The sequence below is a fragment of the Tetrao urogallus genome, assembly GCF_951394365.1.
Source record: "Tetrao urogallus genome assembly, chromosome: 1".
In the NCBI taxonomy this organism is placed as follows: domain Eukaryota; kingdom Metazoa; phylum Chordata; class Aves; order Galliformes; family Phasianidae; genus Tetrao; species Tetrao urogallus.
The window spans coordinates 7,228,297-7,300,385 of NC_136813.1; the positions used below are offsets into that span (position 1 = coordinate 7,228,297).

Below are 72,089 nucleotides of genomic sequence, written 5' to 3' on the forward strand. Positions count from 1 at the left end.
TGCTCTCACACAGCCTCTGTCTTCGTCCCCTGAGTGCTTTCACATTGCTTCTTAGTGGCCTTCACCAATCTGAAAACTCTCAGATCCCGCTGAAAGCTACTGCTGAGCCCAACACACAGCCCAGCAAGGCCAGCTCCAACATCTTCCCCTGAGCACTGGAGGAGCTGGGGGAGCCAGGAACAAGCTGTTGGTCTTGGGGGCTCACGGGTGACAGCGCCTGGATGGTGGAGAATGCGAGCAACAATAAAAGATCTCATCTACTGGACAGAGCCATGCTTTGTCACAAGGTTCTAATTTTACTGTAAAGCAGTCTGAACTTCACCCCAAGCTCCCCAGACCTGCTTTCCCTTGGCATCCCCCTCATTTGATCTTTCTGCTCTTTTGATCTTGCGCACCATTTTTCTAACAGATTGGAGCTGATGAGCTATCGCGGTTAGTTCAGAAGTGATTCTCCTGATGCATCAGATCTGGAAGGTTTATGTAAGTTTTAATTAGAATTGTCTATCCTGGAAGGAGAGAGTTTTGTATGTTGCCTATAGGCACTGAGAAGCATTTCATTTTTTGAGAAAGGTAATAAAGGTATCTTAAGGGAGTCTGAAGCTCTGACTCAGCTCCAGCCTTGTGCTGGCAGCTGGGAAACCTGCTTCTGCATGATAGAAGAGTTCTTTCAGGTTGGGTATTAGGATAAATTTCCTCTCAGAAAGAGTGGTCAAGCATTGGCACAGGTTGCCCTGGGAGGTGGTGGAGTCACCATCCCTGGAGGTGTTCAAGAAACATGTAGACCAGGCACATGATTTAGTGGGAATGGTTGTGATGAGTCAACGGTTAGACTAGATTATCTTAAAGTTCTTTCCCAACCTCAATGACTCTGTGATTCTTCATGTCCTTGTGCAATGCTTACACGGTGTTGATACAGAATTCGTTATGTTCCTCTCCCAAAGAAACATCTTCATACAATTCAAGTGTGCATATCTTCAAGCTCTTCTTCACAACTCTGAAAATCATACTTTTCATTTTAGAAGGAGTTGATATGGTAAACACAAAACTCAGTTCCAAGAACTGGAAAGGGGTAAATGATTGTACATCTGAATTTCCATGACTTAATTTGTCCTGGAGAGGGATGCTGAAATAACTATAACCTGGTTATGGAAAAGACTTATCATCAGCTCCCATAAATCTCACACATTGTTGGAACCCTCATGGCCGTAACAAGCGAAACAGCAGAACAGCCTGGTCAGGCAGATGGCTTTCATTTTCTGCATCTGGGTTACCTAAAGTCTGTAATGCTATTGGAAAAGAACAATGTAATGTCAAGTAGGATTGTTTGTTGGGGAGCCAGCATAACGTTTGAGCAGTGAACTTCTGCTTCTTTAGTAGGATAACAAAAACTATGTCTGAACTATTTGCTTAATCATTCCTATTTACAATCACTGCAGCAAGCCAACCTGGAGGTCACCCGCAAATAATTCTTTGCTAGCACTGCTTGTGTGCTCTTGGCCTCTAACAAAGACTATTCATGAATTTTAACAAAGCAGGGACTAACTTATGAGAACTTAAATGATACCAGCAAAGATTTTGTTTCATGAGCATCAGCAATGAATTTCAACTGCCACAAACCACTTCTTAGATTGCCACCAAATGAGTCTAAAACTGCAGTAAATCCATACTTGATTTACAGATATGCAACTGGGAACCAAATTGACCTAAATGCATGCGTGTTTGCATCATAAAGCCTGTAAGCCTGTAATTTGGTTAGCTAAGACTGGCTCCTAGGGACTGAACGTCTGGTGTGGGATCTCTTAGTTTGGTGTTTTAAGTAGTTCATATATAACTAACGTTTGTGTAAGATGACAAAGCTCTGCTGTACCTGGAACAAGGGAGAAAAAAGGCCTCATTTAACTCTGTTATGTAAGTGTGCACATGACTCTGCAGTCACTTCTGAAGGTCTGTGGCATTTTGCAGTTGGTCGTGGAGTATCTCATCATTGTGGCATTGCTGAGAAGATAAATGTCCTTAAAGGCAAATGTAGTTAACAGCACCATGGGCTGCCGGGCAGACAGATGACATGAGCAACTAGAAATGAGTAGCTGCTGCAGTGACACATCCCTCTTGACACAGCCTTTCCAGCTCAGGATGAGTGTACCCTCCCTGCACGTTCAGGGAGCTCTAAATGGAGCTATCTCTACATCTCCACTTGTCTGGATGCAAGAAGTGTACATTTCGGAAGCTAGTCTGCTAAATTTTTTAAGATCCCAGCAGGATTTACATTAACCTGCAAATAAATATATTTGCTATGTTTCCAGGCTCATAAATAGTTGACCACTTTGTGAAAAGCTCTTAGTTTCACTATAATCTATTCAAGCAAGAAGATCTATGAAAACAATGGTCTGCAAGCTGTTCTCATCATACAGAACACTGGCTAAGTGGGTGCTGTTTGTGCTTACATGGAAATGTAGCAATCTCTATGTGGTCTCAGAATAGTACAAGTGCATTGTGCAAGGCAAGGCAAAGTATTTTTGACTCCATTAGAAATTTCTAGCAACTTCAGGAGCCATTAAAATCCATCTCCTTGGGAAATACTGGGAGCTGACATCCATTTCCATAATGGCTTGTAAATAAGAACACAACAACTTTTATGAACACATTTACAACTTCTGCCAGCGTCTCCAGTTCACCTGGATTCTTTGGGATCTTGCTAGCCAGGTAAACTAGGTCTGCCAGGGAGGAAATTAACATTCTCCATAGCAGCCCATATGGTGCTGTGCTTTAGATTTGTGGCTGAAAAGTGCTGGTAACACATCAGAGTCTTGGCTGTTGCTAAGCAGAGGTTGCACAGCGTTGTTTCTTTCTTTCCTATTCTGCTCACCTGTCTGTGAATTGGCTGTGGGTAAGGGGCTGAAAGGGGACACAGCCAGGACAGCTGACCCCAGCTGCATAGAGGGGCATTCCATGTAATACAGCATCGTGTGCAGCAGGAAAAGGAAGAAGGGATGTTCGTGATTATGACATTCGTCTTCCCAAGGAACTGTTACACATGCTGAGGCCCTGCTTTCCAGGAAATGGCCGAACACCTTCCTGACAGAGGGAAGTAGTGAACAAGCACACTTTATTTGCTTTGTCACTGCCTGTTGCTTTTCCTTTCCCTATTAAGCTGTTGTTATCTTGATCCTCAGGTCTCCTCACCTTCTTTGTGCTTTCTCCCCCTCCCATGGTGAGCCAAGTGAATGAGCAGCTGGGTGGGAGCCCAGCTGCTAACCAGGGTGAGCCCACATTGGTCCTTTTCCACACTCAGCATGGGGCTGAAGACAAGAGCATGTTATAGTTGCTACACTTGCTAACCACCAGGCTTCTGTGCTGGAAACTTGCTGAAACTTGCCTGCTTTTCCCTGAATTAAAGTCCAGGGCTCGTGAGTGTCTGCTTTGAGCTTTTGCTATTTACAGTGGTGCTTAACATTTTATTTGCTGTGCGTGGGGATCTTTTGATGAAAGCAATGGCCATGTGCTGGGGCTGCCATACGGCCCTGGCATTGGTGGTTTTCCTGTGCTGCATGAGATACCTTATGAGAAAATGAGAGATTACAGCTCCCTCTTCTCCTTCAGATGCTCTGTCGCATAGGCTCATGAGTTTCTTGTACACCTCACATACAGCTGTGGTTGAACAGGACAGGTAGCTCAGCACCACACAGCCTTTCACTCACACCCTGCCCAACTCCAGTGGGAAATATCAGGGAAACAAAAAAAATTAGAACTTCTAGGTTGAGATAAAGACTATTTAATAAGACAGAAAAAAAAAAAAAGAAAAAAAAGAAAAAAAAAAAGGAATAAAGAAGTAATACTAATGATAATTAAACATACATATATCTACAGAACAAGTGGTGTAGAAATGCAAATGCTCTCCACCTGCAGACCAATGCCCAATCAGTCCTCAAGCAGCAGCTGCCCACCAGCCAACTCTCCCTCAGTTGTACAGTTTTTTCACATGGTATGAAATACCTTTCTGACCAGTTCAGGCCCACCATCCTACTTTTGTTCCCTCCCAGCTCCCTCACTGGCAGGACAGTATGAGATGCTGAAAATCTGAAATGTTCTTGGTTCTGTACGGTTCTGCTCAGCAATAATTAAAATGTTGATGTGTTATCAACATTGTTTTCCCCTAAAGCCAAAACATAGCATCAGATGAAACACTATGAAGAAAATCAACTCTGTCTCAGCTAAAATCAGGACAATGGTGCTTGATCAGAGTATCTAACACAGCTGGTTTGTTGCTGTGTGTGTGGAACTTGGCCTGGCCCTGGTATAAGAGTAAACAATTTGCTGGTGAGGTGACAAAGAATTGGGGACCAAGGCAGGCAGCATGTGGTGTCAGGGTTGGGGGAAGTGCCTAGGGTAGTTATGCTATCAGAAGTGATGTGACAGCTGACACATGAACAAGCACGTAATCCTGCTGAATTACCACACCATCTGAAAGAAGATGGCTTGCCTAACCCAGTGAGACCCAGCTCCTATCAGTGTTCTGGGGCTTGGCCTTTGCCTCTTGAGCCTCTGTCCATCACCATTAGAAGGAGGAGGAAGAAAGGACAGAAATCACTCAGGAGGGAAAAACCACTCGGGCCCTAAATGTAAGATGTGTGGAAAGATTACAGCCACAAGCCAAGAAAGTGAATGCTGCCTGGATGCTCCAGTGTTGGGATACTGGAGTCAACTGTCAAGAGTGAGACTGCAGGGAAGTCTGAGAGCTAGGATCCCTAAGTAGGGACACTGAGACTGACAAAGCAGTTGGAAAGTGGAACCCACATCCTTTGGATGTGTTTCCTGTTGACTGTGAAAGCTAGTTACCCTCTCAAGGAAGATAAGGTACTGTGGCAGAGGTAGTCTATAGTGCACTGGAAATAAGCAGGCCACCAAAGACCTGGATGCTATCTGGTACACCCAATCCATATAGCAGAAGGTGATACGTGATACAACGATTTAATATGCCAACATCCTGGTAATTGTGCATTAGCCAGACTGAGCCACTAACCATGCAACAACTGTCCTAATGGCTGCAGCAGTTCAAAGGGAGGGAGGGAGGGTGCAAAGAGGATGGAGCAAGGCGTCTTTCAGTGGTGCCCAGTGCCAGGACAAAAAGTATTGGGCACAAACTGGAACACAGGAGGTTCTGTCTGACCACCAGAAAACACTTATTTGCTAGGCACTGGAACAGGCTGCAGAGAGAAATTGTGGAGTTTCCTCCTTAGAGATCTAAACATGGTGCCATCTGGACATGGTGCCAGGCACCTTGCTCTGGGGTCTCTGCCAGAGCAGGGGTTTGGAGCAGATGGACCCAACCTCCATCATCCCAAGAAACTGTGAACCCAGCACCGAAGTTTTGTTCCCTAATTTCTATACCAGAATTGTACTGCCCTCAACCACAAGCAGAATCTACATAATGACTTTTCACAACAGTGAGATGTTCACACAGGATTTGGATTTCTGAGTACTGCAGGAATGCAAAGAAGCAGCAACAGCTCAGGTTGATACAAGTCAGCATGGCTACACAGGCTGCAGCAACTCCACTGATCTAGGGCAATGCAGGGGAATGGGAAACGGGGGCTGTGGCCAGTCCCTAACACTTCATCACTGCTGCTCCTTCCTGGTCTCTCTGCCCCTACTTCATGCAAGTCCTTGCCATGGGATGCCATCCATCCTTCCCCACCTGATCCTACATGAGCTTCCCACAGGCTGCAGCTCTCCAAGAACTGTTCCACCACAGGGCTCACCCTTCACACGCTGTTCTGTGTGGTGCCTGAGGGCTGTAAGGGACAGCCTGTTCCACAATAGGCCTCTCCTGGGCCTCAGGGAACTGCTGCACTGCACCTGGAGCACCTCTTGCCCTCCTTCTGTGCTGACCTTGGGGGCTGCAGGGCTGTTTCTCTCCAATTTCTAACCCCCCTCTCCCAGCTGCAGTTGCATAGCACTGTTTCTCTCCCTTCAATGCTCTCCTAGAGGCACATCCAGCATCACGGATCAGCTCTGCCCAGTGGTTGGTCCCTGTTGAAGCAGCTAGAGCTGTTCTGCCCTGACACGGGGCAGTGCTGAGTTCTGCTCAGAGAGTCCACTCCTGGAGCTCCCATGCTACCAAAACCTTGCCACATAAACCTAATACAGCTTCCAACAACATTACACCAGACACTGACAAAGAAGAAAGTCAAAAGAGTGTCACTAATACCAACCAGAGCATCACAGGCTATCTGTCCACTGTCCACACTCCATCTACGTAAATGAAATTTGGTAAGATTTATCTAAGTCTCATGTAACTAAATTAATCATAAAGAAGAGTGATCTATCCTACCATAAGGCTCCCTTTGCCCCTCCTCGTGTATTTATTCCAGAGTAATCTCATTTGCTGGAAATTCACTTGTCTAGCTGTAAAATAGACAGATCAGTACTCAAGAAGGAAGAAAGCTTTCCATAAAGTATGGTTCTGTGAATTCTTTCATATGAGGAATATATACTCTATTTTGTTGTTAATGACAATTCTGCACTGGCATTATTCTGGCACTCTGCACTGAGATAAAATCTCAGTGTATTTCCAAAACACAATTTAGTTCATAAGCTCCGGTGAGTTCAAAACCGAGTGGAATGCACAAGCCCTTCCCTGTGGGTTTTCAGAGGATCTTAAGCTGCTCTGGAGAGCTGCTAGGTTTAAACAACCTGTCTGCAAAGTAGCTTGGGCAGATGAAATGAAATTCTGTCAGATGCTTGATAGCAAAATGCTGAAGCACAGCAGCCCATTTAGCAGCCAGCAACGGTGCAGCTGCCTCTGCAACACAAGATAGAGCCAAAGCAAGACTTGTCCTGAGCTGTGATTGGGAAAAGAGACTGACGCTGTGAAAATCTCACGTTCCTGAATATGTGCAATAGCAACCAGTGCTGATTTGACTAGAGGACAAGACAATAGCAAGTGTCTTCCAGACTATTACCTTTGCCTCCCAGGCTGTGTCTTGCACACTGGTGTTGCTCCAGCAGCACGGCAAGGGAGATACCGGAGCCGGTTCCTCTTGCAGCACAGCTCCTAGCAATACTCTCGCCTCGTGAGGTGGTTTGGGAAGAGCGCGCAGCCCCATCGCCAGCCCGTCTGGCTGTAGGTTGCTGCCCTCCTATGGCAAGATGCGACAGCTTCGCTTATCTCCAGAGCAGCTATGCATTACTAAACAGAACTGAGTTCAGTTACCAGTACCTGCTGTGAGAAATTACAGCTTCCAAATGCACAATTTGCAGGTTCACGGTCCACCTGAAGTAGAAAAGTGGACTCAGCAGAAACAACTCAGCCTTTCTGTCCTGAGAGGAATCGCTCTGCAGCTGGAAAGCACTGCTTGCTTTCCAGTGGCTGCCAGCCTGAGCCTTGGTGTGACACTGGTAGTGCTGAGCAGTGATATCCCAACTGAGAGGTCATAGATTCAGGGCTCCTCTCATTTAGTGACAACTTTTTGTTGCTATTGTTTTTCTTTCTCACATCTATACCTCAGCAGCACAGAGCTGTTACTTGGAAACTCGGTGTCTTAAATCAGTCTGGGCTTGTTTGCGTATTTCTGCTGAATCTTTATCTGTTACCATGGCAGAACTGCAGAGTTAAACCTCAGCACAGGTAGCACATGCTTGATTTCCTCCTCCAGCGAGTTCCTTGGCTGTTTGCCTTCTTTATTACCCTGCTTTCGACAGGTGCCACTGGTAGCAGTGCTGCCTACTCCAACTGTCCCACAGACATCTTATTTCCATCTTCATTCTCATCCTAGAAGTCCTCGGAATGAAAGTCACACGCTGAAAGTGGAGACACCTCTGAATACATGAAGATTCTGCCATCTGGCTCTAAAGAAAGAAACAAGGCAGGATCAAACAGTCCACTGAAATGAGCCTTTCACTGAGTGGAGACAAACAGCTCATGAAGCCAGCTTAACAGCAGAAGGGACCTCTGAGCAGCTGGAAACCAAGAGGTCATTCATTTAAAATGGCTTATTGTAACCAGAGAGATTTTTCTACCCTGACAGCCTAAATGCATATGTGCATTGCACTGTAACGTCTGCGAGGGCATCAGGCTTCTGAAAAAGCACAGGAGAGTTCAGACATCCCAGAGTTGCTGATGGCTATTGAAAAATATGTCTTTTTTTTATCCAACTTATATCATGGTTCTCAAAGTTCACTATTTCAGATAGAAACTTTTATTCAAAGTACCATAAGCAATCTTCTTTTTTGGTCAGCATATTTATTTTAAGATGCACTTTCAGCATCCTTGGGCTTCTACAGTAAAACAGATGTCTGAGAGCATCTAAAGCACTTTGCTGTGCCTAGTATAAACTGAATGAGAAGACTTGCATTTTGCAAATATACTCTGAGGCTGTGAAATCTGGATTTTGCTCTCGTAGGGAATATCATGAGAACAGGCTGCAACTTGAAAGCTTCAGAGTTCAAATGCACAAGGATCCTGAGTTGCAGTTTCATCTTTCAGAAGAAACGGAGCTATGTCTTGTTTTTCATATGAAGCTGGGGATGTTTGGACATATGCAGAGCCTAGCTTACAGAGGCTTGGTTGTGGCAGTGGTCTGAAGCTAGATTCAGTGCAGGTTAGAGAGCAGGGAACACCAGGCTAAGCTGAAGGCTGGACTAGATAATGACCATGGGACCCTGCCAACCTCTACAATTCCGTGTTTCTGTGAAATCAGAAGCAGTTCATATCATCCAAATGCAGCTGGGAGAAAACAAGGGCCGCTCAGCTTCTGCACAGATCTCTCCATCACAAGACTTCACTCTGTACATAGGCATTGAAGTCCATGTCTAAGAGACATTCTAGGCTGTTTTCTTTCCCCAGAGTCTGTCTTGTGATTGTGTGTGAAGTCAATATTCCGCTTTCATGTCACTACATCCTGCATTTTTGGTAGATGAAAATGCAGCCTGCAGAGCTGATCTTGGCCTGCTAACACTTCTTGTGCGGATGTTTCATGTCTGGATGTATACAAGTTTGAACTGCTCTGAATTCTGTTGTAAACAGCCTGCCTTTTCTCTGAGTTCTGCCAGTAATTCTGGGCTGAAGGAAGGCAATATGCAGACAACACCAAACTGTGTGGTGCAATCAACATGCCTAAGGGACAGGATGCCATTCAGAGAGATCTACACAGGCTTCAGCAGTGGGTGCAGGACAATCTCGTGAGGTTTAATGAAGCTAAGTGCAAGGTCTTGCAACCCCCACTATCAGTACACACTGCCAAAAAGACCTCGGGGGTACTGGAGGATGGGAAGCTGGACATGAGCCATTCAAGATCAAGCTGGATGGGGCTCTAAGCCCTGATGGAGCTGTAAGTGTCCCTGTTCCTTGCAGGGGAGTTGATGATCTTTGAGGGTCTCTTCCAGCTCAAATGATTCTGTGAAAACTAATGTTCTTATAGGAAAGGTCTTTGATAATTCCTCCTATATGTTCTCATATGTTCTGCACTTTGGGCACAACAACCCCATGCAGCATTATAGGCTTGGGGATGAGTGGCTGGATGAGTGTGAAGAAGAGAAGGACCTGGGGGTGTTGGTTGATGCTCAGCTGAACATGAGCCGACAGTGTGCCCAGGTGGCCAAGAGGGCCAACGGCATCCTGGCCTGCATTAGAAACAGTGTGGCCAGCAGGAGCAGGGATGTGATCATCCCCCTCTACTCAGCACTGGTGAGGCCGCACCTCGAGTACTGTGTTCAGTTTTGGGCTCCTCACTACAGGAAAGATGTTGAGGTCCTGGAGCGTGTCCAGAGAAGGGCAACGAAACTGGTGAGGGGTCTGGAGCACAAACCTTATGAGGAGCGGCTGAGGGAGCTGGGAATGTTCAGTCTGGAGAAGAGGAGGCTCAGGGGAGACCTCATTGCACTCTACAACTTCCTGAAGGGAGGTTGTGGTGAAGAGGGATTTGGCCTCTTCTCCCAGGCAACGAGCAGGACATGGGGCAATGGCCGCAAGTTGTATCAGAGGAGGTTTAGGTTGGACATAAGGAAGAACTTTTTCTCTCAGAGAGTGGTCAGGCACGGGAATGGCTGCCCAGGGAGGTGGTGGAGTCGCCGTCCCTGGCAGTGTTCAAGAGGTGTCTGGATGACGTGCTGCATGATATGGTTTAGTGCTAGTGGTGGCAACGGTGATGAGGAGACGGTTGGACTGGATGATCTTATAGGCCGTTTCCAACCTTGTGATTCTATGATTCTATGATTACTGCTTGGCTTGGTAAAAGGTCTGCCTCACTGAAAATTCTGCGTAAGTGCTCTCTGGGGCACACTGGAAGCACTGACCGGCACACCTTCCCAGATTCCCACACACGCCTCTACGATGCTCCGTCAGACTGACAGCACACACACAGTGCTGTCCAGGTGGCCTCAAGGCTCTTCTCCATGCCTTACAAAGACACAGCATTGGTGTGAGCCATTTCAGCTTCAGATGGACCTCATCGGCGCACACAGCTCAGCAAGGCGAGCTGTTATTCTGACCTGCGCAGTGACACACAGAATGCTTTTCCAGTTCTGGGCTGTGTCAGAACACTGCTTGCATCTGTGCCCTGTGACACAGGCACCTCTCTGAATATCCCTTCTCCATATATTTCACAACTAAGGGTGATGGCTGGTGTTTTTTCTTTTCTGAGCCCTTCTCCATCCAGTGTGCTGTGCGTGTGCTGTAACTTTGGATGCTCATCCTGGTACTCAACAGACCAACACTGCTGGCCGCCCCTCATGCCAGAAACCAGGCTGGGAAGGGGTACAGCAGTCCCGACCCCACTCAGAGCGAGCTGCTGCAACTGACAGCAAACTTCAGCCTCTTGAGCATCTGTGATGCGGTTGCTGCCGCTAATTAGAACTTCTAAACAAAGAGGAAAGGCCCAGCGCCCGTGCTTTGGGTGGTGCCTCCACCAGGGCAATATGGCGGCCGGAGAGCTTTTCTGTGACAGCGAGAAGCCGCCGCGTGCGCATGCGCGGCCCTCTCTGCCTACGCGGCGCCGCGGACCACCTCTCTCCACCACCGTGAACTACACTTCTCAGCATCCTTCGCGAGCCCGACCGGAAGAGCGTTCCGGCGGCGGTTGCGTAGTGGGTGAGGCGGGCTGGTCGGACCGGAAGCGGGGTGCTCGCGCCGTGCTGAGGAGATGAGGGGTGGTGGGCACGGCGCCTCGCTCTTCGGGCGGGTCGGTCGCGCCTGGCCGGGCCCGTTCTCCGCCTGGGTCCCGCAGCCGCCTCGGGCGCTGCCGTCTCCGCTTCCTCGGAGAGGTGAGAGGCGCCGGAGGGCCCTGTTTGTCCTGCTGCGAGCAAGACTAAATATAGTCTCCTTGTTTAAGCGATAAGGAGTTTCCAAACAGCAGGCTAAGGGAGAGAGCAGCAGGAATGAGGTGCTGAACGGCTTCTTGTTGCCCTGCAAGCTTTGTTATGATGAAAGAGAGAAAGTTACCGATGATAAGCCATTCACGTTAAGCTTAAAGCACGTGTTGTCGCTTCCAGGTCTTGCTGCCACACTCCCTAGGAATTCGTATGACGTGAGAAGAGTTGAAATCACTCCCCTGGAGCAGAGGAAGGTAACTTTTGACACTCATGCCTTAGTGCGGGATCTGGAAACCCACGGTAAGTCATAACTGTTGAATAGTCATAGAATCATAGAGTGGCCTGGTTTGAAAAGGACCACAGTGCTCATCCAGTTCCAACCCCCTGCTGTGTGCAGGGTTGCCAACCACCAGACCAGGCTGCCCAGAGCCACATCCAGCCTGGCCTTGAATGCCTCCAGGCATGGGGCATCCACAGCCTCCTTGGGCAACCTGTTCCAGTGTGTCACCACCCTCTTGGTGAAAAACTGCCTCCTAATATCTAACCTGGATCTCCCCTGTCTCAGTTTAAAACCATTCCCCCTTGTCCTATCACTATCCACCCTCGTAAATAATCCAAAGGAAATCTTTACCGTTACTGTGAGTGTGATCAGTTATCCTCATAGCAGTACTTTCCTATGTTTTGGAAGCCTCTAGCAGAGGCTGGTGAAGGAGAAGCATGTGGTCTGTAACCATACAGGCTGTTACAGTAGATTTGCCTCATTTGTAGCTGTTGGTTTAGTTTATATAGCATCTTCCCTGCATTTAACGTTCTTTCCCAAGCTAATGTAGTCCCTGAGCTACTGTGGGTTGGTCAGTTAGTACCAAAACCATCCTCTGTTAAGGAGTTTTGAAAGTCTACTGATTGTGTAGAATATTTGTATACACAGAACCTGACTTCAGCTCTGTTGGTTTGATGCCCCCTCAGTTCTTTTGTGGGATGAAAGAATGAACATTTGATCTCTCATGTCACTTAACATTATGTAAACCTTTGTTGTATTCCCCTATCATTCCTTCTCAAACAGTTGAGTTCTGGCTCAGTGAATTTTGCCAAGTTATTGTTTGACAGTGAATGTCCCACGGATTTGAATAGTGACATGATGTTGGATCTATTTTGTTCTCTACTTTTTTTTTTTTTTTTTTAAAGTAATTCCTAAAGTTTGGTTTGCTGTACTGATCCCTTCCAAATAGAGCTGATATCTGGTATCAGTTCTCTGTTAGAATTCCAAGATCTCTATCCTAAGTGGCAGCTGGAATTTTATCCAGTCAAGGCTAGGACCTTTTCCCCTGTGAAGTCCTAATAGTTTAAGTACACAGAAGACAGCCAGTAGTCCACTAATAAGGTTTTGTTGTTGTTGTTTCTTTGAGTTTTAATGCCTGTCTTGTCAGCATGTAGTTCCCTGCGTATCTTCTGGAACTACTTCTAAAAACTGGTGTTGTATTTGCCACTTTCCTTTCCTCAGGCAGCCAAGACAGCTTGTTATGTGTTTCTTGTCCCACGTACTCATTCAGCTGTTTCTCCTTGGAGGTCCTTTAGAACTCAAGATGAAGTCTGATGCTGGTGCGGTTGTTACTGAGTTTGTTAATTTGTTCTGTAACTGCCTCAAACACGTCAGCATCACAGTGACAGGGCTCTGAAGGTAAAACCTGAACATACCACCAAACTGAAAGATGCTTTTAAAGTCTGTCAAACTTGCTGCAGGCAGTTTTCAGTCTCAGGTCTCTTACATATATGGATTTCTCCACGTTTTCTAAACTTCCATGCAGGAAGGACAGTTCCTAATGAATGAAACAGCACAAGCCCAAGTAACCCTGAAAACGCAGGGAAACCGAAGCAATACAATTACACTTCGGTGGAAGGAAACTCATACATTTTGCATAGTTCTTTTAGTAACGCAGTCTTGCAAGGCTTGATAATTCCAATAATTCAGAAGGGATCGGCGTCGTATTTCTCTAAATAGCTTAATTTGAAAGCAGTTTTCAACGAAAAGTTAATTGATCCCAATTTATGAAATGGAGCAGTTGAAGCATAACACATCAGTGTGATTGCTGGATATAAACCTTTAGCACAGAATCAGGTTTGGCCAATTTGACAGCTGATTCTTCAGTTCTCTCCCTTTAAATGCTCCAAAATTGCATCAAGCTACCAACAAAGTGCAGTTTTTATCTTCAGCGAGCAAAAATCATGCAGTCTGAATTCATTCTGCAAGCAATGGATGCAGCAGTCTTTAAATCAGTTTTGCATGTGCTTATATCTCTAGAAAAATTTCCATATGTGCAGACTTGCTTTTCAGTTTTATTATTCTATAGGATGCATGCCTGGTAGCTCAATTTAACTTGGATTTTTAATAGAATTTGCAGAAGTTCATTCCAAAGCAAAATGTTGCTGAATTATTTTTAGAATGCATGAGGAGATACACGTACAGAAATCAGGTACTGCCATCAGCTGCACGTATCAGCTATCTCAGTGTATGTAAAGCTGATGTCCTTCAGATTCGTGCAGCTTTAAATCTGCTGGCTTTTGCCTAATCTCCCCTGCTCCTTACTGCCAGTCCTCAGTAACTTTGTGACTGCCCACTTGCTGCTTTAGTTAGGAGCAGCACGTTAGTGTCCCGTTTGTTAATCACTTCTTGCTCTTCCCTTCACCCAACTCTCTGACATTGCCCAAACTTGTCATCCTTCAACTGTTTTTCAGGCTTTGCCAAAGAACAAGCAGAGACCATCATGTCAGCATTAATAACCCTCTCAAATGTCAGCTTGGAGACAGTCTATAAGGACATGGTTACCCAGGCTCAGCAGGTAACATTTGTTTATGATATGTATACACACAGAGTTGTATAAACATAGTAGCACATGTTTGTGTATCTAAAAGACAAGAGAGCAACTCTCCGTAATGCCACCAATTCCTTTCTGGGATGGGTTTCTCTGGGTCTCAGCGTGATACTGAGAATGTAAATTTCTCCCAGAAGTTTCTCACTTTTGGAGGTGGCCATGTGGTACAGAAGTAATACAGAGACTGCTTCGTTAGAGCTCTGAGACCAAGCTTCAAACTGTGCTTTTTGCAGCAGTTGAGAGCAGAAGAGAAATGCAAGGAAAGCATTTGTCCTATTTCTCTATTCATAAACTGAAAGCAATCACTGGAACTGCATCACGATTTTGCTCCTGCATTTTGGTCTGTAAAGTTACATCTGCTGTAACAGCAGAAGGTGGCTGGGATGTGGGCTTAGGCACCACCACGTGGTTATGCAGTGTTAAACAGCTACTGCAGCCCTCAGCAACTATCATTGTCCTTGCCCAGGCCTGACTTAGGTGAAAGGTTAGGCCCAGGAGCCGTTCCCACAGAGCACAGTGGATGGAGGAAGAGATTTTAACCATCCAGCTGTCACCTGTGGCGTGCCGCTTGCCCTCAGGGACAGCAGGCAGGCTGTGACTTGCTTGGTGGCTGTATGCACCTGGCTGTTTGCTCTGGACTGCTCAGAAGCTCAGCCTGTGCTCAAGCAAAGCGTCCAATTGTCTCCTTCATTTAGGGTCAGGTGTGTGATTGTACCTGAAGGCAGTGAATCTGTTCAGTAGTGTGGCTCTTCCTTCTGAGCTGCTGACAAGTTCTGTTTTAACACACTGCCAAAAGAAAAAGAACTTTAGCTTCTTCCTGTAGGCGTCTCAGCCAGCATCAAAAAGCTCTGGTGCACAGTAATGGTTTTAATAATTAGTCAGGAAGGCACTGCAAGCTGAAATTACATGCCATTCTTCTTCAGTGAGTTAATGCAATTAAGTGTTCGCTGCTGTTTTATTTAAACTGTGGGCTCCTACTTCCACAGATTTTTTCCTTACTGGCATTTATGCTTAATGGAATTTATTTATTTTTTTCTGTGAGTCTCAAAAAGAAGACAAGAAGCTGTGTCTTTGTTTCTTCTGTCAAAGCAGAAGCCTTCCTGTTTGGGCATCTGATTACACATAAAAGAAAAAGACAGTATCTAAGCTGTCATTTGTATGGAATTATATGAGGTAGAACCACCATTTTTATGGTGCGTTCAGTGACCATGCTGAACATCTTGGGATAAAGAGAGTGAGCTCCTTGGTGTAAAAGGCCCTGAACTTCCTCCAGAAACAGTAACAACTTCATTGTGTTCAATGAAATAAAATCAGACCTCAGTGGAAGCAGGGGCAAAGGAATTTAGTTCAGCATAGGATCTGAGAAATACTGTTAGCTACAAACAGACTCACAGATTTGTGATCTTCCATGCTGAACGGCAGGGAAACTTTCTTCCACCAGTTAAAGGAGCACTGCCTTCAAGAATCTAAGCTATTCCATTTCTTCCTTAGTTTTCTTTATTTTTTTAACTCCAGTTTATAAAAGCTGTTTCTTTTGGAGAGTTTCCCCATCTTTATGCTTTGCTGCAGTTTACTTCCTAATTTGAGTCCTAAAAATCCCTTCCTTTGCTTATCAGACAGTTTGGAACTTAACCACTGGCTTATTGTATTGTTTCCAAGGAAATAACTTTGCAGCAGATCATGGCACATCTGGACTCCATTCGAAAAGACATGGTCATCCTGGAAAAAAGTGAATTTGCAAACTTGAGAGCAGAGAATGAGGTACTAACAAATCCCTTTAATTAAGCCGTCAGTACTCTAAAATATACTGTGATTTCCCCAGTGCACCGTTTTTGTGGTACAGAATATTTGATGTCATCTTCTGTATTACTCAAGGGCGATTCTTGTAGTCTTGTTGCTGTTAACCATTCAATCCAGGGAGAGCAGTCAGGCATTTCTGTTAATTAAACTGGTGATTAAGATATGTTTTAGTTTTGCTGGACAGCATTTTGGTGTTTTTCTCCTGTCTTTAGTCTCAGAATACGAAACAATGATTTTGAGCAAAATTCTGAGCAGATTGTATCTGACTGTTTAGATAGAGCACACCAGTTAAGGTATTCAGTTGGGAACACATTGCTCTGTGGGAAAAATGGCAGAACAGTAATGACAGAAATGCAGTGCTAACACTCGCACAGCTGATTGTTTGGGCAGCAGTTTTCTGAAGTTATAAAATCTCTTTTCCTTCTCTGTTCCTAGAAAATGAAAATTGAACTAGATCAAGTTAAACAGCAGTTAATGGTAAGTAAACAGCAAGTAGGTATACACTCATCTCAGGGGGAAAATATGGTTGTTTTCATGATCTTTATTTGCTTTAAAGAATGAAACCAGTAAAATCCAAGCTGACAGCAAGCTAGACATAAACCTAGAAAGGAGCAGAGTGACAGATATGGTAAGCTGACCTGTGAAGATACTGTTATGAGTTTGGTGTCATCTTCCTTCGCTGCAGTTGTGATTTATCTTTTATCTGTAGTTTACAGATCAAGAGAGGAAACTGATGGAAGCAACTACAGAGTTTCATAAAAAAGTAAGGATTGAATTCACTTTACATTGAGCAGGATGCAGTTACAACCCAGATGTCATGTAAACACAACTTCTGTGAAAGTTAATAGCTGTCTGCCTGTGATAGAAGCCCTGTGTGTTGTACATGTTGATGGGATCTGTGTGTGGATCTCCCAAGCAGGTGACGCACAAACCTCATCTCTCATTTCCAGAGAGCCTTTGTGCAGACTGTTCTAGGTAGGTGTGTTCTGCCTCGCTGCCCGTTCTGGTGTTAAGCAGCGAGCTGCCTGGCCCTAGCAGAGACTGTCTGGGTGCCTGCAGCCAAGCAAGTTTCAGGGGCTGGGAGTCCTCAGTGCCTCCTTGAGGGCACTGCAGCCTGATGCTGCTGAGGGACATTGCCCATTTTCAGCATCCGCTTCCTTTTCTTGGATAAGGCTAGTGATTTCTTAGACCTTTGTTTGGCAAGAATTTAGGGATGCCATGAAGACATAATAGAACGTCCTCCTTAGGAGGCACGTGGCATATTGCAGGTAAAATTCAGATCACGCCTATTTTTCTCTTCTTCTGTCTTCATCTTTAATATACTTGCCTATGGTATTAAGTGTTGCTCTGTGACTTCTGAGATCATTTACTAATTACACAGTAATCAGTCATCTTTACCAGTATGTTGGAAATTTGTTATTGCTCATAGCACGATATTCCTGTTTTGTTTTGCAAACTGGACAGAGCTTGAGAACATTGTCAAATGATAGGCTTTCTTTTAATGTTTCAGGATTCGAATACCAACAGCATTATTTCAGAGATCAGTAATAAAATTGACACTGAAATAGCTTCCTTAAAAACGCTCATGGAATCAAATAAACTCGATACGATACGTTACTTGGCAGGTATGTGATGGGCACAAGGGTGAGTACCAGGGACTTAATTTGGACACGTAAAGTTCAAGGGTTATTCAACATTACGTGCAAAATGAATTTAAAAATGCAGCAGAACAGCAGCAGATGACTGCAATTGGGTGTCATGTCTGATGTGTTAGCTTGTCATTTTGTTCAGTGGAAAGCCTGTTTAATTACATTTAGTTAAGACCCAATACAGGCATCTCTCCTGTAATACCATTTCTGACAGATGGGCAACAGCAGTAAAAATTACTGTAGTCTGCTGTGCTCTGTGTTACCCAGTTCGGTTCTTCAGAAGTATTCCTGATACGATGGTTCTGCAGGCTGCTGAATTGGAGCTCCCACCTCGCTGTGTAGGCAGTGCTACTGTGGAGGATACCACATCTAAAACAAGGCATTGCTTTCCATTCTGTTTGCAATTAATTTCCTGTATGCAGAACATGATACAATTTAACGTTCATCTAATTACTGCTACTTTTGTTCTTTTAACAGCTTCGGTTTTCACTTGCTTAGCAATAGCACTGGGATTTTACAGGTTCTGGAAATAGTTCTAAACTGAATGACCCCATTAAACACAGGTGGAGAAAAGGCCAGCCAGGCTGCATCTGCCAAACCATCACATCCGTGCTGTAGGTCACCGTGCTACCTCCAGTTTTGATATTGTTCTGATTGTTGTGAACAGTGTTTTCTGACTGTGTAACACTAACAACTGAAATAATATGAGGGGGAAGTTGGCAAATAATAGTAATATTTCAATATCTCCTATTGAATAATGTATATATTTCAAAAGACTTTGTGTATTCAATCAGAAAGTGTTTCCTAATGGGCTTCAGAATCAAGTTTGTTGTCTTCTAGAACATTGCCAGCTCTCATCTCTGTTCCAAATGGAAATACTGAACATTCAGCATGCCTGTGGAAATACTGGACTTGTTTCCAACTTAGTATTACTGATATGGGAGAACTGCAGCAGATTCCAAGAGATGTACTGTGATCCAGGCAGTCACCTTACGTACAGGAGCTGGGTGTTTGTTCCTCTCTTTTCGATGGGTTTGAAGCCTGGTTCTTTGGTTTTATGTTTTCATAAATATGTATGAAAACATCAACATATGTATATAAAATACACACTCCAAGGCCTTTTCTAAAGAATCCTTGTTTTTCTTGAAAAATGGTTTACATAAATTTAAAATCTTGCGTAGAACTAAAATGTTTCTACAGATTTATTTATTTTTAATATCCCTTAAAATTTCTGTAAGCCCGGAGGTCAACAGAAAGGGAGAACTTCATTTCTCCAAGGGGAAGTGCTGTTGTTCTCACTGACTGCAGGCAGCCCTGGGACAGATAAGTGCTCTTAACTCCTCCCTTCCAGCAGTGCTGAGTACTCTCAATAAACCTGCATGTATTTTCTGGTTGTGGGATCTGGTTGTGCCACAGAAGTGCTCCTTGAGAGCAGTCTGTGATGCTGTGGGCCTCTTTCAGCTTCAGGAGATGAGAGCCTGCCTACAGCAAGGACTTCTCAGTCTAGCTGCAGAGACAGAATGTGATGGGTGGATGCCTTCCAAAACCGAAGCAGTCGGATCGGGTACAAATGCCTGTGCTTTTCATTTGACTCCTTTTATTTTCAAAAAATCTTCCTGGTTTAAGCTCTGTTCAGAATAAGCACTTCGTGGGCTACAGAATTTATAGTTCTGGATAGCGGCAGGTTTTCAATTGCAGTTCTGTTCTGTTTTCAGTTGAACTTGCTGGTATCTTGCAAATTCTTGTATTCTGTGCATGAAGTTATGTATTTAATGTGTACATTTAAGAAAATAAAATGGATTTCTTACATTTGCTATCTGCAGTGCTTGAGTACAGATGACTGGATTGTACAAGTGTGGCTTTTATAATGAGCACAGCACTGTTAGTGAGCTGAGGCTGCTTTTTCTGTTGTGGCTGTGTTAGTGGAATGGGTGTGGGGTGCCAGCACAAGGACCTGAGGCAACCCCTTGCTCCGTGTGACTGCTGCACCGTCACACATCCATCCTCATACACACTGCATTTCTGGAGTTCTCTGCAAGACACGGGTTGATCTTTGGCACCATTCCTACGTTGGAACAGCACCAAGAATGATGGACCAAATCTCATTCATGGCAGCTCCACACCACACTCACACACCTTGAAGTCTGTGATCCAGATTCTGGATTTCTCCTTGTCTGGCACAGGTTTATGTTATTGCTTAGGATGTCCTCCATCTATTGCATCTATGGTATGCACACAAAAACAGAGTTTTTCCCTAACTTTGAAACTTACCACAATTAAGCTTCTCTGGATAGCAAAGGAGAGGACACATCAAGATTCAAGCACCAGGAAATTAACCTTTATAACACAAGGATTTATAATTGGAATCAAAACAGCCAAAGTATTATTCATGAGAGCCAGTCTGTGGCCTGCACAGAGTGGCTAGAGATGAAAAGTCAGTTGCCTGGCATCCAGCTGCTATTTTGCAAGGACTTACCCCATATGCTGTTCTTTGTGTCTGTACCCCACAGGTCCTGGCTGAAGTAAGGGGCTTCCTATTTATTTTTTCTGTTTCAGGGCAGTGATACCAAGCTCCAGTAGGTGAGGATAGCTTTTTCGTAGCCTAGGGCCTATGACATTGCTGCAGGTGAATTTTGGAATGTTCCAATTTGCAAAGCTCTTGTTAAGCTACCCTGGACATGAAGAGAAGCCCTCTTTTTTTCTTTCTTGTCTGTTTCTGTTTTCCTTGCTGCAGTGATTTAGAAATATTTTTTGTCCCGGAGAACTGGGAAAGCAGTTTGATGAACCACAGCTCATCTGCAGAATTGGGCTCTACAAGTGCTTTGCACTGGACATTGCCATTCTGCACCCTCTGCCTGCCAGCCCTGTATCTGAGGCTCCTTCCTCAGCGCAGCCTCACAAGCACTCCTCCATGCCTGCAGGGTGGATTCTTCTTCACTTTCTTTTTCTCTTTGCAGGAAATGGAGATGGGTTCGGGTTCCTGAAACAAAGGACATCATTACAGCTATTAAGCAGCAATCACTTAAATCTGCTGCACCATAAGACAGGCTTTAAAAATATGATGATGTGGCTGGGAAAGGTCTGAAAAGCCAGCTCTCCTGGGCTTCAAACTTAACGTGTGAACTTGTGATCTACTGTCAGATTTGATTAAATATGTGTATGTGTTTTCTGTTTTCTAAGTCAACCTATCTGCACCTGCTTTGCTGTCAGTGGGCTTGATAATTAAGATATGACACAAGACTAATTGTTGAATTCAGCCACTGCACACAGCAGCGTTGTATTACAGGCCTCCACCAAGTCTATTTCAAGTCTGAGGTAAAAGGGGGGAGAATGAACCCATTCTGAAGGAGAGTTCTGATGCAAAAGAGAGATCCTACAACATGTGTGGTAGCTGCTACCAGCTATGCCAGCTGGGGAATGAGGGGCAGCTCCTGAAGTCCCCAGTCCAGTCTGAACTGGGCACCAGCTACTTGCCAAGATGAACAGCCAGTCATCCAACCATTCCAACCATGGAAGCATTCAAGGACCATTCCACTCCCTTTTCTAAATACAGAGAATCCATATTCTCTGCCAAGGACAGAGAAACTGATAACCTCTCAGGTCAGGATGCAGCAAAGGCTGCTGCTTGCTTCACCGTGCCAAGCTGTAAGCTGTTGAGGTACTCACTCAAGTACCACCCCACAGTCTTAGCGAGAACAGGCGCCCAAGCAGCAGGGCTGCCGTCCGTCCCACTAACCGGAGGCAGAGCAGCAGGGCTGCGGGTTCTCCCCCGGCTCTCCCTGAGGCGGCCGATCTCGGCGCGGCAGCCATCCAGCTGGCTCTCCAGCTTTTCCCTCCGGACTCGCTCGGATTCCAGCTGCGCCTCCAGCTCCCTCACTGCCCTGCCAAAAGCAAAGGGGACAAACAGCACTGAGCGCACACAGCCGTGCCCAGGCCGCTCCAAGCGCGTTTTAAGGAACAGAGAGCAGAAAACAACGCGAATGTAGAGCACTCCTGGCTCGGGACCCTTTGTAAAAGCTCCACTGTCGGCTGCTTTCCGTACCATACAGCCAGCTGTGCTCGGCGCTTCTGACCGCGAGGTGGAGACGTCTCCCCGCACAGTGAGCCAGCGCCGGGCGGCACGAAACCCAGCTCGGCTCCCAGCTCCTCTGCACGCTTCCTAAAGTGATTGGGTAAGCACACGTGAGGAACGATCAGATGAGAGCCTGCATGACACATACTAAAAGGAAGCTGAAGCATTGGTTGACCCAGTTGCACAGGTTCTCATCAGTCACAGTCACAGTGGCTATTAAATTAACTGAAATTCCTGGAACTGGTTAGCTGAGACTTAATTCTGATCTATCCCTATGTAACAGCAACTGAGTCATCTGGAAATGAGCTGGCTCTCCTCTGTGCCACAATGAATTAGCAAAGCTATAAAGGGAGGAGACATTTTCAAAATCTGCTAGAAATCCTTCCCATGTAGCAATTCCTGCAATGTTAGGGACAATAAACATGCTAAAATAATGGGGTTTTCCAGCATACAATGTAAGTATCTTGGAGTTGACACACAGGTCTCTGTAGGTACCCTGAGAAGCACTACTTCAGTTTCAGAAGTGGACCTAGGGATGCTCTCCGGCCTCCACTAACGGCACATCATTTGTGACACTGGTTTGAGGTGGCCCAAGCATGTAATGGACATGCTCATCTACACCGACTGAGAACAGTGCATAGCCAAACGTTTGACAGGCAGAGGTAGAGTCAGGGATGTCTTCTTGTGCAGGCTGTCATCCTGCACAAGCACAAGAAGTATGGAGCTATCAATCATTTGTGTTGTACTGCAAGGTTGACCCTCGTGGCAGGAGTCCACAAATGGCCAAATGGCTGAAGTCCTTTTCTTTTTAGGCTGGCTAAATTCACTAAGTGGAAAAGACAGAATGGCCAAAGCAATATGAGTGTAAAGTAACCTTAAAGAAGGCTTTAAAACGGGACACATTATAAAGTTGACCTTACTTCTCAACCTCCTTTTCATGTTTTTTCATCTTCCTCTCCTCCTCAGTTATTCCTCCCAGCTGTCTGTAGTTGCTGTAGGCAATTTCCAGAAGTTGCTGAAGTTCTTGAACCCTGCGATAGGCCCTCACTGTAAGACAGGGTTCTCCAGGTAGGTAAAATGCATGGAAACAGCTGAAGACTTCATGCTGAAGTCCAGCTTCAGTCACACACAGAGCAGTAACCACAATGCTCAGCAGACACTGAGATGCACCTGGTACAGAGATGCTGAGATAGAGACCCACACAGCACACTGCTCTCAGAAACAAAGAGCATTCCAGTGTGGTTTCACTGCAGGGATTGTAACAGTGTAACAGTTATGTTCTGACTGTCCTGTGCCGTTCTTCCTAACCTTCCACAACTCAGTGTCACAGATATCCTATCAATAAACTCATTCTACAACAGGAAACAAATGTGGCAGTTGGCAGAAATTGTGCAACCAAAAATCCAACACCTTTGGACTGTTCAAATAAGGAGTGAAGTCAGACAGTGCTTACTGCGTGCATCCCTTTTCTCTGCTTTATCCAGGATTAAGTCTTCTTTGCTGTCTGTACTCCCTTCCACACCATGTCTTTCAAAAAATTTTATGTTGCTTGCATCCAGTTCTTCATCACTAGAGTTACTGTCTCCAGTTCTTTGGGTCAAAAGTTCCACAGCTGCTAGCTGGGCAAATCTGCACAGAGAACAGTTAACCTACACTGATATAGTCCTGTAATATAGAAACACGCAGCCATGTCTCCCATATGAGATAGAAACTCTGAAACACTTCCTGTTCCCATTTGGAGGACAGAGTTTCAGGATTTGAGGAAGCACTGGTACACAAACTATGAACAGCAATCTCCTTTCCACAGTACTCTGCCTCACTGAAATCTTATTACGACGCCTCCCACTTCAGAAATACATTTTGCTTTGTAGGATTTCTTAACTGAATCTCATCAGCAACTACATTACTTTCATTAAATCAAAAATCAACCAGCCTTCTCTTGCTCTCATTTACTTTGTACAGCTGGAGCACACAGGCTCATAATTTTCCTTCTGCAGATCCGTTAGTTTGCATCTTCTATACCTGACCTTGCTCCAAAAAAAAAAAAAAAAAAAAAAAAAAAAGCAGAAGAAAATAAATTTGCAATCTTTTACAGCCTTTTACAGCTACAATGTGGCTTTGCTTATCACTCAGAGCTGTAATTAGTTCTTGCTTCATCACCAAAAATCAGGGGTAATTACAACAAAGCTGACTAGATATTTAAATAGTAAAATAAAGGTTAAAAAAAGACAGAGCTACATGGCATGTACTGCTACCTCTTGGCTACATCCTTTGGAGTCTCTCCAGCATCATCTGTAATGTCACAGTCAGCTCCCATTTCAATCAACCACTGTAAGCAATGGATGTGCCCTTGTCCTGCAGCTGGGGGAAGGAAGGTGCGTGCAAGTCAGCCGTGCACAAAAGCAGCATTTCAAACTTCCTACATCCCCCTTCTGCTATGGTTTAACATGCAAGATGTTGGGTTCACCAAGACCACAAAGGAGAGAGACTATTTCAGAGGATATATTTCAAGATGCTCAAGTCATTTGGGTACACCCAATTTTAGAGATCATGTAGAGTGGGTTTGTGGCTTTCTCTGGTCCCTGAAATATATGTGCAACTCCGTCTGTACATGAGCTAAACTAAATGTTCTCAGTCCCATGCATCAGCAGGGCTGCTGCCCACACTGCATGGCCCCTAGTAATGATGTATCACATGTGGAAGATGCTCCTTGGCATTGCTGGCTGAAACCTGCAAGCCTTTTTCTTAAGTAAAATAAATCTGCCTCTGACAGCACCCCACCTGGAGATGTGTCAGACTGAAATAAGGAAATGTACCGACAATCAGCCCAAAATTTCCCCATAACAGAAACACTGGGGGTGAAGATTGGGGGTGAAACAATTGTTGGTAGAAACTATCCAAGAAAAGATAATGGGAAGAAATGTGAAGGAATGTAAAGTTGTTCTCTACACGTTTTTAAAAATTCTGCCATTTTTCTCTAAGCCAAAAGAACTGTGGGAAATAGTGTTAAAAGTGTACTACAAGAATGCCTCCCTCTATCTTTCCCCTGCCATTTCTTCTCTCAAACACTACTAAGAAAGCTTCAAACATAAGAGGACTGATGTCCTGTAATGCTAGCACTCTACTACAAACCAAGTTGTTAGATACCAGGAATCCTGCTGCCTGCAGAGTGGGCTACCAAATTACTTTGTTGTGGTTTTCATGTCACATCAGCAGTATGTTCAGTAAATAAAGGCTCAAACCACAATGCAGATCACTGCCATGCATAACTAGTCCACGTCTCTGGAGGCAACATCCCACCAGATAAAAAAAAAAATCAACGTGGATGTTGTTTTCTTTTTATAGCAAACTGTTCTATCTTGACTTCAGCTTGGCTATTTTGTTTTTAAAGTGACCCCTACACATGCATCCATCATAAAATATTTTTCAAGGTTGCTCCTTTGAGCCCTCAGGAAATGAGATTTTCATTAAGTTTATCTAATGAGCAGCCATTTGAAAATATAAGTAAAGAAGCCAGCAATAAACAGGAAAAAGCTCAAACATCGATCATAATTACTGACCTTTGTGCATGAGAGTGGATCCCTTATCATCCCGCTCATTAATATTGATTACTCCACATCTCACTAATCTTCTGAGTACTAATAAGTCCCCTCTGAAAGCAGCATCATGGGCTGGGAAAGCTAAAACTGAAAATGAAATACACATTTCTGAACAGATGCCAGTAATTCCACTAAACGTGCTCATATTTGTCTCAACTTGCCTCTACGATAGCAACTCACAGACATTCCATAGCTGTAGCTAGCAAGGTTAATGAACTTTTAATTAGCTAAAATGCAGCTGCATATCTAGGATTGTTCATCATAGACTTGACTAAACCTCTCTTGGTTATGACTACAGGCATCTTATACAGTTCAGTGATTAATTTCACAAATCTGAAATAACAAGCATACCTTTGTTTTACAGTTAATGTTCTATTATTGGTGGTAACAGTAGTCATCTGCCTACCCAGATTTCCACAGTCTACCCAAATATATAAACTATATTACTTCTCCCCTCTGCTCAGCTCTTGTGAGGCCCCATCTGCAGCACTGCGTCCAGGCCTGGGGCCCCCAGTACAGGAAGGACATGGAGCTCTTGGAGCGGGTCCAGAGGAGGGCACTGAGATGATCAGAGGGCTGGAGCACCTCTCCTATCAGGAAAGGGTGAGGGAACTGGGCTTGTTTAGTTTAGAGAAGAGAAGGCTCCAGGGAGATCTCGTTGTGGCCTTCCACTACTTGAAGGGAGCATATAAACAGGAGGGGGAACGGCTGTTTGTCAATGTGAATAGTGATAGGACAAGGGGGAATGGTTTTAAACTGAGACAGGGGAGATCCAGGTTAGATATTAGGAGGCAGTTTTTCACCCAGAGGGTGGTGACACACTGGAACAGGTTGCCCAAGGAGGCTGTGGATGCCCCATGCCTGGAGGCATTCAAGGCCAGGCTGGATGTGGCTCTGGGCAGCTTGGTCTGGTGGTTGGCAACCCTGCACATAGCAGGGGGTTGGAACTGGATGAGCATTGTGGTCCTTTTCAACCCAGGCCATTCTGTGATTCTATGATTCTTGCTTAAAAGCTATTCATGCAGGCCATTTGATTTTTCTGGTTATTTTTTTATAGGTGGAGAGTGTTAGTATTTATATGTGTAAGCACAATGACAGAAGACTAGCAGACAGGGAAAGTGTGTGCCTGGGAACAGTAGAGAGGTGAAGGTGCAGTGCTCATATCCTTGCTCTGTTGAATGTCCTCTTTAGAAACCTTGCTACCCTTGTGTCCTTTGCCATGCTGACTGCAGTAGTATTCCTGGTTAGCAAGTAACCTTAATTTCAGTGGGATCTTTCCAGGCTCAGCAGTTATTCAGGATCATGAGCAGGCAAATCTGCAAATTCAGCGATTCTGGATCTCTGCTGGAGTGCAGGCAGAGCATGGGCAACTTGGTATTCATAGTGCAACACAATGTGAGAAGCCTAATTCTGATTACTGTAAATCATATTTATAAAGTCGTGCTGAGTATCCCAGTCTAGCTATCAGTAATGGTGCCAAAAATATCCTAAGCAACAGCTGTACCTTACAATGGTGATACAAGGGTCATAGTTCTGCTCGTACAGATCTCAGAATCCAGTGCTTCATAGAATTACTATGTCTATTTTAACAGTACAAATTGTAATCAACTTTTAACATTTCATCCCTACTCACCTTCCTGTGTCTCTGGATGCTCCTCCTCTTTTTCCACACTGTCAATATATTGCAGAATATTGTCTTTATAGAACCGCTCAGCCAAGTCCCTTGGAGTCTCTCCATGGTCATTCCTGGCTTTCAGCGCACCCATGACACTGGCCATTTTACTGACCAGGAACTTAAAGCAATGCAGGTGTCCTTCCACTGCTGCCAAATGAGCTACAGCACAAGAGGAAACCACGTATGTTAGAGCAGGGCATTGCTGACCATCAAGAAGGCAGTGTTGCCACTACCAGTTACATCTAGCTCCTCTACCAGCACTTGAGGCATTCAACCCTGCACAGCAGGAGGGAGCAGACAGCTGCACAGGCAATGCTCAGCTCCTATCTGGAGTTCAGCTATAGGCAAAGGAGGTAAAAGAAAGCTGTTAAGGACAGGATCTGCACAGAAAATGCCCTGGTAGAGCTGACTGCAGCCAACACAGCATGATGCTGCCAAGAGACCCCAGAGCAACAGCTAGGGATGCACTGGTGGGGTCTCCTGTTCCACATGAAATGCTCACTCCTCAGCAGCTGTGATCTGGCCTCACTCTCCTAGATAAGACTACAGATGGCCTGCAAAGGGAGGGTTTGGTTAGGAGTTAGGGCATCTGTTTCAGTCCCACATCCACTGTGGCACCCCCAACAAGCTGCATTACACCTCTGCAGCTCCATTACTTCACCTGTAAAATGACAGTGACATTCACTTTAGTGGTAGAGCTTTGGAGGTACATCCCCTGATCTTCCCATTAATACACAGATGCATTCACTGTGCTTCTGTGACACTTTTTTTAATGTTTACACTCGTGGAGAGCTGTGTGGGCAGGAGCTGCTCTGACCCAGCACAGCAGTGACTGCTTCCCTGCAGAGCACAAGTGCTTCCTCCCCTGTCCTTTAGGCTACACTGAGCTTTAGTTATTCAACACCAGCAGAGTGCTGGGCCTGCAACAAAGTAAGAGGTACAAAATACATGGCCATTATTATGAAATAAATCATAGTCTCCAGTCCATCAATGGGAACAAGTTGCAAAATGCAAGTTAGATTGCCTTTATTAGGCAACACATTATCACTCCATGTATTAATTCAATGTGGATTATCATTCCACATATTAATCCAGCATGCATTATCACTCCATCAAAATGCTCTGGCTGCCATTCTGCAGGAAAAAGGGTTACATGTTTCTGATTATCTTCCTAATTGCTAAACAATGTATCTAGGGAAAAAAAAAAAAAAAAAATCACTTAATTCACTTCAGCTAACTTCTGGAGATCTCTATTGCAAACCATTTTCACAGTGAGTTAGGACGAAATGAAATGAAGAGACACGTTCCAGAAGTTGATACTGATAACTGGTCAGCTGGTGAAAAACAGTCTCAATCCATATGAATCCACTTTCAAATACCTAAGAATCCCAGGGATAAAACAGTCAGAGAAGCTCAAGGTTTTCTGCAAAAACAGCAAAGGAAAAAGACACTGCAGAGCTCCATTCTGCCTGTGTCCTTTTGCAGGTTTGCAGCAAGGCTCTGTGGAAGGCATAAAGGAATTTTCATACGCTTTTAACGTGTGCTTCTTAGCAGCCAGTGCCCAACATGGAACAGTGCCACACAACCTCAGACACGCTGAGCACTTGCTCTTGAGCCAAAGAGTTCTGTGATGTTAACATAAAATATGCTGCCTAGCGCTGAGAACTTTGAAAATCTTCATCTTAGGCATCACGGTTGGTGTTGGGATCCCAACTTCTCCATGTTTCATCTCACCTCCTATAAAATCGAGCTGAAGTTATTCACTGCTGTCTAAATGGACAGTGAAAGAACCACGTATGTGGAAAAATCAGGCGTTGCACTACAATTAAATACGATATTTAGAACAGGCTTCACTAGTAAGACATAAGTGAAGCATGGTTAAAAAAGAGAATACAGAAAGAAAACAAAATGTTGAAATAATAAACACAGCCTACTTAGGGCACTGAATGAGCCATAGCTCCTCCAAAACAAATGAACATACTGTAGGCAATTAAAGCCTCTGCCATAACAAACATGCAAAAGGTGCAGTCTTACAATTCTTAAGTTTTAGGAGCATGGATTTGCAATCCTCAGTAAATTCCTGTCAGTACTTTCAGGTTAAATTATAGCACTGGCCAGCTAATCTTGAAGCTGAATTATATAAAGATGATTTAAATTGACACTGGTATGTAGAGCACAGCACTTCTGTTCATTTTTTATTAGCAGTGTTACAAAGTATTTTCTTTCTTCTGGATGATAACAGACACAAATGAACATAACAAGGACTGAACAAAGCGGCTTCAGAAGAATAACCAAAACAATCCTTGACCAACCAGTACAACAGAGCATTTCAGTGGAACGGTGCTGTTATTCACCACCTCTCCATAAAAAGCAGTGTTCCCAAATGCAAACAGAGCTACCTCCTATGTTGTCAGCAGAGTGCCTAACATCACATTCCTGTATTGCCTGAGCCACTACACCAGATGTCCTGGGATGTAAGAGCCTCTGGGTTTGCAGGACAGAACACAGACATCGGTTTTCTGGATAAATGGTGCTCAGCAGAGGATAAAATATTTTAAAATGGATTTTAAATCTAAACCTCTAAACACGTTACAGAGGGATGAAAACATTTGCTATTTGGAACAAATAATACAACAGACCATAAGAAGGCAAATGTTAAAGGGGAAATGATGTTACAAGAACAAAGGGTTGAACAACAACATTCAACTTACAGAGTAATTTGAGGCAGGAGTGTGATAAGCAAAGGGATGGTGGAGAAACCACGAAGGGCAAGAAACAGAGTGTTCATTTTTTATGCTGAAGTGGCTACACACAGGATTTTGAAGAGATTACAGACTACAGATAATACAGAAATACTGGTATGCTGTAAATCAAGATGGAGAAATCAGAGGTAAACGAGAACAAGGGTTTTACCAATCCAGTTAAGAAAGAGTTGGATGCAAAAGCTTGCATATGAACACACCAGAATCTGATCACACAGGCACAGCTGTTCAAGTTTGGTATACATTCAAAAAGGAGCAGATAGCAGCAGAGCCTGCCTGCTGCCCCACCTGCCCCTCTCCTCCTGTGATCTCCATAGGCACAGGCACAGAGGATGCCCACGTACACAGCACTCAGGCTGAACCTGCTCCTGATGTGAGCCTTGCCAGCAGCAGCAGGAGCTGAACAGGATACTGCTGCCAACCAACAAGTACTTGGGATTTATGTATTCTCCCATCATTATAAAAATGGAATAATCAGGTTGATAACATGGAACAAATCATACAGTCATCAGCTGGTTTGGTTTGGAAGGGACTTTAGAGACCATCCATGGATGGGGAGGCAGGGACACTTCCCAGTAGACCAGGCTGCCCAAAGTGCCATCCAACCTGGCCTTGAACACCTCCAGAAACATGGAATCACAGAATGACTTGTTCAGGTGGAAGGGAACTGAAAGATCATCCAGTTCCAACCCCCTGCCTTGGGTTGGTTGCCCCCCACCAGTTCAGGCTGTCCATCCAAGCTGGCCTTGAGCACCCCCAGGGATGGGGCACCACAGCTCTCTGGCAGCTGTGCCAGGGCCTCACCGCCCTCTGAGGGAAGAACATCCTAACATTTAATCTCCTCTTTTAGTTTTAAATGGCTCCCTTTTGTCCTACTAAACCATTATCTATTGCCATATCAACGCTGCTGGTGTGTTTTATTTATGATGTGCCACAGTTATCACATACACAACAAGGGTTGAAAAAACAAATGATTATTCCTGACATACCTGGAAGGTTTCCATCAGTATCCACATCATCTATGCATGCTCCCCATCTAACAAGAAGCTGCAAACAGCCCAAGCGACCATGAAAAGCAGCATAATGAACAGGCTTCCAGTCATTCCTGTCTGCAACGTTTGCATTCTAAAATGAAAGCAGCAGGTTAATTTGTTTATGAAGCTTAGACACAAGATATTTTATAGATAAGAATCGATGGTTCATTGTGCTACATGATTTAAACAAAATAAAATATTTTTCCAAATTCAAGCCATGAGAGTAACATAAGATGTATTTCTCACAGGCTTTACTGGAATAAAACACATTTTCAGTCATACTTCTATCACCATATTAGTCATTATTCTTAAATATACAGCTGGATTTTTTTAACATCTATTACTGTAGAAGGTTTGTACAACTGGAAAAAAATCACAGCCATCGCAGCACCTGACCTTCTTTTAGTGATTTCCCTGTCCAAATCTGTCCCAAGTTACTGATTCTCTCTAGATTTTTGGATCTAGAGACCTAACATCTCTTACAATTAAAAAATGGAAATTTATACTACAAATAAATTCCCAACAAGAATGTACCGACAGAGATCAATCCATGGTCCCAAACCTCAGTTAGTGAGGGCTTGGTATGGAAAAAGATACCAGACTCTGGCTCTGCCCTAGGGAACGGCAGGTAGGAGTCTCTCACCGCTCCACTTCGCAGCATGGTTTGCAATGTGTACGACTGCCCGTGGGCTGCAGCCAGGTGTGACGGAGTGCAGCCACGGTCATCTCGAGCTTCTAGGTTTGCTCCATTTATTAACAAAGCCTACAAGAAACGCAAAGTCTGAGCTCAGTTCACAGGCTGAAAGGGCAAACGCTGCCTGGCAGGATGACTTGAGATGATCAGCTGAGGTCACCACACAAAATAAATGTTAGCAAAGAGGGAACAAACGAGTGCACTCACTTTACCAGTGACTTGGTTTCAGCTGTAAAGACACAGAGATAAGATCCAGCTCCAGTAGGAGCACTCTCAGCTGATTTTCTTAAGGAAGTGTCCAAAGCAAAGGCCTGCCTTCCTTTTGCTGAAGAGTGAATATCCCTACGTACCTGCATGCAAGCATCCTGCCCGCGGATCGCCGCAAGGTGAGCTGCCGTCCAGCCTCTGACTGCCACACGTGTCACGTCAGCGCCATGCCAGAGCAACCAGTGAAGGCACTGCTCAACCAAAACCAAGCTTGTTTTATTTAATACATTCTTCTTTAACAATTCTTACAACTTTTCGGGGCAAATGTTAACCATAAATTAACAGCACATGTAACATTTCAAACAGCATTAGCTACTAGGAAATGAGATTGTTTCAAGGCTTCATCTAAGGGTACAGAAAGCACAACCAACCTTCTAATTGATCTTACAGGGTGGTTTCTTGATTTTACTATTCCAGATTTAAAATGCAGCCTGTGAGAGCATTCATGTGACATGAGGTAAAAACATTAGGAAAAATGATGCAAACATGCTCACTTGAAGTCCAGCTAACATGAACAGTAGGAAAAATGCCATGAATCAAATGTAAAGCCTCAATTCATTTGTTGGGTATATGTAATCCCACCTCTCCTCTCACCCATCACACATTATTTTAGCTTTATTCACCTTTTTTTCAGCAGGTGTTATTGCTTTCCATGGAAAGCTTGAAGAATTATTAAATCAATAATAAGCTACAAAAATAGTTAAAGCTTTTTGTTATACATTATTATTATTTCCTGTCTTCTTTTAGGCTAGTCTCGAGCCCTGCTTCCTGCCCTGTTTCCACCAAGGAGCTTAGTAACAATTGAGTGACAGATAATTCAATAAACCCAAATACACTGATTGCAAAGGAGACTTAAATGAAAAATGGTAGAATTTGTAGAGGCAGATAAGGGTGGGCAAGTGATTTTTAGAGTTGACAACACAATCACCAGCATTTTCTTGACAGTTTCTGTACCTTGCAGTAATAGCACTGCACTTATTGTTCTCCAATTTAGAGAAAACTTGACATTCTTTCCTTTGGGACTTTGCTCTCTGTATGGTTATTTACAGCCTTGCTGTTTCAAAGTAAGATCGCTATAAACGTTGCACAAGGAGGCTGTAACAAGAAGGTGAATGTTGTGCTGAATGCAGCAGCTCAGTCCTTCTGGAAATCAAATCATTTGTGCAGTAAGTACCTGCTCATCTCTGCATCGGTAGGCAGTGTTCTTGCTTATTAAAATGAATTGTATTTGAAGTATTACTGTAGAGAATGAGGCATGGGACAGAACACTGGTAACTGAACAAACATTTTTGTGTCACTTCTCACTTGGTTCAGTCACTTTCAGAACATTATACATAACCTAATGGATTTTCCGAGTGTTCTGAGTGAAGGAGAAAACAGAAGAGGGACAAAAGTAATGAGGCTAGAAGAAAGGCCAAAAGGCACACCTTGCTTGGAGTAAGAAAAACTCTGATTTTGTAAAATTTGAGGACACTGATTGGATGGTGATAGGACAAGGGGGAATGGTTTTAAACTGAGACAGGGGAGATCCAGGTTAGATATTAGGAGGAGGTTTTTCACCCAGAGGGTGGTGACACACTGGAACAGGTTGCCCAAGGAGGCTGTGGATGCCCCATCCCTGGAGGCATTCAAGGCCAGGCTGGATGTGGCTCTGGGCAGCCTGGTCTGCTGGTTGGTGACCCTGCACACAGCAGAGGTTGAAACTAGATGATCAGTGTGGTCCTTTTCAACCCAGTCCATTCTATCATTCTATGATTTTACCTCCAAGCTTCCAGAGTGTGCAGCACAGTGCAGCAGTGTGAACTTGTGGACTAAATCCACCTCATCGATAGAGGCTCCGCGTTTTACCATTAATGCAAGCTGTTCCACATCACCAGCTTTCACTGCCTCATGTACATTGGTGTAAGTTTGCTTCTTCCTGACATCTAGTGAGGAATAATAATAGCATTAGCCAGCTTGGTCACATTTCAGAGAGATGAAAGAAGTGATGAATCAAAGAACAGTTTATAAGAATCAGCCAAAAGTGTAACCTATGAGAGTGTAACGTATCAGCAGGAGTCCTTACCCACTTCTGTTTCCCAGAAGCAAAGCAATATTCAAAAACCTGAAAGAGCCATGTCCTTCCAGCCCCAGAAAAAGAACAGGACAGCAAAGCAACTCCATCTATGCATGCAAATGCTGGATCAAGTCCATTCCCAATGCTGGCTCACTTTCAAAGCTGTGGGCATCACAAACTCTTTCATCAATCACGCCCTCAGGTGCTCAGCCACTGATCCTCAGGGATCCACATGGCCATGCTCCTTGCTGCTACCAAGGACATGGCACACCAAGGCATGCTGTACTAGGGGCACGGGCCAAAGCACCGCTCTGGCACAGGTTACATTGTTAGAAGCCCAGTATTTTACTCCCACCAAAGTCAATAACATTTTCATGGACTTCAGTGGCTCAGAATCAAACTCTAAACACAGACGCAGTGTGGTCCAAAAAAACCCATCACCAGGACATGGGATCATACAGTCTGTGTTTTCCTTCAGGCCTTGTTACTGTTTGACAGTGTAACTGTAAACAATGGGAGCTGGATATCTAAATCCTCTTGCAACATTTTGGCATTTTGCCTACATTTGCCAACCAAAATAAGTGATGTAAGTAGATCTAATGGCGGAGATGGCTAACTTCAGATAGCTAAGCGTATGAGTAACCCAAAACAATTAGTAATCACCTTCTGGAGTAGTCACCATTCTGGAACCAGAATGCACCAACAACCTCTGATTAAATTTCAGGCTCTAAGAAGTCTTGAAGAAGCAGATTGCTGTCCTGCAAGTCAAGCACGCACGTAAATGTTGGTCTTAAGGTATTAGTGCCTCGGTTTTCCTGCCCATGGAGAAGAAATTGAGGCAATAGTTTGAATTATTAAAAATGTGAGATCAAAAATGTTAAAGCGTATCAGTGAGTTGTTGCTCAAAGGTTCCTGGCATACATAAAAGCACTAAACATGATGAAAAGCAGCTGACACTATCTACCAGTACCTTTCCCATGTAATCTGTAGCATGACAGTAGTGCTTGGCCGATTCAGCATTACCACAGAGAAGAAAACAGGGGCTTCAACTGTTTCAATAAGCCAGGCTGAGTGCTGTAACGCACCCCTGGTGCATCATCACTCCACTCCCACTTCCCCCCCTACCCCGAGCCAGGCTGTACCACTGCCCTGCACAACGGCAGCAAAATGCTGCATGAACCAACACCAGCAGCAACTCAAAATAGCTCAGGTTGGAAGGGACCTCTGGGGCTCATCCAGTTCATGTTTTTAAATAAAACTTAAGTACATGCAGCGTTTTGGTGTTGTGTTTTTTAAACAGAGAGTTTCACTGATTTTCCCACAAGGAAGCAAATTCTCATGATGCCAGGTGAGGGTTACAGACTTCAGCACAATGATGCAGACTTACCTCAGAGACAGATCAAGCTAACTACACTGCTTGCCAAAGCACTAATGCGCTTAACACCACATTCCAGTGCTATGGGTTCAAGGTAATATTTATTATTTTTTAATCCAGAAGAATCTTGCCCTCTTTCTTCCTGTGGAAGGGGCAATGACCTATGCCTGTGTGCAGATGGGTGCCAAGCTGCAGCCCCAAGGCTCAGGCACCACAAGCACAGCTGGGAGTGAAGTTTAATGAACAGCTGTTAACACGAACCCTGTACAAAACACACTGGTTTTGAGAGAGAGTGACATTTTCCATAACTTCAGTGCAATTTGTTATCAAATGCTTGTTTCCTAGGGAAAAAATTGCCCTGTAGGAAAGAGTAGGTAAGTGGGTAAGCATTACAACAGTACTTGACCAGGCTTCACCCAAGAAATCACTCAGCCTGAGGGAAAGGCACAACGTTAGGTTTTTCCTATATCTCCGTAACACACAACAGTGCGATGCTTCTTGGCAGCAGTTGAAGGGGATGAGGCACAAAGTCACACGGTGGACAAAGACTGAGGTGCTGAGTTCTGTGTGGGGTAATAACCCCATCCCGGCAGTGTCCATGGCAGTTATACCACCTTTCCCCGCGTGTTCGGCAAATATCAATTAGCTTGGGGTATTTTAGGTGGGCCCAATAACAAACAGACATGTTAACAGACAGACAAAACAACTGAGGAGGGCCAAACACCGCGGGCACAGCCGCCCCGCGGGGCGCCGCTCACGGCCGAGGCGGAAACGGCACCGCTGGGAGCACCGCTCCCGAGCGCGGGGCGGCACGGCACGGCCCTCAGGGAAGGACCGGGGAGACGGCCGCGGGCGGAGCGGTCTCACCGGCCGAAATAGGGCTGGCGCCGCGTTCTTCTCCTCTTCTTTCACTCCTTCCCCCACGTCGCAGCGGCGTTGCTATGGGCGCGGCGCCCGCTGTCCTCGCGGGAGGAAAATGGCGGGCGGCGCTTGGCGGGAGTGGCGGCCATGGCGGCCGTGGCGTCCAGGCAGGACGGGCCCTGCCCCGCGGGGCGGCTGCTGCTGGGCAGCGCTGGGGCGGTTTCTTGAAGCCCTTTCCCAGGAAAAAACAGCAAATCGCTGCCTGTTTTTAACCCACGCAGGTATTTGCCAAGCACTTCGCCTGCCCGCGCTGTGGGATGCTCTGGCTCGAGTCACAGCTGTGCGTTTAACCCGAGACGTTCCCAGGTGTTTTTGTGACACTGCCTCGGTTCTTCAGCCCCTTGCCTAAGCACCCAACGGCCTCCAAGGAAACCGACTTCCTCCGATGGGGACAAAAGAAATCACTCTGCATATCCGAGGGGATTTTTTCTAATATGCAACTTCTTGTTGCAACTTACAGGAAGATGCTACACAAGGGTTATTGCTTGCAGTCTGGTTGTGAAGACGGGAAACACTGCAAGCAACAGCAGCATCAGGTTCACAGCTGATACAGCATACACTGGGGTGAATTTGGATTTTCTAAGTACCTGACATCGCAAAGAGCCACATCCTAGGACAGTGATATTTTCTCTGGCTTTCAGAAGAATTCCACCCCACATCGGGCAAACTGCATGCTTATCCAAAGACAAACACTGTATGACAGCTTGCTGCCCATCCCACAAATATGCCCAAACACACAAACTCATTACTGAAAGAAAGAGATCGACACAAATATATGCTTCATTTTATTTATTACATTTAAGAAATATTAACATCTCAGGATAGCTGGTTTATCACCTAAATCCAGTCATAAGCAACAAAAAAAAAAAAAAAAAAAAAATTCAAATGAGCATTCTTAGATTCATTCCCTCCTGTAAAGAAAAGTTTGTTCAGCTGTATTAAACTCTTATGTGTGACTAAAGGAAAAAAAAAATCATTAAAATGTCTCAACTACCAGGCATCCTGGTTTGTTAATTGTCTGTTGGCACTTGTGTTCACAATCAAGCACTCTGGTTGCTTTGTTATATTCTGTCATTCTACCCAGAACGGTCTTTTGGTTACTTTTTTTTTTTTTATATCTGGATATGTAAGTTCAAGTAAATTTGAGAAGAAATCTAGGCTTTCGTCTTGAGAAGTTCCAGCACTGCTTCCCTTGATCACCCACTTATGAGATAACTGAAGGAAGTTGCTTGCTTTTGCTTTTCTGAATCTTATTCAGTAAGAGGTTTAAAACTGAGGTCTTTTTAATTCCGTTTAAACTGAAAAAAGTACAGAAACACTGTCTTCATTTGATGGTGTGCATAAACATTACACTCCATATATAGCAAAAATATGTTTTATTTATAATTTACATTTCCACAAGTGAAAATTGTACATTTTTACATATACAATTTCATTCCATTAAATTTTCACGCATGTACAGAATTTTCACACAATGACACCTGAAACAGTGCAGGCAATAAGAAATTTAAATACAAAAATGTATTTATTTATTTATTTATTAACGAAACAGTAGCTGAGGCCCTGCCTCAATTGAACATTTTTATTTCCTATAAAAAGTATCTGCTTTCTAGAATTAACACAGGAGCTCTTCTGTAAAAAAAATCAAACCTCAATCTAAACAGACTCATCTGGTTCTGTTTTAACATCTATAGAGGCAGGTGTGCTCTCTTCTGCACAGGCAGCAGGGGTGTCATCAGGTTCTTCTTTCACTTGAGGTGAGTCACAGGACTCATCTGTTTCCTGTTTAACAATGTTCAACATAATATTTAGGGGATTTTCTACAGGGGTCTTGCTGGGAGAGGGTGTGCAATCAAATGATGATGTCTATAAAACAAACATTCATACAGCATTAACACATTGTTCAAACAACCATTTTTACCTTCTCTCCCTCTCTGTCTCTTCCAAAATGCAAACACACGGGCAGTAGATCACTCAAATTCCAAACTTCTACTTTATATATTACTTCCTACTTTATCTAATAACAAAACTTACTATATAATAGCATTTACTTCTTGTAATTACTCTCAAACAGTATCCTCACAGTGATGAAATGCTTAATATGTTACTGTTAAATATTCCCAACTATCCCCCCAAAAGGAACTGTTAGCTCCTAAGTCTTAACAAAGTTAACAGATACTAACATTCATTTTCTCATTTTCTTAAAATTCCTACAATTATGCATGTTACTCAACAATACATTCATAATGGCTTCAATTTAGTTTCACTTATGTGATACAAAAGCTGTCATGGATACATCATAACTAACTCTAATTATGCATTACAAACTTGCCATTCCCAAGGCCTCTGATTCTTTCCCTAGGCACATGCAAGAGGAACTGATTCTGAAGACCTGCTCTATATAAAGACAGTGATCAAGCAAACAAACTGAAAGCAAAATCATTAAAAAATATGAAAGTAAGGGTTTTCTTACATTTTGGTAATCTTCATAACAGGATGGATGGTAAATCTGGAAAATAATTGTTACCCATTTAAATACATTACAAATACAGTAAAAGCACTGGTCAGACACAAACAGATCACACCATTCCTCCAGGACAACGATGTGTAAACCAAGTATGGTGTCAAATGCGACTGGGAAAATATCTGGTGTATGCTTATTTAGGAAAAGCATCACACAAAGATCCTGTAAGCACAGGGAATTATTTCTGTATAACTAGCTAAGTACAGAAATAATTGGACCACAACCAACACCCACACTCACAGGAACATTCACAGAATCACAGAATGGGTGGAAGGGACATCTGGAGCCAAGTTGCCAAGGACCACATGCTTTGGCTTTTGAAGACCTCCAAAGAGGGACAGGCTCCAGCACTGGGCTCTTTCCAGCACAGTCTCTCTCTTGTAATGAGTGACCCAGAAGTGGATCCAGTAATCCAGGCAGACTCAACAATGCTAAGCACAGAAGATCACCCTCGTTTATCTTTTAGCAACACAGTATGAGGGAAGCCCAGTGAGTCTGTATGATACCAGGACTTCAAGCACATCCAAAGGTTGAGATATTTATGCACTTAGAAGCAGGAAAACTAAAAGGGGAGTCCTTCAGAAAAGACAGGTCACTGTGGCCTATTTCTTTCTATAATTCTTCTGTTATGTTTTTGTTTTGCTTTTCAATATAAATGAGTACCATGTATAAAAAAATTGCATTACCTTCTCATGCATTCTGATAGCATTCTTTAGATGCCACTCTTCCTCCTCCTCATCCCAGTACTGCTCAAATTGCTCCCGGCAGATTTCACACCTCTGAGAAGTTATTGAAGTAACATGATACATGGTGTTATTAAAACTATTACTGAACACCAACTTCAGGAACTTGGCTGGTAACAGTTGTATGTATATATACATTAAGATAATATTAAGACTACAACATTTTACCTCCACGCTTCAAAAATAAGAAAATGTTAATAGAAATTATTTGAGTACAGTTGGTAGAATGAGCAACAATATTTATCACTTGAAAAAGTTAAACTCTGCTCCCTCAACGAGGAAGTCTCTGCAAGACACTCTGTAACAATCTAATGCTGTTTTACTGTCAAGTTAAGCCAATCTGGTGTGGGGATTTAGTTTATGGCATCTTCCAAAACTCAACTCTGAGATAGAGTGAGAACTGCGCAAGAAGTATTAAAACCCCTAACACTGTTGAGGGTTTTAAAATGAAGTCACCTCTGAGAACAAGGCACAAAAGGTAATTTTTTAAGACTGAAACAAAATCCCTGATGCCTTTGTTACCTAGTTTCTTGTAGGCTTAGCATATAAGAACATTTGTATTTAACTGCTATATCCACTGGTCTACCAAAACACAGACCTGCTGGTTATTTTCAAGTCAGAAGATTATAACAGCTCTTCCGAATGCCCACCTTGTAAAGAACAATCTTTTTGTATGTGTATAAAGGTAACACATCATTTATCATCTACTGAATCCCAAGCAACCATTTCCTACTTAGAAATCCAACAAGCTTCTTTTACTTATGCTTCCTATGGAAACACTCAAACCAACACACTTCTCCCTTTCAACCACGGAATGCCAACAAGCATAGAAGTTGTTCAACTACTGGTTAGTTATACTGCTACTGCCACAAGGAAACAAACGTTACATGCACGTAAATGCAAAACCTAGGAAGTACTGCACAAAAACAAGGCTTCAGTCTACTTGTAGACCACATGGGTTATGGCAGGCAAGCTGAAACTCACCTCAACTGCTCCAGCTGGTCCAGCAGGGACACTCTGAAACTCCTTTTCTTTTGCAGCTTCCTGTGTCTTTAATACAACTTCTTCATGAGCTTTTTCAAAGAATTGGCTTTTTGCACGCTCCTCTAAGTCAGCTATTTCTTCAAACTCAATCCAATCCTAAGGACAAGGATTCATTCACAATCACAAATAGCCAGAAATGGTTAATAAAATACATTTGAAAGAAAAAAAAAAAAGAAAAATGAAATCCCAGAAGTAACAAATGTAATTGATCTTAGTTCACTAAAACTGAAACAGTCCTGTGAAAGGCCTTTATCCTTCAACTTTCATTCCATTCTCAGTCCAACCAAAGCAGTACGGATAACTCCAAGCTGCTTATTATTCACCATCTAACTGCCTTTTGATTTGGCAGGTATGGATAAAAGCTACTTGAAATATCAGACATCACTGATCACCAAACTCCAATGATAACGCAACTTCAACTGCAATCCCACGGCATGTATGTAAAACACCAAACCCAGCCCTCCATTAGCAAGGCACACACCTTGCATTACTCACCGTTACACTGTAGTACCACCTCCTGTGTGTAATTTTTCTGCTAACGTCTTTTTCCGAACGGTTCTGACGATAATGCCAATCTAAATGGTCTGCATAAACGTCTGTCTGTGAAGTAGTAAATCTCATTCCACACGAGTAGCACTGAATTCCAGTGTAAAGTCGATTTATAACACTGTCATAACGCCTAGAAAAACAAAAACAAGTTAATACTTTGGGAAGAAATGGGAAGTTTCTCTGTAAGTTGTTTCAAGCGACCTCAGGAGTAGAAGAAAAGCATTTTCTCCTATAAGGTTAAAGCATATGACACAGTCAACTGAAAGCATTCAAGTAAGTAAATTAAAAGCATTCAAATAACCATCAACTACTCACAAGGAACACGCTAGCATTGTTATATCACACCTTCTCAACCATCTTGGATTAACTATCTAGAGACCACCATGCCATTATTCCTAGTGCAGTGTAAGCTCATGCTACAATACGCACTGTCTGAGTTCTTCAACTTTAAAGTTTGTGAGGTCTGGGACATCGTGATCACCCTGGTCATCATCCTCCTCTTCAGCAGCTGGCTGCGCCGATGTTTCATTCGCTTCTTTAAAACAAAGAAGTTCATCAAAACTTCAGTTCGTTTTCAGAACAAAACAAGGTGCTCCTGAACATTGTATTTATTCAAATGTTAATAATCTGAATACGCTAAGCTGAACGTGCGTAAGAGTTGAGTCAGTCTCATAGTTTGAAAAGCATACAAAGACACTGTGCTACTCAGAATGACAATTTGAGATAGCGCTGTTTTATCTAAGCCTCTGGCACCAAAATTCAGTATTCAAAGAGACACAAGTATTTCAGAAACTGACAACAATCTGGTTAAAATCCAGAACAAGTTACCGAGGCAGGGTGCCAAAAACAGAACTGCAGGCTCTAAGTAGCTTAAACACATATTTAGAAAGTTAGTAATTCACTTTCTCACATGCACAGAATGGCTTCCCATAAAGATCCATTCAAGCAAAAAGAATACAGGAGTTCACAAAGTTCTCACACTTCACTTTACACTTCAGCTATGCATAAACTGGAGAGTTAGAATGTAATGAAATCTACATACGTGCTGAAGTGGAATCCGTTTTTGACAGTTTGAGGATTCCTGTTGACAACAGTTTAGCAAACAATTCATTGACATCAAGCTGACCAAGGTGGTTATCAGGATATGCATGTGGAAGGGCTCCTCCTAGGAGAGGGGACAAAAAATGTCACAACACTCAAAGACACCACAGGCTAGCATTAAAAAAAACACTTCTATCAGCATATTTCACAACATTCTTCTCCTTCCACCCCTTACTTCCATTTTTAATTTCAGTCTATTTATCCACTTCAGTTTGCCTCATACCTAGCTTTTGCCTCATTTCCTCCCCTACAACTTCCTTCATAATGTAAGTGTTTTGGAATGCCATCTGTCCTGTGCTGAGATTTCCATGAAAAACACTGTATTTTCTTGTTTTGTGCTTAAAGATCTCATGAGAATCCATCTACTTACATTGTTTACAACTTGATACAAGACTTTTATGACTAATAATTAATATATTGAGAATGTTAATTCGGCCTGGCCAATTGAGGCACCCTTCTGCCATCCAAAAAGCGAACCAAAAATTGGTTTTGGTGTGGTTTTTTTTTTTGTTTTGTTTTGAAATGTAACTACATACCAAAACCATGTGGTTAATGAAAGCTCTCACTGCTGGAGGGAAACCCCTGCAGAGATGACAGTACTCCCAAAACCACACCTACTGCCATCTCACCGAAGGCTGCCCTCAGTGCACATGGACCCACCACATCACCTCAGTACAGCGCTCGTTTTTGTGGTCATGAACAGAGAACAGTCCAAAGGACACAGAAGGAAATCACTATTTCTATACCATTACTATTACAGTACCTGCAGGGTTCTGAACAAAGCTTCCAGGATTTGGTAAATACTGTTGACCTTGGCCATAAGGTCCTGGCTGAGCAGACATGTGCGAAACCTGTAAAATTAAGCCTTTAAATATTCTTGGCAGGCAATTTGTTTTTAATTATTCTATCATTAACCTCTATAAATTTCTCAGTTCCATATACATTTAAATGTTTCTATTACTTTACTGTCTCAGTTCCATAGCGAAGGATCCATCAGTTACCACACCTTGGCATCATTTTCATTCCCCATCACAAAAATACCAGAAAGCAGACTTCATTTTGCCTAACAGCCAAACCAGCTTTTCTTCTACTTGCCCATCCTTCAAGCACATTTTCCACACACAGCATTTCAAACTGATCCTTTTCACCAAAAAAGAGCTAATAAAAAAGCATTCACCAAACCAAGGTGTCACAATGAGGTTTTATCTAATAACTGAGACAGTACCCATGATATGGAACTCATCCTGAAAGACTGATTTTCAGCAAACCAGCTGCAGCAGGAATCTTCAGATAGAGAAATAGTTTTTACAGCATGCTTGTAATACAACCCCCACAGGGAGAACTGGGAGAATGGACATCATTTTCACTGATTTACAGTTATTTTCCCCTTCAGAAGAGAGCACTTCCAACAAGCAACAGCAAGGACAATTGAAACCATAAAGCCTGCTGGTGCCATGATTATTCTTCAGAAGCTATAGCTTAGAAGCCTGCAGGCATCTTTCTCAGCTGCCCCCAAGTTATGGATGTCTTCAAAAAGATCACAATTATTTTGGTCCATTTTAATTCTAAACCTTTCAGAAAAAAGTGATTATGTATATTCACTTCAATAATCTGCCATGATTTGCAGAGAACTTGCTTTGCATAAGTGAAAACATCAGTGTCTTCCAATTCCCTAATTCATTTTCAAATTCAAGACACTAATCTCAGTGCTATATTTTCAGCTGCAAAATGGTTGCAAAGAACTGTTTTTTAATTCCTAGAGACAAAGACTCTTAAAAAATAGCAATGCATGCCCCTTTCCTTGAATCATCTAGATACTACTTAAGGATATCTTAGTCTGCAAAAAAAAATCATCAATGCTTTTAGAGAAAGAACTGCTAATTGTCTACACAAAAACACTTCTGCAAGTAAATATTTACTAGAATCAGTTCTTACCTGATGACCTCCCATTGACATACTATTGAAGTTCCCGTATTGAGGACCCTGAAGTTTGTCATCAAAATAATGTCCAGATGCTCTCAATGAAAAATTCTGTGCTCCTGGGCCAGCCGGCCCACTGAAATTTGGTCCTAGTGAACTGTCAAATATTTCAGGCCTTTGGAACTGCATCCCATGAGCTGGTCCACTGTAGCCCTGTCCGGGATGGTCAACAAAAGGCCCACTTTGTCCATATGGGGACATCTCTAATCGTGAGGCAGGATGGCTGGCCATATTTTCAAAACGTGCACCATGAAGGCCAAGGGGCAGGTCAAATCTTGAGGCTGGCTGGTGAGGACCATCAAATCTCTGAGGTATGGCTGCATCAAATCGTGGTTGTGCGGGCTGGCCAGGAGCCCTTTCAAATCTTGGGCCAGGCTGTCCATGAATTCCATCAAATCTTTGCAAAAGAGACAGCTGTCCAGGTTGTCCATCAAACCCAGCATGGCAGCCATCAAATCTTGGACCGGTCCGTCCCAGAGGACCATCAAATCTAAGTCCACCAACTCCCTGGTGCACTGGTCCATCTATCAATCTGGGCCCTACACCTGGAGGCCCGTGTGGCCCCTCGAATCTGAGCCCACCTCCTGATGGTCCGTGTGGCCCCATAGGCTGTCCATGTGGCCCCTCAAATCTGAGACCGCTGCCAGGTTGACCATGGGGCCCCAATGGCTGTAAATGTGGACCTTCAAACCTGAGACCACTTCCTGGTTGACCGTGAGGCCCTAAGGGCTGGCCGTGCGGGCCCTCAAATCTGAGCCCACCCCCTGGCTGACCTCGAGGCCCCAGAGGTTGACCATGAGGTCCCTCAAACCTGAGACCACCTGAAGGTTGACCACGGGGTCCCTCAAACCTGAGACCAACTCCAGGTCCTTCAAATCTAGGACCACCCACTGGCTGGCCTCCAGGCCCTTCAAACCGCAACGGCCCACCTATTTGCCCAAGAGGTCCCTCGAACCTCAGAGGACCTCCCCCACCAACCTGTCCCTGTGGTCCTTCAAACCTGAGAGCTCCCGCCAGCTGCCCTGGTGGCCCATCAAATCTTAGGGCTCCAGCTCCCCCTGCTCCTGCCAGGGGTCCATCAAACTGAGAAGCACCTGCGCCCACTAAAGGCCCCTCAAATCTCAGAGCAGCCTGTCCAGGTGGCCCATCAATTCTAGAACTTGAACCAGCAGTAGGACTATCAATAAAAGGGCTTCCTTGTCCGTCTGCTCCAACTCTTGCAGCAGATGGTCTAGATGAGCCATCAAATAAAGGTCTGTCTTCCATCAGTGCACTTATTCTCGGCTTTGCTTCTATGCCTCCAAATCTTGACCCTGGACTGTCTGGAAATGGTTCTTTATCTGGGTCTTCGTATCTAGCTCTTTTGAAACGTTCATTGAATGGTGATCTTGGTTCATCTCGAACACCTGAAAAAAGAAAATAAAGGAAGATAAGGCGCTGTGCAGAGAAGGACCTAGGTGTCCTGGTGGACAAAAGGTTGACCACGTATCAACAGCAGGCCCTTGTGGCCAACAAGACCAACGACAAACCTAGGGTGCATGAAGAAGAGCATGGCCAGCAGGTCAAGGGGATAACAGATGGGGTCAGGCTCTTTTTCAGCAGTGCCCAGTGACAGAATAAGGCACAACAGGAACAAACTGGAACACAGACAGTTCCATAGAAAAATGAGGAAAAAAAGTACTTTACTTTGAGGGTTAAAGAGCACTGGAACTGAAAGCTGCCCAGAAAGGTTCTCCTTCCCTGGGGATAATCATAATCTGCCCGGATACTTTCCTGCTCTAAGGTACTCGCTTTAGCACAGAGGGTTGGACCATGCATCTCCTACAACCCCATGATAACCACTCGCCAGAAGATTGTAAATTATTTAACATCTATAAAATAAGGCAAAAATACATACCAGATTTCCCAAGCAGCGGTCTTTCTTCACGGTTATCAAACCTACAGACAGCATCACCATCTATCTTCTGGAACTCTGCTGTACCTTTTCCCTGCTGTCTGAGAGCATCTCTGAATTCATCTGATTCTCCCCAGTTGTCGTAAGGATCAAAGTTTTTCGAACCCCTGCCTCCTTTAGCAGCACTTTGTTCCTCAAGCCTTCGTCGACCCTCCAGCGGCGAAAGGCTTTCAGCAAAGGGTCTGCTCGTGCCACTTACAGGAGAGTGCCGTCTTGACCTTTCTCCAAAAGGTTCTTTTCTCTCAAACTGTACTCCGCGCTTTGCTTTCGCTTGCTCACAGTCCACTCCAGAAAGCAAAGCATCGGGCACATGATAGTCCAAAATATCATCAGGATCCAAGAGATCAAGTCTTGACAGCGAATGCTGAACTTGTGTCCTTTTCAGTTTAGCTTTATGCTCGTAGTACGTTAACTCTGCGTCAGATAGAAGAGGCTTCCTTTTCAGAGAGCCTTTCTCCTCTGTGGGGCTGTCCCACACATTACATCTGTGCTTTCCTTCCTGGTACTGGAACAGCTGTCGAATCTGATGAGCTACCACGAGGAACTCATCTTGTGTTATTTCACCAGATGCTAAGCGGTCATTGGCCTGCAACATAAAGTTTGGATTTCTAAGCAGAAAAGCAAAGCACAACTCTATTCAAAACACCTCTACTAAGAGGATCAACCAGCATTATTACCTTTTTAAGTAATTCTCTCTTGCTTGCAGACGTCAGTTCTTTGGGAATTTGTAAATTGGCATCCACACTTAACCGGTGCTGCTGTTTTGGTGCTCGGGGTGACAGAATTCCCTTAGCAGCAGGCCAGTTTTCTCGGTGTCTTTGGTGAGGAGATTTACCAACAGCTTGGTGTTCTTCAGTCTGCTGCGAGCTGAGAACAGGAACACGTTCAAAACTAAGTTAGTTCTTTATTCAGGATATATTACATCTCTATCAGAATTGATAACAGTAAAACATCACTATCAATTTAGAAAGTGTGCATATTTGCCATTTTTTACCACAAGCAAGTTATGAATTGTGATCAAGAACTTCTGTCAATACAGACAGCCTGAATATTTCCTCCCAAACCTGACTGTACTTTAGCCAAGAGCAGAATTTCCACTTACTTCAGAGAGAACCTGTTTAAAATATGGTAACTTACTTTTTATTCTCCTCCCAACCGGATTTCCACCTCTTGCCTGCTTTGGATCCCTGCCAATTCTCTGCATTCTCCTTTGGATCAGGAGAAGCTTTTGTAGAATGCTGGCTTGCTATTTCTTGGGGCCTGTCTTCTTGGCTTTTTTTCACTCTCCTTGGATCTCGCACCTCTTGTTTAACATTTCGCTTATTAGAATTCCTTTCGTCTCTTGCCCCTTGTGAGGCTTCTTCTGCATGAGACTGCTTAGGACCTATCTGACGGATCTTTCCAATTTTAGGAGTTGAAGAAGTGGGAGATAAACTCCTGAGTCTTCTTTTGGGCGATCTCCTCTCTCTTCGTTTTGGAGAATGTGTAGATGGTGACCGTGACTTAGGAGAGCGGGATCGTGACCGTTTTCTATTACTGGATCTCCCTTGTTTTCCACCCTGTTTTTCTGATTCTTCGGTAGGCACGTCTTGTTTCTGAACAACACCATTAACGGTTTTATTTCTGCTGCCTACTGGTCTATGTTCACCTGTTTTATGTTCGTCTTTTTCTTTTTTCTCTGTATTTCTCCTCTTTTCTTTCACCTCATCCCCTTTGCTCTCAGGCTTTTCTTGAAGATGTTTTTTCAGTCTTGGGTCCCGCTTACTCATTTCAGATACTTTTGTGCTTTCAGATTCTTGGGTTTTAGTATCTTTAGTATTGGGAAGCTTGTTTTTCAAAGGAGATGGAGACTTAGACTTTGTTTCCACCTGATCAGCTTCTTTCTTTTGTGTTTTCTCACCTGCTTTCGATTTCTCTGGTTTTGTTGAGCTTTGTTTTTCAGACTGAGATGTTTTGCTCGCCTTGGCATCAGACTGACCGGTTGTGTTTGATGGAAATTCTTTCCTATGAGACTGATCTTTAGCATGAGAAGAATGTTGAGACATTCTATTAAGTCGAGGATCTCTATTTACTATTTTGACATCATGAAGTGGAGGACTTGGGGATGGTTTGATCTTTTCAGATTGCAATGAAGCCTGAGTAGGTATTTTAACTGCCATGTGAGGTGTCTGGGACACATGTGGCTTGGAAGGTGTTGGAACTGAAGGTATAGAAGACGATCCTTGCTGAACGCTAAGAGAAACAGCCTGAAATAAGGTGAAAAGAAAAAACAGCATTAATCTGCATGATACAACACAGAGATGCTCGTGTTCTGTTCTGAAAACAAAGCAGTAAATAGAAATGTTTTGAAATAGTTATGAGATTCAGCCATTTAACTGAAAATGACCCATTAATTCCTAACCACAGGTATTAAGTTAACACAGTACCATCACAGAAGATGAAGTTCAAGTCAGTGCTGCAAAAAATGCAACATAAGCACACCTCATTACAGCTTTAGTTTTTCTATACCTTCCACATTTCCAAGAAAACTAAATGGCTAAACTATATTGATTTATTTTTATTTCTGGTTTTTTAAGATGTTTCACTTTAGTATCACAAACATTCAACACAAGATGAATATAAAAACAAAACATCTTAACTGCCACCACTGACAGCAAACCAACTTGACCCACTGAGGACAGAAAACTGCCTTGACATTTCTTGCAATCAGGATTCCTCGTTCTCTATGGAAATACTCCATTTTCTAAGAGCAAATATATTCAAAAAAGCCTCCTTCATTGAGAGCCATGAAAAGATGTACCACAGGCAGACAGGATCTTTCAGAGCAGAACGACAGACCACAAACGTTTCTTAAGCTGTTCTGGATGTAATTCTTAAGATTTTTACCTAACAATTACTGGTCTAGAGCACCAGGTCAACTTGCCCTGCTCTAGTCCAAAAACAGCTACTCCTGTCTAAACTTAACCTCAGTTACCAGTATAGCAGCTAAGGCAGTATCAAACAAAGTGCGACCAAACCAAGGACTATTCTACTCACCAACTGTGCTTTAGTCTGTTCCAACTCCAGCTCCAACTTTTTTTGCTGAAGTTCTAACAACTGTTTTTGCTTCGCAAGCAATTGCTGCCTTATCAGTTGCTCCTGTGTCAAATTCTTTTGTATTTCAGGAACAGCTGGAGGAGTAGAGGCACCAGAAGTGACAGCAGAGGTAGATGCAGTAGATTCCTCTGGCTAAAAATAAAACACAAGGTTACATTCAGCATCTTAACAGAACCAGCTAACTCCATCTCCCTTAACTACTAGCATGATACAAAACTGGGACTTAGTTTGCACAAGTTATGAACTGCAATTTTTATGCAAAATACAAACAAAATGCTGAAAAAATTCTGCTCCTCTAGAATTTGCCTGCTGTCATAGGGTTAACTATGCCACCGTGAGAGAATTAAGTATGCCACTTAATATAAATAAATCAACGTTTAGAAATCCAGAATTCAGTTTTAAAACAAAAACTAAGCCCCTTAAATATTTCAAATCCCCAAATTCATCTTACCTGTCTCCAGAGATCAGGTGTTTTATTCTTATCATACTACATTTGTCAAAAAGCAGCATACAAACAACAAAAACAACATGAGTACTACTGCCATCTGTTCATACAGTAGGTATAAAGACTTACCGATTTATTTAAAAACTTAGGATTCACATGGATGCTAGAAGTATTCACATTTGGGGGCAGAGGTTTAATTGGCCAAGCAGGATCTAATGAGTTGACTCTGACATCAAGTGCATAAAGTTTCTTCAAAGGGAAAATATCGTCCCATGTGGAGCGTAATTTAAATAAACTTTTCCTAGTATTTTCATCCACCTAAAACAATAAAACAATTCTATGGCTTGTTAAGTTAATATAAAACAACTTAAACTTTTCTGTAGAACTTAAGATCTCATATGCTTTATATTCTTACCAAATTTATCATTTTAACACAATGAACTGGCTACAAAGAACTCCTAAGTGGCACAGATTGATACATCTACACCAACAGAATGGGTAACAGTAGTTCTAATGTAGAACTGTCATTTCAAGGCTATTTGAAGGCTTTATTGTGTATTACCATTCTCTGAGAACTTTCTTTCAGCTTTTCCATTACCAAAATGCTCAATTTACTTGGCCAATTTCTGTCAAAAAATACAGCAACAAAAATATCCAAAGAAAAAGCCTCTGAAACAATACAGTAATTCAAATGTCTGTGCTGAGTGGCGTGCAGCAACAACAAACAAATCAGAGAACAACAAACTTTCTGAACAGAAGCAGTGTTTTGTTTAGCTGTTTAATCATTGAAATTTTTCTTTCCCCCTAACAAATCCAACAAAAGGTGTGTGAGTCAAAACAAATTCAAACACAGTGTAGTTCAATTGCAAAATTTGACCCATTTATGAGCCATAAATCAAGTGTATTAGTAGCACTAGCACCCATTTTCTCTTTGCAATCAGACTGGATCATTTTATGACAGTTCAAGACTCACTCAAGTAGTTCATTTAAATAAATGAGAAACATCTGCTGACAAAACACACGCAGCTGCCCTACTGCGAATGTGCTAACTCAGTCATTACACAGCAATCCTGTAAAGACCTTTTTTTGGCTGCAGTTTTATTTTAGGTGTCACAGCAAGACATGCTGTCCAGAAAGTTCAGAAGTTCTTTGAAAGAGAGGGGAGGAACTTCAATAAAAATAATTCATACTTAGCTATTGGGGGGTGGGAGGGTGCCTCTACACAACTTTCACTGCAAAAGCTGCTGCCATGACTGAGCCAGTTTCTGACTTTGCTAAGTGTTTAAAGATACCTTCAGTGATCACTTACTGATAAAACAGAATGTCTAACAACGTCAGGGCAAATTTCATCTTGCAATATCATCAGTTATCTAAAGTGACTGACACTTTACATATATAATATAAATTTAATAGTTCTAGTTAGCTTGGTAGACTACAAAACTCAGCAGATGAATTACCCAGAGCTTCAGCTGCTAGTTTAAATGCAACTCAGTGAAAGAACACAAACCAGTTTGGAAAAATAAGCAAATGCCTACCTATCTACTCTACACAGAAAAGTTCAATATTTCTGAGCTCATTATGACAATCTATCCCTTTTCCACTGTACAGCTGAAAAACAGATATAAAACATTCTGGGATCACAGATCCCCACTGGTACGTAGTAACAAATACAGCAAAGCTCCACTCATCTCATTCAGATGTGGTGCCACTTTCTTAGGGCATACAGGAAACCACAGAAGTTAACTCTCCGTTTCAGATTCAACTTAAACCCATTCAAGCCCAGTCTTTCAAAAGCTGGACTTGGATTTGCCATTCTCACTGAGGAATAAGCACAATTACTTCACTGGGTTTAAAGACTTAGAAAAAAAGTGAGTATATTTGGCAGCAGTTTTCAACACTGAATGAAATTAGAACACATTTTTTTAATGCAACGAAGCAATAATATACTCTCACAACCTCCCCCCCTCACCCATCATACGTGTTTTTTAATCACAGACCACTTAAAGAATATCAGGTGCCAGTATTTGTCACAGTTTAAGTGCTCACATCAAAAATTAAGTGAATCAGACAAATCTAACTATAGAGAGCTCAGAAAAATCTCTAAGAAACTGATTCTGAGTATATTCCTGACATAAAGACTAACCACTACCTTAAAAAATAAATCAGCGATTCGTAATTAACTGCTCCATACATTACAAAAAGTCTGTCCAGGTAAGCAATCAGCAACCAAAAAACTCAGTGAAGCCTTGCCTAGGTAGAAAAACTACACAAGTTCATCAGGACTTTGCACCTTTTGACTAACTTAACTCACAGGTTTGACAACAGCAGGAATGCCCTCCCACGTTATAGATACAGTATTGCCATTTATAAAAAGCAATTCATTCTTCTCATTCAGCACCCAAGAAAACCCAAAGCTGAGAGCGTGTATTTATTTTACCAGGAACAACTTTGCTTAAATACAGAACTTTTCTGAAAGTGTATATACCTTTTCAAATACACAAATAAATGTTGCAACTAGGTTTTTAGTAAATGCAGTAAGATACTCTCTTCCAACATTCTTGACAATGGAATCCATAAGGTACATAACAGGGAGCTTCTCTGACGCAGGAGCCTGGAGTAATAAGAAGAAACTGAGAAGTTTAGTACAACAAAAACATACGTTCAGCTATTTAAATAAAGGGATAACCAATCCCAGAAATACAGACCTCTCTTTTTGTTGCCACTATAAACACCAAGGGGTTTGCTTGGGATTGTTTATACAAAAACTTAAAAACTTAAACCTGGAAAATCAATACTCAGTTCAAAGTATAATGCGGTGGGTCTACCACAGAGAAAAGGAACACCTTGGGTTATTCTGTTTGTCTCAAAGCTTTGGGGTGGAAAAAAAAGGGAAAAAAAGAAAAAAGAAGCCCACAAGACAGTATTACTGCTAGTGTACCGAGTGCAGCCTTTCAAAACCCAGTGGAGAAAATAACTTGAAATTAGCAGGAAGCCATCGCTAGCACTTCAAGGAACTTTTAAAAAATCGTTTTATCACTTGGACCTCCTGAATGCTTGCTTTTCTCCGTTCCACAGAACACAAATCAGACTTCCTGCAAACAGCCCAGGTCAGAGAACTCCAGCGGTTGTAGATTATACGTCGAACATCACAGTCCTTTCACAAACTACACGCAGAAAAGGTCACAACTATATCACTGTAATCCAAGGGAGTGGAGCAAGGAGTCCCAGTCTCTGTTGGCACTTGTCAGCGGTAACAGTCAGGTTTTAGATGGATGTGCAGACAAAGTTCTAAATCCAGACCAAACCCAATCACCAAGCTGACTGGGTACACACGGGAAAGCTCAGGAATCACAACCACAGTTTTCACAGCCTGGAGTCTTCACACTCAGGATACATCTTTGCTAAAAGAGAAGGCTTGAGGGATCTTTTTTGTCGGTTTTAAATCCACACCAAAACTTGTAGCAAGTCTGTGCAACAGAAGCATGGATGGTGGACAGCTACAACTTCCAATGCAGGAAAAGCACTACCGGCCCAAATCAAGGTGCTTTTAATGCCCACCACTGGCTTTCATCAGCAGAAGACACAGCAAAGTTCCAGAAAGCATCAGTGAGCGAACAGCTGAGGAGGACAACGTGAAAGACACCACCACAAGCTCCGCGCTGACCAACATCCCCTCAGACAGGAGCATCCGCTCGGAATACTTTAAGTCCCATTCACCATCCGGTAACTCAGTATAAAACCAGAGTAACTTCATTGTTCTTTTTAAACAGGACAGGCTCCTATGATGATCAGCAACACCTTACTTCACAGCCCCACTGTCCAGATAAGTGTGTGGAAGTGCTCTTGCTTTACAATTTTAGATTTAAATCCTTCCCTATTAAAGTGATTCACAGAAGGGCACCGCGTCAACAAAACTTTTATATGGGTAAACCGTATTTCCTCACTTTTAAGTGTATATTAATTAACCATGACCAAAACTCAACACTGAAAAGGACATTTTCTTGTTAATGGGGAGGGGACTGTGTCACTGCCTCTGAGCATATGTAAAAAGATGCAGGCAGCTGATTTATTTTGTACATGAAAAGACAGAAAAGTGCACAGCTAAGCAGCACGTTAAGAGTATGGCTTACACCATTTGTACTACCTAATCTGAGAGCTGAACTTATGACCTAATAGTGGGCTGTAAAGCTGCTAATATGCAAGTGTTAGAATAGGGGCATTTCTCCAGCTTAGAAAAAAATGGATGTGCAGCTGCTTAATATTAACATGTCCACGAAATATTGGTTAGTTCTTTAATGCAGCCCACACAATGGCACGCTAAAAACACTGCGCTAAGTTGTGAATGCTTTCTTTTATATAAAAAATGACAGTGTACAGTTCCCGACTTTCTAAGTCAGCTTTCAGGGAAACAAAGAGCTGCCTCAGCAGCACAAATGCTCAAGAGCTACTAGCAGAGCACACTACACTCTTCCATTTCACCAAGGTATGGAAGTAGCTCACTATACACAGCTAAGATTCGAGTTGGAGATGCCAGAGTATCCATGTAACAGCAAAGGCACTGTAACAAGTTTAACAGCTTCATGTGCTTGGGAGTAGTTAGAAGTAATCACACAGAAAAGCAATGCAATGTAGTAAGGAAGCCTACTTCAAAATGTGACAGCGTTAGTTTAGCAGAGTGCCCTCCTTCAAATACTCAGCTGGCACAACCTAAGAACCATGACTTAAAAACGGTTGGGTTAAGTTGTCATTTCTGGAAATGTTTATTATATTATCTAGCCCACGTTCCAATAACCACACAAGGGAATCCCAGATTTGAACGTCTTGTTTTCAGGCGATCTATACAGCACCCCTAGCAAGAAAGAGCCCCACACAGCGCTAACCAACAGCAGGAGGCTCCGCATACCACCAGAACACACAGAATGCTAACGCTGAGCTCATCACCACAGAATTCCCACTCTTCTTTCAAATAACGTATGAAAGCTACTGTTGGAAATGTGTGGCTTTTTTTTATTAGTTTCCTAAAAAAAAAAAAAAGTTTAACTTCAAAAAAAAATTGAATCATAATCAAACCCCAAGTCACAAACTTGCAAAAAAAAAAAAAAACTTTGTTTAAAAAACAACTTTGTACACAAAATGGGTCTCAGAAACAAATTCTGCACTATACAATGGTAAATAAAAAGACAAATACATATTTCACACTTTTTATTTACATATTTTATAATACCAGTCACACATTTCAGAGCCATTTATTAAATTGTAAAGCAGACCACTCGAGTTTTTACACTAAACAAACTGTCTCCAGGCAACACTTTTTAAAAGTGGCTTAGCAAAGGAGAGCACTTTCCCAAAAACAACTAAGAACTTGCCTTGAATAAACCACAGTCACAAACAGTAACTAAGGCAAAACTAACCATTGATACAAGATTTAAGACATCTTTAAAAAGAAAAAAAAAAAAAAACACACTTCAGGGCAGGCTCTAAAACACCCAGAAATGAAGAAATTTGACAGCATTGATATTTATCACAAATTATACACATCCACTGCCCTTTAGGAGATATAATGGTGAGATCTATTCGGTTATGAGGTCACCTCCCCAAGGAATGGCAAAAGTTGGCCACTGGTAGCATTTAAAACTAGACTGGAAGAGGTCTGTGGAACACTAAAGAGCCATCCTGCATTGGTAGAAAGACAGATTAAATAATGTAAAAGATCTTTCCCTCCCCAGCATTAGACAGTACAATTCTCACCATTATAAACTGTGATTTAAAGCCAAAGGAAAAAAAAGGCCTATATTAGAGGGAGCCTGGTATTAAGAGGGAGCAAGGGAGACAACGGGGGAGGGGTGACTGGCAGGAACACGATGTATTGAAGGAATAAACCCTTTTCTTACAGAAAGCTGCTGTTAGAAAGGTACAGTAACCCCCCCCGCACCCATCCGTGTGCTGTGGCTGACTGATGTCAGCAACTGCCTGGGTTGGGTTCAGAGGGAGCCTCCTCTTTCCCTTCCTTTTATATCACGTGCCTTTCAGACGCCATGTCAGGATCCTACAGGCTGCTGTGGTTTCTACAGTCGGGGAGAATTTCTTCTTCCCATCCTCACCAAATAAACCTCTCTAGCCAAGACACATGAAGATACACAGCACTAGCTTCACTTAGGGCACAGCCACCTGAAAGCCAAACGGGTTACCCCAAGCCCACGTTGCTTTCTCTAAGCAGACAGCACAGAATCACCCCACCAGCAGCACACGCACACTTCCCTACTCAGAGCAGATGATCGCCTTTCACCTCAAAACTTTCCTAGAAGACAAGCCCCACGCCTTTACTCCTCCAGTTAATATCTCACGGGGAAAATAACCTTATCTTTTAAACTAGAAGCGATACTTAAAAATTCATTATATTTAGCCTTACTAAAGCATACGATTTCCGTGCTATAAACTCAACCTTCTCATTCCTTCGCGCTATCCGGGTATAGATTAAAAAAAAATAAACCTCCACAAGCTCAGGCTCTTGCTAACGACACTTATACAATCGTTATCTACGGAAGAAATCGCTAAATGCAACGGTTTCGACACCAGCGTCGAGGGGAAAACCCAGCTCCAAGGGCGAGGCGCTGCCCAGTCACGGCCGGGCCGCCATGTTGCATCTGTTACCCACACGGGGCCGCGAGCCGCTCTGCCCCGGCCGGACCGCAACCCGACTGCCCTGGGGTCCCCTGCTCCCTACGGGGTGCGGGCGGGAGAAGGGGCGGCCCTCAGCCTGGCCGGGGAAGGGGAGGGGGGTGTGGGACGGTGAGAAGGGTAGGGCCGTGCTCCCTGCCGAGCCACGCTGTCCTCCGCTCGCTCCCAAGGGCGACCCCCGGCCTGCCGCCCCCGCCCCCCGGCTCTTCCTGCTCCCCCCGCGGCCACCTGTGACACGGGAGCGCCTCGCCTCGAGGCCCCGAGCCCTGCTCCCCTCCCCCGCCCGGCCGCCAGCCTCGGGCCCGCTGCCTCCCTCGGTGGCCCCGCTTCCCCTCTCTCTCGGGCCCTCCTTCTCTCCCTGCCTCCTCCGTCCCTCAGCCCTTTCTCCTGGCCCCGGCCGGTCCCCCCAGCAGTATAGGTAGGAGTAGTAGGCGGTGGAATATAAAAACCTTGGCGATTTGCGCCTCGATCAGGGAGACGATGTCCTTGGCGAAGGGCACGTTCTCCTCGGCCAGGATGGTCAGCATGTTGATGTGCGGCTTGCTGTTGAACGTCAGGTCCTCCAGCGACGACTGGTAATCGCGGCATGCGTCCTCCCGGGCCTCGCCGCTACCAGCGCTGCTCTCCGGGGCCGACATGTTCCTCCGACCGGGGCCCGCACTAGGACCCGACCCACCGACCGACGGCCCCCTCCCCGCGATTCCCCTGCCGCCGCCGAGCGACGCCGCCCCCCCGCCGCTGCCGCTGGGCTCCTCTACCGCATCCTCCGAGCTGCGGCTCCGCTGCGAGTGGCGCTGTCGTCCGTACCGCCGCTGCGCTTCCGACCACCGCCGGCTCAGTCTCAACGCTCACAAAATGGCGGCGGCGGCTACAGCTCGCGAACCGCTTCCTCCAACCGTTGCGTCATGTGAAATTGGGCTGAGGAAAAGGGCCGGCGGCTTGGAATGCCCCTTTTGTTCCCTCATCGCGTCCCCATTGGCTGACGCTCCTCCGCTCCGCACGTGATTGGCTCGACCTGAAGAAGGCAAACGTGATTCGCTGGAACCTCCCCCTCTCCCGCTGATTGGTTACTGCGACGAAACCCCGCCCTCGCCCCCCGAGTCCCGACTCGCGATTGGTCGCTCTTCCCTACTCCCCTGCCGCTAACTCGCTGAGCCTAACCCTCCCGCCTTCCTGTTCCGTCTTCAGCTCTGATTGGTGCCCTGGTGAATCCCGCCTTTCCTCCTCACCCTGAATTGCGGTTGTTAGGCTCTCGCCGCCCCGCCCCGCCCCGCCCAGCCGTTGTCGTGGCAACGCGGCTTTCCGGCTGATGTAGTCGTAGTAACAAAGCCTGCTCGTGATATTCGCCCAAAGATAATAATAAAGCTCTGCTCCTTGTGGAAATAAACTTGTTGGCGAAGTGTTTTCTTCACAGCCCTTCCAAAACGCTGCATGCTATACCCAACACTTCTCCTTTGCCTTTGTGAGGAAACAAAACTGAACTTTTTGAGAGCCAAGGGGGGGGAAATGTGGGAAACGTGGCTCCTTCCCAAACTGCTGTAGTTGTTAGAATCCTTGCTCGTGCTAATTACTGGAGTAAAACCAATAAAATGAGCAGAACTGCCTTGCTGAGGGCGTCACAGGGTCCAAAGGCACCTTCAGCATCAGATCTGCAGTTTGTAGGTCAGCAAAGGACAGGCTGGTGTGAGGCGCACCAGTTAGCAGCCCCAGAGTCCCTGACCGGAGTTCATGTCTGAGAGCATCCAGTGCTTGGTGCTTTATCTGTTTGTCTGCGTGGGCTTCGTATGAAGCCACTAGACCCTCAACAACTACAGCAAGAAGTTGCCCGTGAGGTCTCTGTGTTAAAGAGCTGTGGGAGCACTCCTTTCTTTAAGCACTTCTTGGAACATTCATGGTGGCACAGAAATACGTAGCAAATCATTGAACTGTCTAATGAGAAGTTGTTGATGCTACAAGAATTCATAGAATCACAGAATTACGGAGTCACAAGGTTGGGAAAGACCTCCAAGATCATCCAGTCCAACTGTCCACCTACCCCCGGTATTTTCCCACTAAACCACGACCCTCAGTACAACATCTCAATGTTTCTTGAACACCTCCAGGGACGGTGACTCCACCAGCTCCCCAGGCAGCCCATTCCAGCACCTGAACACACTTTCAGAAAAAAAAATTCCTAATACGCAACTTGAACCTCCCCTGGCACAACTCAAGGCCATTCCCTCCCATCCTATCGCTGTTAGCAGGGAGAAGAGGCCAACCCCCACCTCAACGCAACCTCCTTTCAAGGAGTTGTATGGAGCAGTAAGGTCTTCCTTGAGCCTCCTCCAGACTGAAGTCTCAATTCCTTCAGCTGCTCCCCATAAGACTTGTGCTCCAGACCTCTCACCAGCTTTGTTACCTGTCTCTGGACTGAGCTGTCATACCAACAGTATGTCTAATGTGTGGATTTATCTTTTCCTGCAAAAGCATTCACTGTACATTGTGTATTTGAAACTGCCTCCCAAAAGCAAAGCTGTCCCACCAGCTTTGCTGAAATCACTACTTAGAAAGGCTTCTGGGACAAACATGTGCCACCTCTTCTCATTTCATCTGGCGTAGCTGTCAGTCAGTCTTTTTTTTGTGCAGATGTGGCTGGAGCTTTTGCTGGTATGAAGCTCATCAAAAAGCCCCAGGCATAGACCAAGAAGACACTTGACTTGAGAATCACCAGTAACCAATAACTAAGGAAATCAGTCAGGATAGCTGTGATATAATAGTGCTACATGAGAAAATTTGTCAAGGTAAGAAGCCATTCAAGAATTTAGTATTTTCCAAAACCTTTACAGTTTTGCTTCTGCTTGAGTTGGTGCTTGAGCTGGATTTTTGGGAAGTCTAATAAAATTCCTTTAAACTGTGGCTAGAAAACAACAAAATAAAACATAATCTCTGGGCACTCAGAAATGGCCTTGCCACTTTTATTCTTGTGTAGTAAAATCAATCAGTAAATCAATCAATCACATTTTTTGCTTTTAGAAAACAAAAACACAGATACTACAAGAGACAAACGCTGTGGGTTTTTAAACATCAGTTTAATTGCATGCAAATTACCCCACTGTACATCAGCTCAAGTCCTTTGTTCTCCAGCCCAGATTCACTTAAGGAAGCAGACAGTGCTTCTCTGTGGTTCCTCCCAAAGGGGGAAATATCCTCCTTTCAAGTCTCCAAAGCAGCTCTGCTGTCATAAGCATTATTCTTCAGTCCTTCATCTGCACAACTGTCTCAACCAGAAAGTTTGCCAGTGCGGCTACAGGGGAAGAGCTGGAAAACCCTCTTAGAGATGGGACCAAATTTAGATCAATATATTGCTTCTATCAAAACTGCAGAGGATGTTTCTCTTGAAACTGCATCTTAAGGGTTTTGCCTTGCTGAATGTTGCTCTAGTCCTGGCATTGCTAAGTCAGCAAAACCGTAAATACAAGCCATGCCTCTGAGCCCTGCCAGTGGAAGCACTTGTCCAGGTTAAGTAGGACTCATACTGCTTCTCACACTTCTATTCACATTTAGAGTTGTACCTTGTTGACCTCTCTCAAATAACCACAAGCTTTTTATAGCTGGATTATCTCCTATTTAGAGCTAAGCACCCGGGTTACTCTAAATGCAGAGTGCCTGGTTTTGTTTGTAAGGTCAAACCGTAGGAAACACTGGAAATGCAAACTCTGGAAAGCCCCCAGAAAATTCAGTTTATTCTCCCAGTGTTGGTGGTGGGCAAGTAGAGATGCACGGTGAAGGAACCATCTGCTAGCATTTCTGTACATACGAAGTTCAACATGTAACTTTTCCAATACTGTTTGTGTTTCACAGTCTCAGAAATTAAGACAAGCTGAATATATTCAGTCACAGATTATTTGATATGCTGATAATTATGAAAAATTCAAACACTGACTTACTGAAAAATATGTTTAATATGTCTAGACAAACCTGCTAGCCTGTATCACACTTCAAAGCTTTGCAAGACAGTCCTGACAGCTTGTAATTTTCATAACGTTTTCATTGAGGTGGGTTGCAAACAGCCACAAGCCAAGACTGAAGGCTAGAAATAGGTAGGGATATAATAGTTAAATCCACACATCCCTTGGTCGATCTACAGTAAATGCAGTGATATAAAAGTGAGATACCTGAAACATTTGGGATAATATTAACAACCCTGGTGCCTGATATATGTACCTGTCATAAACACTGCGATAGTACACCTCTGACTTGAGCTCTCTGGGTACCAGCAAGAGCCTCAGACCACAGCAGCTCGTATGGTCAGCAGCAGCCTGAGCAGATATGAATAAGGTGCCGAGCTCCCACAAAGGCTGTGCAGTCTTTTGAAACACTGTGTTGACTCAGCTGGGTTGTTAGCTGTACCCGAGTTAGCCTGAAAGCTCTTCTCGGGTCTTTGAGAATGAAGGACTCAAGGCCCAGATGTACTTTGCTTTGGCATTTCTGTGTCATCTGCAGCTACCCAGGCAGATATTTATGACTGCCCTGCATTACCTGTGACTGCTGGGTGACATTTTGCGGGGTGAGGTTCTGGGTTGCTACAGAAACTGTCTCCGTAGATCCATCCCATCAAGCAAGGCTGTAGTGACAAGGCTTGCACTTTCAGCAAGAACATAAATAATTCACATTTTTGCTGGCCTGCTCTCCTTGCCTTCCCTACAAGCAGACTGAGTGCTCGAGGGAGAGCAGCTGTGATTAGCTGGAACACACGTATCAGAACTAAAGGTGTGTTTACTAAAATATATTTTCAAAACATTTTGATTCAGAGCCCACTATTTTTTTTTAGGAGAAGGGCAATGAGCAATACTCTGTCAGTGGTTTTTTAGAGAGATAGCAGGAGCTCATCTTCCAGCCCAAATGCTCCTATCGCATTGCACCACACCCACCAGTTGCCTCTCGCTGCAGTAAGCTGCCGAGGAGCAGCTGCTTTCCTGACTGATAGAGCACAGCCACGTGTCATCAACCGTCAGCTACCCCCCTCAACTCATCCAGCTTCTGCTCTTCTGATCTGGGAATTCAGCGCTTCCTCCTGCAACAACAACGTCCACTTTTACAGCCTGTTTCAATGAGTTTGGGATAGATGTCAAGGAGTACGGGATAGAGAATCTGCAGCAGCGTTTGGCAATCTTAGTTTTCATCCACCCTTTGCAATTCAGTCGCAGAGCTTTGTGAGTGAATTCCATGCAGTGACATAGTGTTCAGTTTGTGTTTGGCCTTTGCTAAAGTCATGGCACAACCTTTTTGTTATGTTTCAGTGTGGTCTGATAACAAGCACGCTCTGTACCATGTAATATGTAACCTCTAGATAAGTAATTTTTGGAAGAAGCCCTTTGGATCTTAGATGTCATTTGTCATCTCAGCGGTCAGCTGCATCTGCTGGAGGTTGTGGTTGCTGGGAGCTGCCATGCAGGTGGGCGGCCCCTCCTGTCCTGATCACAGCTGTGTCTAGCTGAGGGATTATCTATATATTCTGGTGTTTCTGTGCACTGAATCCTTACTTAATGTTGTGAAGTGTGTGTGGGAGACTGTATCTGTTTTTCCATAGGTCCTCTTTTCAAAATGTTTGTAACCTACCAGCTCTGTGCAGCAAACTATACAGAGCCTGGAATGCTTTTTCTGGTCTCAAACATAACAGCATATGGATCCTCCTCGGGGCAGAGACCTGTTCCAGCCACTGGGATCAGTGCAGATGCCATTTCTGGCAGCAAAAGCGGTGGCAAGGTACAAGCGATGATGGATGGGTGTTGCGATCCATTTATTTTTCAGATCTTTCTGGAAGAAAAAAACAGCTGCCTCACCAGCTCCTCCTCATCCTGTATTTGTGCCACTGATGGCTCATGCCTGACTGTTAGCCTGCCATAGAAAGAAAAGTGACTGCAGTGATGAATACATGGTGGGTGCTACTCCTTTCCTTTTAATCTCCCAGATGCTCGCAAACAACTTTTTATCTGCTCCAGACTGGAGGAACTGAAGATGACTGGTCATTAACTTGTTACTTCCAGAAGCCAAATCCATCAAACCCTGCTCTTCACATGGCATGAAAGCTGCTTGCCTTGCGTAAACCCACTAGAAAAGCTGGAGGTAGTTTACATAACACATCTGCAGCCTGCACAAGCGCTGTTCTCCATGAAGCCCTACTGAATTGCCTATCTTTAATGCTTTTTTCCCTCTCTGAGTGTCTTCTTACTCAAACAAGGATTTAAATTGCTTTGAGAAGATCTTTTTTTTCTGATAAATTTATGCTGCTGACGTCTTTGTATCCCACTACAGAAAAAAAAAATATATATATATATATATACATAAAGGAATTGTAATCACAGAATCACATAATTGCAAAGATTGGAAGGGATCTCAGGAGGCCATCGAGTCCAACCCCCCTGCTAAAGCATTTATATATACATATATAGTGTGTATGTTATTCTCTTAGCAAAGTTTAAGATTCTCTTTAACAGAAGAACACTGCCTATCAGAAAATGCACTGTTTCTCTCTGAGATGTAGAGTAGTTTTCCCTGAAGTCAGCAGATCAGATGGGTGGTGTTCGTTCCTTCTGGCTCTTTGGTTGGGTTAGAAGGAACCTCTGTGAAGTTAATTTGATGTTGTTCCTCGGGGTATTTTTCTGGGAAAAAAACGCTGCGATTCTTGGCTAAAAATCTCTTCTAGCCTGTTTACATACCAACAAGTGTTGGTATTGAGGGACCTGCTCACACTATTGCTTTTTATTCTGAAAAATTGCTGTGGGTGCATGGAATTGTAGAATGACAGAACAAGGGTTGTATGGAAGGGTCCTCTGGGGGTCATCTATTCCAACCCCCTTCAATCATTTAGGTTGGAGAAGATCTAAAAAATCACCCAGTCCAACCATCAGCCTCAGTGACTGCGTCCTTTCACTGCTCTGTGTCCCTTAGTGTCTCTTAAACGACTCCAGGGATGGGACTCCACCACTGCTCTGGGCAGCCTGTTCTGATGACTGACCACCCTCTCCATGAAGAAATTCTTCCTGATATCCAACCCGAACCTTCACTGTGCAACTTCAGATCCCTCCTGAAGAAGCCCATCTCCCCTAATCCCAGTCTGGACAGGCCTCTTGTGTAAATGAATATTAGAAAATAATAATGACCCACAGTGGGCCAGACTCTGAGGTCACTTACAGCCAAGTAGCCGTATAATGTATAATGCATGGAGAAATGGCAGCAGATCCAGCACAGTATCTCTTGTGGTCTCAAATAGGCTCTTCCCTTATTCTTCAAACAGGATTTTCCTGTTGCTGTGTGGGGGCTGGAAGGTTTAACTACAGACTGACTCTTCCTGCTGCTGTGACTGTAATTGGCTCCCAGGAATCTTCGTGGATACTGAGTAAGGAGGCATTACCTGCTGGGTGGAATAGCCTTCCTAGGGACAGCTTTTGTCATCACAAAACAGATAAGGAAGCAATTCTTCCCCTCCAACCCTTTACATTAAAGAATATTTTTTGACTTAAGCCTATTTTGTATCTCATAAGAAGATTAAAAGAATTAAAGAACTAAGCAACCTGTTTAGTCCATTTCATATTAAGCATATGGTACATGGCTTCATCTTTTGTGGGGCCACAGTAAGCCGAAGGACATCATTACACACCTTTTGTGCTGCTCTTGGCTTCCAAGCCGTGCTTCATCCATCTTCACAAGATCTCACTGACAATGCTGTTCTTCAAGAGCATCACAGAAGTCCTGGGCTGATTCCCAAGAGCTTTAACCATCCACCTGACTGAGTTTCTAACAGGAAAAAAACTCCAACAGCAGTTTTCCTACAGAAGGAAAGGAGCACCCAGCTGCCTGATATCCCCGTCTATTCGCAGCGCTGATCTTGTCCAAAAAAAAAAAAAAAAAAAAAAGCTTCCAGTAAATGCTGTTCACCTTGTTAATCAAAAACAACCCGTAAAGCATTAAGGTGAACTCTTTGCACTGGGAGCATCGGGCAGGCGGGGGTTTGCTCTGAGGATCGCTACCTGGAGGCGTGCCAAGGGAGGCAGTGCTTTGGGCGGGTTCCTTGTGCTCAGCTCCTGCCTTGGGCAGGGCTTACAGTGCCTGTGAGTACGGCGCAGCGTTACATACGGATAGACGGGGTGAAAGGCGCGTTTTGTCATTAACAGCTTCAGTGCTGTGAAAGGAGCCTGAAACTATGCTCGTACTGAAACGTGCCCTGCGTGTTCCATGTATGTGTGAACGTGCTGACCAGCTGCTGGAGTGCAGCGGGACTCAGCAGTAAGCAGGGACATCAGTGGGTTGCTCCAATAAAATGTATCCAGATAGAAAATGGATCACTGGCACCTGGTTTTTCTTCTTTTCTTTTCAGCAGAAATTCTTGCTTCCCCTTTTTGCCCTTTTTTCACTTCATGCTGCTTCTGCATTAGGAATAAGGAAGCACACACGTAACTGCTTTTTCTACCCATGCTATGCGTAACGCTGCAAAACTTACACAGTGGCACATGAATAGGGGCAGCAAATACGCTTTGGACAGGCTTTACACATATTAAATAGGGCCCATGCTGCAAAATTTGCAAAACCACAATTGTTTAAAGGGGAAAAGTCCAACTGGTTAACGTAGCTCAGTGCAGCTTGGCTCCAGTGAGGTGCTTCACAAGTCTTCAAGTCTTTCTCTGCCTTGACCTCATATCACTCTTCACCTATGTACTCAGCTTGTGTAAATAGGAATGATCATGATTGCACCTTGATGTTTCCAGGCCAAAGTTTAGCAATGAATTTACATTTAAATCGCTATGTTTTGCAACCCAGTCTTGATTTATAAATGGGCAAATGAACACACTAAGCACTGGGCAGCAGAACACCATTTTCAGCTTTTAACTAAGGAATTCACATTATAATATTGCATGACAGCTACAGGAAGGCAAATTCATTTTGGAGGTAATAAACATATAATGATATTAGCAGCATGGTAGAGTCAGCAGATCTCAAAACACAAAACACTTAACTCCAGAAAGCAGATTTTTACTAGAGCATGCAAGTATTTTTAAGCAGAGAATGCTTTTATTTAAGCAGAACATTAAGTTTATAAACGAATCTTCCAAGGAACGTGAAAGATAATAATGAACAGAAATAGATACAGAAAATGAACAGACAGGAACAGAACCTCTGCAGGCTGGGAAAGTAGGCTGAGCGGTGGTGGCTGTTTTGCCCTGCAGAAGCTGGCTATTGCTCTACATAATTGCCTGCTTGGTCTTGCTTCAAACATGGGTGCTCATTATGGGCAAATGTATTTGGCAATTGTTTATCTTGTATTGATTAATGGAGGTGAATAAAGGTGTGCCAGCACGTCCAAAGGCATGTACTTATAACTGATAAACAGCTCCATTCCCAGCAGGGTCAGATGGAAACTCTCCTGGTCCTTGATTCTGGGGATGCTGCAGTCTATGTGCTCACTCTGGAGGCGTACAGAGGAGGCTCAGGATTTCACTCCAGAGCTGCTGCATACTGAGCCCATGACCTGGGTTTCAAAGGGACGAATTGAAACAGATCTCATGTCCTGGGTATGGACTGCATCCAGAGGGAGAGTGTGCATATGTAAACCTCCCAGAGAGCATTGCTTGCCTAATTTACATTTAATTTCACCAAGCTGTTTAAAAAACAAAGCAATGCACTGTATTTTATATGATTTTATTGGCAATTTTAGTTAAGTCAACAAATTAAGAGGAAATTAGCCAGTTCCCAAGTTAATGCAGCAGATAAGCGTATTACAATATCAATTCTTTTTCTAACCTTATCTTAGAATTTAATGAAGGTCTGGTTTTCTTTTAACCAGGAGAACCCAGCACCTGTTTAGCTAATTGTTTATTGACGTGGTTAACATGTCACTGGGCATTGGTGGCTGTTGGATATTAAGTGTGCAGTTTGGTCTCAGGCCAATTCAGTGATGCACGCAGACAACCTTCAGCTCAGTGCCAGGTGGCCATACAGAGCCTGAGCCACAGCTCTGAATCTCACTGTTACACCATGGTAGCAGTTTGATGTGGTGCTCTGGGAGTGCTTGATGCAGTAACAAAAGGTCTTTTCAGACATTTAATATGGAGATGATGGCTGAATCATCTCCAGCAGCAGTTTGCATACAGCAGGTGGTGAAGCACTGGAACAGGCTGCCCAAGGAGGCTGTGGATGCCCCATCCCTGCAGGCATTCAAGGCCAGGCTGGATGTGGCTCTGGGCAGCCTGGTCTGGTGGCTGGTGACCCTGCACATAGCAAGGGGTTGGAATTGGATGAGCATTGTGGTCCTTTTCAACCCAGGCATTCTGTGATTCTACGATTTATGATTTCACTACAAGAAACGGCGTTCAGCCTTTAGCAGCTATAAGCAGGGCTTGCCCTCCTCATCTCTGGCTGTGGCTTGGTGACACAATACGTGTGACATTGGGTCCCTGCTACCAGAGCAGATAATGCACACACACTCCTCTCTGTCTGTCTTGTTCTCCTGCACCTGCTGCTGTGCCCGTCCCAGCACTCTTCTTTTTCCAGGAAACTCATAAAATGATTTGGGAAGGCAGAGCCCAACTTCCATTGTGTTCTTCGATGGCACTCACTATCACATACATTTCAAAACTCAATATGAATACCTTAGAAATCACTAAATTGTGGCCCCATCATTACTATTTGTTTGTAAAGGGCCTTGAAAGACACCAAAAAAAAGAAATGAATTTTGCTAATATTTGCCACTTAACTTTATATAGATGTCTTCAGTTGTCCTCATTTCAGGGCCACTGTGCAAAGCAGGTTAAGCAAAATCTGATGAACCATCTAGTTCATGAAATACATACGCCCATTTTCATACATGAAGACTCCTGTTCACCTGTGCACTGCCACACGTAGCGTGCGAGGGTTCTGCCTTCCAGATGAGACTGCAAATGCAAGGCCACCATTAGCATCCATTTGGGTTCATAAAAATAATTAATATTCAGTACAGTATCTCCTCACAACCATTCTTTTCTTGTCAATTCGAGTCTTCTCAACCTAGCCATCAGCTTTTTAAAAGTCCTCAAGGTTTTCCTCTTTGTGAGGGGCTGTTCTGGCTCAGGAAGACGTGGGCTAGATTACCTCTCCTATAAAGAAAGGCTGAGGGAGCTGAGCTCATTCAGCTTGGAGAAGAGAAGGCTCCAGGGAGATTTCCTTGTGGCCCTCCAGTACTTAAAGGGAGCCAATAAGCAGGAGTGAAATCAACTTTTTTGCATGGGTAGATAGAGACAGGACAAGGGGGATGGTTTTAAACTGAAAGAGGAGAGATGTAGACTGGGTGTTATGGAAATATTTTACTGAGAGGGCAGTGCTCCTGGCACTGCTGCCCAGAGAACTGTGGGTGCCCCATCTCTGGAGGTGCTCCAGGCCAGGTTGGATGAGCTCTGGGCAGCCCAGTGTGGTGGTGGCAACCAGCCCGTGGCAGGGATTGAAACTGGATGACCTTTGGTGTCCCTTCCAACCCAGATCATTCTATGAGTCTAAGACACTTCTATGATTCATTTTGGTTGGGGCATTTCAGGGACAAGTGAGAAGAGGAAGATGACAGCATGACAACTTGCCCTCCAGCTTCACTGCAGCTTTCAGTCAGATCTTGGATTCCTGGGTACTTGGTTCAACTAAATTTCTGAGAGATACAAGTGCTCTGCATGCTGCTTAGCACCTCCACAGCTCTAAAATTGATCTCTGTGTGTTAAAAAAATGGCACTTTTTATACACACTTGGGTTTTGCATTGCTGATTTATCTTAGAAGACAGACGTGTCTATCCAAAGCCACCCATGGCCAGTCAGAGAAGGGTAACGAGTGGTATTTTTGTCTGCTATTGTACCAGTGCATACTTCCTTCCTTCATCTTAGTCTGCAGTATGTGTTGATTCAGTAGAAACCCAAACCCTGTAATAACTACAAAGACTTTAATCATTGCAGTCCCAGCTGGTTGTAGTGCTTGTTTTAGTTCAGCTGAACAAGAGTTTAAATAGCTTGCGAATAGATGTTTTCACTACAGTAAGTTCTCTTCCCCTTGGCTTCTCACAAGATGAAACATCATCATAGCACTGCCGCGAGGCAGAGATGAGACATCTGCAGGAAAAGCAAAGCTTGTTTTGCAGAAAAAACTTTGCTTTTTGAAGCAGAAGTAGCCCCTCCTCTGAGCATGCATTCTCTTCAGACATGTCACTATTTCCATATTGCTAACGTCCATCCCATCCATCCCTTCCTTGCTGATTTTGGCAGAAGGCACATCTGAATCAACTAAGTGGCAACAAATTCCTGCTCTGAGGAAACAAGGTCCCCTGGGAAAACTGAGTGCTGCCATTGAAATGTTCCACAAGAAAAAGCATCCTGTCTCATTCGTATTTATCTTGCCAAAGATTCTGAAAGATTCTGCCTTGACAAGAAATGGGAGCAACCATCATGCTTTACTTAACCTGCGCTATCTTTTGTAGACAAGGAATACAATTCCCAACTGTGCAGTTGTCAGGAAAGGATTTGCGATCTGTTTCCATACATCTCCTCCATTTCATTCTTTAGAGGGTCAGATTGAGGAATAGATGGTTGGACTGGATGATCTTGTAGGCCTCCTTCAACCTTGGTGATTCTCTGATTCTATTCTGTGGCATTCTAGAGTGATTCAAAAAGATTCCAAAAGCAGAGAAATACAGCACAGCTTCCAGCTGAAGCTACAACTTCTTAGCACCTGGGCGCTCTGCATTGTGGGAAGAGAACTGGATGTCTCGGCATGCAACACAAAGCGATCTCTTTATTGGGCGAGAAACTGCTTCAAGTCGATATGAGAAGTGGGAAGCTGCCCATTTTTCCATGTTGGAAAAAGTGGGGACAGGAGAGGTTACTGCCATGACACGCTTAAGGCACAGAGTTAGGACATACAAACATATCACTGTAAGTCCTCCAAAACCAGGAGAGTTTGTGTATGGAATGAAATCAGTCTTGATAACTACAGATCTGCAGTGCAGTTCTAGGATGTGCTTTCTTTACAGTTTGGCTGTATTTAACAGTGTAACAAGCACTGTAATCACAATGAGACTGGAGCCTGACCTTCCCACACCTCATCTATCCATCTATGAGGGTTGGCCATGGTATGGAAAACAAAAGCAAACCAAAGCTGGAAGTTTAGTTTGGTTAGAGGCTAGAACACTGATATAATTTAATCTTGCTTTAGGGAATCAAAAACTTGAGCTCACAGTGAATGCAAGCATTCTTTCCCCAAATTAAGAACTAGACACAATTTTTTTTTTTTTTTTTTTTTTTTTTTTTTTAGCATTCAATTGTAATTTCAATCAACAGTGATGGAATTCAAATCTTTTCCCCAGGAAGGCACAGCAATTCATCCAGAAGTGATGTGCTCAAGTAAAGTCTCCTCTCTGCCGCTATCAACCCAAAGTATACAATGTGGCAGATGAGAAAGGCTGTTCAGGGAAGGCTAAAGGTTTAGAGATGAGTCAGTGTTTCACTGCATCACTGCAAACAGGAAGAGGCTATTTTATAAATAATGGGTCATTTCCATAACCTGAAAGCCCACATGTACACCAACAGGTCCTTGCAGCAAGGAATCACACGTCAAGTTTTCCATATCGTTAACGTCTGAGTTCAGGCAATGGGGACACTTAAAACCCTGCAGGTAGCTCTGCACAGCCTTGTGTAGACTGGAAAGCATGCTGGAAGAGCCACAGCATATACTGATCCCATGAATAGGTCCCTGTCTGCAATAATCTCATTTCTAATGACTCTGTTCCTTGGATCCTTTCAATAATTCCCATGGCATTTTTCTGCCTTCAAATAAATCAACCACCCTTCTTGCACTTTGGACACAGTGTTGGAGCTGGTTCAAAAGGCTTCAGCCCTGCAGAAGGCAAGGACACAGACCTTGTTTGTGTGTGTTTGCTGCTACCTGTGTTTTGTGGAATGAAGAGACAAAAATAATCTGCAGTTCGAAGCCATTGTGGAAGATGCCTTGGAAATCCTCAGTCTTGTGCTGGAGTTGGTCTCTGCTCTGTTTCCGCAAACTGATAAGGGTGTTACTTACTGTAGCGGATACTGTGGCCTCATCTGTGCTGTACATCTGGAACCGTTCAAAATGAAGACTGCTGGTCTTCATTTTTGTTTTTGTTTGGCACTTATTGCACTTTAGACAGGAACTCAGTTTTGAAAATACAGCTTCTGAACTGACATCACGGATAGAAGTTTTTGTTCAAATCTTTCTTCCTATATAAAAAGCATTACAGTAGCAGAGTCCCCAGTAGAGCATCCAATACAGAATATGGAACACTCCGTATTTCTATATTTACATGATAAAGCTTCCATCATCACTTACTATTGCTGCTCATTAGGTACTTGCTAACAGTTCTCCAGTCAACAACAGCCTGAACTTCTAACACTTGTGCAATTGCCCCCATGTGGAATTCTACTGATTTTACAAAAGCTAATGACTACCTGCTAATTATATAAGTAACTGTTGTGGTTTATGCCATCAGCTGTGATATCAGATCCCATAAAAGATGATACACTCCTACAGACCTTCAGAGATGAGGCAGGCATTACCCAATGTTAGTAACAACAGCCAGCAGACATGCTGGGTGAGGCTTACTTACAGATACATGCGTAGGTATCTGTGAGCTGTCCTAACTTCTGCTCCCTATGTAGTCAGCTGAGAGGAACAGACATCTCAAGAGAGAAATTAGTTTCCCTGTAACACAGCATGAGAACGGAGCCCACTTGGCATTCTACTTCTCACATAATTAACTGCCTAGTCGTTAACTGTCAGAAATAGGGCGATTCTACATGAGAATAATTATGCACGCACAAATAACACTTGGGATCAGGCTTTGGCTAGCCTGTGTTCTACAAACGTAGATTCTCAAATCAGGCTAAGAGGTGCTGGGATGTCCACGGTCCTCTTTGCAGGCTGCAAGTAAAGCCATGGACTGGGCATGTGTTACATGTCTCAAGTCTGGTGATACCCCACTAATTCCATGCACAAATCCAACAGCAGTGTCTTAGTTTCAATCCCTAATCAATGCTAGAGTGCTGCCAATTTATTCCATTATTTCTTTCATGCATTTTGGTCCTGAACAGAAGCAGCAACTGGAGCAGCCTCTCTCACGTCAAAGCAAGCACACATCTGACACACATTTTGCAGCACTGTGCAGTACCTGCATACACTGAAGGTCACACCTGAGCAGTGGGACCTTGGAAAGGGCTGAGCTCCTCTCCCTGCCTGTTAGCATGATGGGTGCTGCGGTTCTGCAGCTGGGGGCCGTGCTGCTGCCTCCCATTGCAGCCACAGCCAGACATGGCTGGCACTGCCAGTGCTACACATACAGACATCCCCACAAGGGTCTGTGATGGGAGAGAAGATGAGCAGGATTTCTGACTGCTGACATGATCTGTGTTCTCTTTGCAGCTCTGTAAGGAAAACAGATGGGCCAGCAAACCAACCCTGCCTGAATACCAACTATGAGAATGCATGCATTCATTTTATTTAAAACATGAATCTAACGGTCCTGTCTTGAAAATCTGAGCTATTCTTGTTACTCTGTTCTAAAGCATTAACAAAACTGCTCTGTGTCTTGGACTTAGGAATGCAAATATTTTTTTCTGTGATGCCACAAATTAGGTATAAAAATGAGTATCCCAGTAGTCACAAACTATTCCAAGAAGCTTCAAAAAGTTACGTTTTATCTACAGATGCTTTCCAAGGTAAGTTTTAATAAAATGGCATTGGTAGCAACCTGCATCTGAGTGCATTACAATACAGAAATACCGTAGTAAAGAACTGAAATGTTTGAATCTCCTCTTTAAAAAATGTTATTAAATAAGTTTCCAAGGGATAATGTTGTTAAGAACACTGTAAAGAAG

At 43.8% G+C, this 72,089-nt stretch overlaps 3 protein-coding genes across 3 annotated transcripts; 1 reads left to right on the forward strand and 2 right to left on the reverse strand.

The window, feature by feature from the left end:
- Positions 1-11,138: 11,138 nt before the first annotated feature.
- CCDC90B (coiled-coil domain containing 90B) lies at positions 11,139-18,159 on the forward strand (the record flags this gene model as incomplete). The annotated part of the gene is made up of 9 exons (XM_079542969.1): positions 11,139-11,259; positions 11,488-11,607; positions 14,041-14,144; positions 15,837-15,938; positions 16,413-16,454; positions 16,534-16,605; positions 16,687-16,740; positions 17,488-17,602; positions 18,104-18,159. 9 exons carry the CDS (start codon positions 11,139-11,141, stop codon positions 18,157-18,159), a joined length of 786 nt encoding a protein of 261 aa, XP_079399095.1.
- Positions 18,160-20,510: 2,351 nt separating this feature from the next.
- On the reverse strand, positions 20,511-34,467 carry ANKRD42 (ankyrin repeat domain 42; the record flags this gene model as incomplete). The annotated part of the gene is made up of 12 exons (XM_079549762.1): positions 20,511-20,606; positions 21,363-21,507; positions 22,619-22,745; positions 23,152-23,327; positions 23,954-24,059; positions 25,259-25,384; positions 26,931-27,131; positions 30,724-30,859; positions 31,331-31,531; positions 31,813-31,920; positions 33,491-33,654; positions 34,449-34,467. 12 exons carry the CDS (start codon positions 34,465-34,467, stop codon positions 20,511-20,513), a joined length of 1,605 nt encoding a protein of 534 aa, XP_079405888.1.
- Positions 34,468-37,708: 3,241 nt separating this feature from the next.
- PCF11 (PCF11 cleavage and polyadenylation factor subunit) lies at positions 37,709-56,833 on the reverse strand (the record flags this gene model as incomplete). The annotated part of the gene is made up of 16 exons (XM_079534745.1): positions 37,709-37,947; positions 38,555-38,590; positions 39,292-39,384; positions 40,333-40,488; positions 40,888-41,071; positions 41,371-41,476; positions 41,984-42,106; positions 42,806-42,893; positions 43,978-45,428; positions 45,920-46,562; positions 46,654-46,843; positions 47,114-48,222; positions 49,013-49,204; positions 49,647-49,835; positions 52,003-52,128; positions 56,645-56,833. The coding sequence occupies 16 exons, from the start codon at positions 56,831-56,833 to the stop codon at positions 37,738-37,740; spliced, it is 5,085 nt and encodes a 1,694-aa protein (XP_079390871.1). The 3' UTR covers positions 37,709-37,737.
- Between the last annotated feature and the right edge of the window lie 15,256 nt (positions 56,834-72,089).